Source organism: Malania oleifera, chromosome 2, assembly GCF_029873635.1.
Source record: "Malania oleifera isolate guangnan ecotype guangnan chromosome 2, ASM2987363v1, whole genome shotgun sequence".
In the NCBI taxonomy this organism is placed as follows: domain Eukaryota; kingdom Viridiplantae; phylum Streptophyta; class Magnoliopsida; order Santalales; family Ximeniaceae; genus Malania; species Malania oleifera.
The window spans coordinates 16,186,088-16,258,176 of record NC_080418.1 but is presented as its reverse complement, the minus strand read 5'-3'; the positions used below and the strand labels follow the sequence as shown (position 1 = coordinate 16,258,176).

At 37.2% G+C, this 72,089-nt stretch overlaps 1 protein-coding gene across 2 annotated transcripts; it reads left to right on the top strand.

Annotated features, from left to right (window-relative positions):
- Positions 1–50,971: 50,971 nt before the first annotated feature.
- LOC131149561 (protein CHROMOSOME TRANSMISSION FIDELITY 7) lies at positions 50,972–70,528 on the top strand. Of its 2 annotated transcripts, none has more exons than XM_058100112.1 (7): positions 50,972–51,343; positions 51,537–51,804; positions 51,878–51,973; positions 52,098–52,166; positions 52,801–53,150; positions 53,269–53,410; positions 69,850–70,528. In XM_058100112.1, exons 1-6 carry the CDS (start codon positions 51,201–51,203, stop codon positions 53,408–53,410), a joined length of 1,068 nt encoding a protein of 355 aa, XP_057956095.1. In that variant the 5' UTR covers positions 50,972–51,200; the 3' UTR covers positions 69,850–70,528. The 2 variants fall into 2 exon arrangements, with proteins under 2 accessions (XP_057956095.1, XP_057956094.1); XM_058100111.1 differs by having other exon boundaries at positions 51,030–51,343; positions 53,269–53,434.
- The last annotated feature ends 1,561 nt before the right edge of the window (positions 70,529–72,089 follow it).

Genomic DNA, 72,089 nt, shown 5'->3' with positions numbered 1-72,089 from the left:
CAATTTGTCTGTAGGTCTCCGTTCTGTGATGCCATTATTTGGGAGCATGTACTGCCCTAGTTCTGATTGGAGGATAAAAAGATTAGAATCTGCAGGTGTCTGCAGTAATGAAACATGCTGGTACATCCTTCCTGGTGCTCCTGTCTTATGAATTGATTGTCTTGGATGGTGCAATGAATAGGTGGATTCAAATGAGAGCATGGATGCTTTTTAACATGTTTTAGTGTCATTTCTCATTAGTTGTCATTTTAATGTCCTGTAATATGCTTTTGCATTTGGGATTACATTTTGTTGTATTGGATCTTCATGCTTTCCCATATTAGATGGTCTGAACATTAGCTAGCAAAATTCTAATGAAAAAGGAAAAAAAGAAGACAGTTGTTAATAGAAGCTCAATTTGCTGGATGAATGATACAAAAATACACGTCTCCCATGGGAAATCCCATTGGTTAGAATTTGGGACTTCGATGGTGGAGGCCTTTGAACTTGGAGAGGGTGAGAACGGGTATGGGAAAGGCGATGTGTTATCTCTTGGAGCTGGCCTCCAATGGGCCAAATTTCATGGTATAAGTACATAGTTTTCCATTCAAGCTGTCCTTGTAAATCTTTCTTAATTGGAACCTGTATCACGTTGGGACCTTGGCTGTATCACTGTACCAAATATCATGTTTAACAATACAGTTGTAAAGATTTCTATGCATTTTCAATATCTTTACATAAACGAGGTTAGAAATAAATAGCCCACTGAAACCAGTTCCACTAGGCAGTTGTAGTAAGTGGATTGGGTTCCGAGTTCTATTGGCATTTTAGTTTTTAGTGTATATTAATGTGAGCATGAATCTACATCTGAGTTCTGTTTTATGCATTTGGTAAAAACCAAACGTAGAAGCTGTTTCCCGTTCTTCAAAATGGAGTGAAATTATTTCCTTTTTATTGCCAGTTTGATGTAGAACAGGAGCATAAAATCAGAAATAGAGTGAGAATTAAGGGAGAAACAGAGAATGAAGAAAAGAAGTAAAGGAGGAGGAGAAGAAAGAAGAGGATGTTGCTAGACAGTGGAGAACAGAACAGAACAGAGGAGTAAAGATAGGGCAGAGGAAGAACAGAAAGAGAAGGGAAGAAGAAGGAAGAAGAAGACAAGAGGAAGGATGGGAAGCGGGAGAGGGCTGCAGGGAAGAGAGATAGGTAAACAGTTGAGGAAATCAGATTTCAGAATGATTATTCATGCATTATAAACAAAGTATTTATACATCTAACAGTACAACCTAAAAAAATATTTACAAATAGCCCTAAGTAAAGCAGGAAATTACAAAATAACCCCAAAGTGCTTAAAATACACAAAGTAACCCTAAACTAAGCTTCTAAAATAACCAGAAAATTTCCCAAATTAAAATAAGATTCCTAGCTTCAATATAAACATTTAAGGTTCTCCATCACAGTTTCCAGGAATATATTGGACTCATAAGCTTCATTCAGACAATTTATGTTTTTCTGTTGTGAAACTTGAGATTGTTCCACCTAACTTTACCACAGTTTACTATTGTACAGGTAAATAGAGAGTGCATAATTGTGCAAAATTACACCAGGTAAATTCTCAGGGAAGTGGGGGGTCACAACGGACCGCTTAAATCCCTCTTTCCTAGACAGAATTTTCCTTAGACATGTAATTAACACAATATATTACTACAACTATACCCGACAAAAGCTAACTACTGAATAAATGAAATGAAGAACACCAGAATTAAACGAGGTTCAGCTAATTGTGCCAACGTCCTCGGACACTATCAATCAATATTTTTCTATTGTAGAAATATTACAAAATGAGAGAGAGAAGAGAGAATGTGCCTAAGAGAGAAGTAGGCAAATTTGGGGATGAGATTACAAATGGAGGTGATGGGTTTATATAGGTTAGGAAATACCACTATTATAACCACTAATCACCTACCTTTGAAAAAATAGCCCACCATTGAAGACTTCAATGGCAATGGTAGGCTTCTAGAATGAGCCATAATTCAACAAATCTCCACTTTGGCGAAATTTCATCTCTTAACATCTCTTATAGATTCCATAATGTCTTCAAACGCGCTTGTAGCGCAAATCTTTCAATTTTTAACAATGTTGAAACTTGACCTTAGTTACCACTTTTGTCATCATATCAGCAGGATTCTCAGTGGTTCGAATCTTCTGGATTACTACTTCACCTTCTTCCAGAATTTCTCGAACAAAGTGATATCGAACATCGATGTGCTTTGTCCTTAAATGGTAGACTTGGTTCTTTGCTAGATGGATAGCACTTTGGCTATCACAATGTACCTTGATGTGCTTCTGTTCAATTCCCAAATCTTTCATCAATCCTTGAAGTCAAATTGCCTCCTTCACAGCCTCTGTGACTGTCATTACTCTACCTCTGTAGTGGACAAAGCAACTGTTGACTGTAAGGTAGACTTCCAACTAACCGGAGCTTTTGCAAGAGTAAAAACATAGCCAGTAGTTGACTGACGCTTATCCAAATCACCAGTGTAGTCGGAATCACAGTATCCAACAATACTATGATCATCTTGCTTATCTTGCTCAAATATTAGTCAAACATCTACTGTATACAAAATGTATCGTAGAATCCATTTCATAGCTTGCCAATGTTCCTTTCCAGGATCATGCATATACCTGTTCACAACTCCAACGGCTTGTGAAATATCGGGCCTTGTACACACCATAGCATACATCAAGCTACCAACAGCACTTGAATACGGTACTTTTGACATGTATTCTCGTTCTGCTTCAGTTTTTGGAGACATAGATGCATTCAGCTTGAAATGAGGAGCAAGCGGAGTACTAATAGGTTTTGACTTCTCATCCATACCAAAGCGCTTCAGTACTTTCCTCAAATATTGTTTTTGAGTCAAACAAAGCCTCCCCAATTTCTTATCTCTACTTATCTCCATATCGAGAATTTTTTTTGCTTCGCCTAGATCCTTCATCTCAAACTCCCTATTCATTCGAGCCTTCAGTTTGTCAATTTCTGTCTGACTTTTGGAGGCTATCAATATATCATCAACATAAAGAAGAAGATATATGAAAGATCTATCTTGTAGCTTGCAAAAATACACACAGTGATCATATTTGCTTCTTCTGTACTTTTGCCCCATCATAAACTTGTCAAATCGTTTGTACCACTTCCTTGGGGATTGCTTTAATCCATACAACAATTTTTCAAGTTTGCACAGCATATTTTCTTTTCCAGCAACTTTGAAACCTCCTGGCTGAGTCATGTAGATTTCCTCTTCCAAGTCTTCATGTAAAAATGCAGTTTTTATATCTGATTGAACTAGTTCCATATCCAATTTTGCTACCAAAGCCAATAAGATTCTAATGGAGGAATGTTTTACTACTGGAGAAAATACCTCATTGTAATCAATTCCCTCCGTTTGTGCATAGCCTTTAGCTACCAACCTTGCTTTGTAGCGAACACTATTCTTGTCGGGAAATCCATCTTTCTTTGTATATACCCATTTACACCCAATTGCCTTCTTTACCTTCGGAAGACTAACAAGCTTCCATGTTCGATTCTTATGAAGGGACTGCATTTCTTCATTCGTGGCTTCCCTCCACTTTTCTTCTTCCAAACTTTGGATTGCTTCATTATAAGTAACAGGAGTATCATCGTTTGCAATTGGAGATGCGTAAGCCACCATGTCAACAAAGCGAGCAGGCTTTCTAATTTTTCTCTTTGGCTTACTCAATGCAATAGATTCATGTTGCTGTGGAGGTTCTTGGGTTGAAACCTCTTCTACAGGCGACTCTTCTTCTACCATAGGAGAGTCTTCATTTTCTGGGTAAACAATTCTTCTATCAAACTCCACGGTCTCCACCTGTTTTGGAGCACCATCTTTTTGCTCAACACTTTCTGTTGTCACCTTTCTTAAAAAAGTAGATTCATTAAAGGTAACATCCCTGCTGAAGATGATTTTCTTTGTCTCTGGACACCAAAGACGATATCCCTTTATTCCAGAGGTGATTCCCATAAAGATTGCTTTCTTAGCCCTTGGATCCAGCTTTGATTCCTTGACATGATAGTAGGCAGTGGAACCGAATACATGTAAGGAATCATAATCTGTAGCTGGCTTTCCAAACCATTTCTCCAATGGTGTTTTACCACAAATAGCAGTAGATGGTAGGCGGTTGATGAGGTGGCAGGCATATGTTACAGTCTCGGCCCAAAATTCTCTACCCAACCCAGCATTGGACAACATACACCGAACCTTCTCCAATAATGTTCGATTCATACGTTCTGCCACTCCGTTATGTTGTGGTGTACTTCTCACTATGAAGTGTCGTATAATACCTTCATCTTCGCAGACTTTAAGAAATGGATCACTTATATATTCTCCACCATTATCTGTACGGAGGCACTTGATCCTTCTGCTTGTTTGAGTTTCCACCATATTTTTCCATTTGAGGAAGACTCCTAACACTTCATCCTTAGTTTTCATAGTATACACCCATACTCTTCGAGAAAAATCATCAACAAAGGTCACATAGTAGTGTTTTCCTCCTAGTGAAGTTGTCTTGGAAGGTCCCCACACATCAGAGTGAACATAATCCAAAATACCCTTGGTATTATGGATTGCAGTACCAAATTTCACTCTTGTTTGCTTCCCTTTAATGCAATGTTCACAGAAATCTAGCTTGCAGGTCTTTGCTCCCTTTAATAATCCTTGATTTATAAGAAGTCCTAAGGATTTTTCACCTGCATGTCCCAAGCGTATATGCCATAACCTAGTTGCTTCTATTTCTTTATCATCAGAAGAAACTGTTGCTGCCGTCCCAATAACTGTACGACCTTGATAGTGATACAAGTTATTGTTCTTCCGAATTCCCTTGATTACCACGAGTGCACCAGAGATGATCTTCATGACTCCGTTTTCTGCTGTTACTTTGAATCCCTTTGATTCTGTGGTTCCCACAGAAATAAGATTCTTTATCAAACTTGGTACATATCTAACGTCCGTCAATATTTTGATTGATCCATCTTGATTCCTCAAGCGGATTGAACCAATCCCATGTGTGGTAAGAGGGATATCATTTGCTGTGCAGACGACTCCATTCCTCAAGCGGACTGAACCAATCCCATGTGTGGTAAGAGGGATATCATTTGCTGTGTAGACGACTCCACCTTCTAGTTCTTTAAAATCAAAGAACCAATCCCGATTGGGACACATATGATGGCTACACCCAGAATCTAGTAGCCATATACTCGAAGAACTAGTTGATGGCGTAGCAGCAAACGAAAGATCTGAGCTTCCATCTTCGTACTCAGCCACATTTGAGATGGCCTTTCCTTTATCAGGTTTGCCTTTATTCTTTAGCTTCGGACAATCTTTCTTCCAGTGCCCATTTTCCCGACAAAAGGTACATTCATCTTTGTTTGGTCTGGACCTTGACTTGGATCTTTCTTTCTTTCTACTATTCTAGCTTTGTGAACGGCCTCGAACTACTAGAGCCTTGTTGGCTCCACTTGTGCTTTCAAGCTTGTCCTTCTTTCTCAATTCATAGCTGTACAAAGCAGCACAAACCTCGCCAAGAGACACTTTATCCTTTCCATGGAGCAGAGTAGTTTCAAGAAACTCAAACTCCTCAGGAAGGGATCCCAACAACATCAAAGTCAGGTCTTCATCTTTAAAAGTCTCATCCAGATTAACTAGATCAGTAACCAACGTATTAAAGTTGGTGATATGATCATTCATAGTGGTACCCGAGACATAAGTGAAGCGAAATAGTCTATTCTTCATATGGAGTTTGTTCTGAGAGCTTTTCTTCAAAAATTTTTCCTCCAGTGCCTTCCAGAACTTGTTTGCCGAAGTTTCCTTACAGAATGCATAATTCTGCTCTCTTGAAAGACACGATTGAATTGTACCACATGCTAACCGATTGATGGTCCCCCATTCTTTCTTCTCAATATCTTCTGGTTTCGCTTCTTCAATGGCAATGTCTAGACCTTGCTGAAAGAGAGCGTCTAGAACCTCACTTTGCCACATACCAAAATGACCGGTGCCGTCAAAAATCTCCACTGCAAATCTGGCATTTGTCACAGTAGTTCTTGCCAAAATAGACGAGTTTGGTGTGGATGCTTTTGCACTATCTGCCATCTCTGCCATAAATGCTATTCAATAGTTGCCGATGCAGAATGCCAATAGCCCAAGGAAAACTTTTCTGATGTGGAAGATCAGACTAAGCTGCAACCACAGAGCATACTAAGAATAACCTTGGCTCTAATACCAATTGTTGTGAAACTTGAGATTGTTCCACCTAACTTTACCACAGTTTACTATTGTACAAGTAAATAGAAAGTGAATAATTGTGCAAAATTACACCAGGTAAATTCCCAGGGAAGTGGGGGGTCACAACGGACTGCTTAAATCCCTCTTTCCTGGACAGAATTTTCCTTAGACATGTAATTAACACAATATATTACTACAACTATACCCGACAAAAGCTAACTACTGAATAGATGAAATGAAGAACACCAGAATTTAACGAGGTTCGGCTAATTGTGCCTACGTCCTCGGACACTATCAATCAATATTTTTCTATTGTAGAAATATTACAAAATGAGAGAGAGAAGAGAGAATGTGCCTAAGAGAGAAGTAGGCAAATTTGGGGATGAGATTACAAATGGAGGTGATGGGTTTATATAGGTTAGGAAATACTACTATTATAACCACTAATCACCTACCTTTGAAAAAATAGCCCACCATTGAAGACTTCAATGGCAATGGTAGGCTTCTAGAATGAGCCATAATTCAACATTTTCAATCCATGCTTTTGATCCAGGTTGATAATTTTAAATCCCTAATGATGGGCTGCTCAATTATCAATAAAAGTACCCTATTTTCCTGACATTTCTACCTAAACAAATGAAGCTTTAGAGTATTTCTGAGTGGCATGTTTGGGCAAAGGTACTGATGCTTATGCTTATTATGTAGCCAGCCAGCTACCTTGAGTTGGGAAGCAATAAGACAACTGTTTGTTCCCCAGAGAAAGTTGCAGCCCTCTCTTTTTGATGATCTTTTGATCTTTTTGGATGACTTGGAATTGGAAAATGAAGTTTGTTTTTTTCAGATCTTAAAGATGCCTCTGGAAAATTCAGCAATGTACCTCTGGCTGTCATTCTTTTCTTCATACCTGGATAAATTGCCTGGCTGTTGTTTATTCTTCCTATTCCTTGCCCTTTTTTCCATCTCTTCCCTTTTTTTAGGAGCTCTTTGGTACTTGATTTACTAATATTTGTTGCTAAAAGTTATCACAGGCTTCATCTGTCTGGCGAACCAAATTTCAGCAACATTTGATAATATTAGTCCTTAGTGTTTGTGAACATCTACCATTGCTATAGTTTAAGTTGTTTTAACCTTTGACTTGAGTTGTATGTTAAGTTTATGAAACTGTGCTACTGCTGCATCATGCCCTTCCCACATTCCCCAATATGGCCTGGGAACCTCGTGCACTGGTTGTTGTATTTTTTGGTGTGAGACAGTGCCAGCTTCTCTGCAATTTTGCACTTATATTGTCTGTGGTGTGTCTTCCAACACTGCGATGATGATGGTGAAAATATTGATTCTTCAATGCTATTGGCTGGGCAAGAATGTATTTTAATTTAAATCATCAATTCGTGCTTGGGTTTTCTATTTTGCATGGCCTAGTGCTCGCCAAAGGCTTTAATGAGGCAGTTATCTGGACTTCATCTTCTTCTTCTTCTTCTCTCTCTCTCTCTCTCTCTCAAGTTACTAAGTTCATTCAACTATCACATCAGTAAGGCTCTTCAACGGTCACAGAAGCAGATGCTCCAGTGCATTTAAATCATCAAGCAGATGGTAACAATTTGGGCTGTCTTAGGTATTTTCACTTTGATTCAACAGATGTTTTCATTTTGTTTAGGAGACGGATTTTATTGGTACCTTTTGACATTTCAATGAATCTTCAGTTTGTTAATCTGGAGTGTTTTATTTTTAAATTTGTTTTCTATTTCTTGGTCACAAATATTACTTCGAGGAGTCTCTGATGGAAGTAGATTGTATGGCCTCACCTTTTTTCTTTTTTCCAATTATTATTAAGAGGAAACTGATATGGTTTCTGCTTTTGACAATTTTGATATGCATTTAACTTGAGCATGTAGACAGTCCATGTAGAGATCAGATATTTGGGCCATCCATGTCAACAAATTGGTGAGGCAATGCTTATGCAAGAAGAGAGATTAACTTCACGCTCAGGTGTCAAGTTAGTGTCAAGTGAGAGGTCAGATTCATGCTGGTGCTCAAATATATAAGTTGCCACTTGTTTTTATTTTTATTTTTATTTTCTATATTGAGGAATTTATAAAAAATTGAAAATATTATAAATGCTCTCCTTAATGAAGCCTTTAATATGTCATTGCTGCATTAAATATGTTATAAAGCGAAATAATCATAAGGAATGCAGGTTATTGGAATTCAGTCAAAACACTGCCTTTCTTAGGGATGGATTCAAGGAAAGACCTAGCTTGTTAAACCCTGCAACTTCCCGGATAGAGGGATTATGAATAGTTTTTACTGGTTCTGTTACTAATTAACTTTACTGATATTGTGTTGGCAATTTTTGATTTAAAATAACTGTATAATTGTTGAAATTCCAAAGCTTACAGCAAAAATAGCGCACTTACTGTGATGAGAATTTAGATTCTATTTTAATGTGAATAACTGGGTCCTGCAAAGTTTAAAATATATTAGGTGTGTGATTTACCATCTTTCTCTCTCTGTTGTTGTTGTTGTTGTTGTTATTATTATTATTATTATTATTATTTAAATTATAAATTTGCATCAATATTTATTTTGGATTTTAATTCCATGAACCAGTAACTTACATCACAATAAAATCAACAAAAGTGATGCCAGATATGGCGGGATTGAAGTTAAACTAGCCTGTATGCGGGGAACAGAAATTAAAGAAACAATAGAAACAGCAATAGAAGGCAGAAGCATGGTGATGTGTGATAGCAACTGAGATTCAGACAGGGGGAGAGAATTGAGAGAGAATTAAGAGGGAGAAATAGAAGAAAGACGACATGAGAGAAGGAAAGAAGATGCTGTTAGAGAGAGAGACAGAAAGAATTGAGAGAATTCAGAGAGAATTAAGAGGGATAAATAGAAAGGAAGATGACATGAGAGAAGGAAAGAAGATGCTGTTAGAGAGAGAGAGAGAGAGAGAGAGATGGCCATGGGCATCTTCTGATCTATATGGTCTTGCAGAAGAGTTTCTTTTGGAATAAACAAGCTAAATTACGAGAAAAATAACAAAATTTTTGTGCTTGTACATGCAGCTTGCTTTGGCTGCTACGACTTGGTCTTAGATGACAGCTGTTGGTTCTAACTTTCTAATGATCAACATTGTAGCCTTACTGCACTAGTGACCATGCCAACCACAGTGACTGTCATGGTACCAATGAGCAATATTGTAGTAACTGTAAATTGTTGCTAAAGCAAGTTTGAGAGAACAGCCTTCTAGTTGTATGAAATAGTTCGATTTCTGTCTTGATATGTGATGTTATTAACTCAATAGCATTTGAAGTTCAAATGTGAAGAAACGTTGATAAATTAGAGATGTTTAAGAGGGCATTAGATGTTAATGGGAAACAGCCTCTTGCAAAAATGCAAGGTAAGGCTGCGTACTATAGACCCATTGTGGTCTGCCCCTTCTCCGGACCTCACATGCGCGGGAGCTTTGTGCATCAGGCTGTCCTTTCTAGATGTTAATGGGAAAATATTTTTGGTGCACTAATTTTATGTTGATGGAATTTAAGATGGAGTTGGCAAAAGGTGTTAATTGAGAAACCCAAGTTATGTGGTGAAACATAACACTGGCTAACTAAAATTTTTTATCTGACAATTACTGTCTTAACTAAATCTTATATGTGGTGATGTAAAATGGGAAGCAGGTGATTGGATGTGTGACTTCAATGGTGCCGCATTTGTTTAGACTTTCCTCTGTACATGGGGCACCAATTTCAGCTTTTTATTTTAACGAGGGGGGTTCTTGGGATTTCCATTTTTTTGGAATTTCGAGGAAAGAGAGGGTGATGAGTTTACTTGCTTGCTGAGTGTGTTGGATTCTTTCTCGCCAAATTTGCAGGACACAAGGCTTTGGATTGGGAACACTTCGGGGTCTTTCTCTTCAAAGTGTTTTTTTTTTTTTCCTCAAATCATACAAAATCCACAAACCCTAGCCTTCCCTATTAAACAAAGTTGTTTGGAAAGCAAAGGTTCCATTTAAAGTCCTGGCTTTCATTGGACTGTCAATAAGATTAATTCGAATGATGTGTTACAGATCAGGAGACCCTACAAAGCTCTTAGTCAAAATATTTGTATGCTGTGCGGTGGTTCAAACAAGAGTTCTAGCCATTTATTTCTTCACTGTAAGGTGGAGAGGCACATGTGGAACAATCTGTTTTCATTTTTCGGGGAGGACCATAAGCCCTGGAATCTATCTTTGACTTTTTAAAGGTAAAAGTTTAGGGAAGATTAAAACAAGAAGGAACTTTTGGGTCTGCGCAGTTTTTTCAGTGCTGTGGGTGATGTGGATTGAAAGGAATGCCAGAATTTTCTGAGATAAGAAGACCCTTAATGTAGGACAAGTGACAAAATTTAGATATAGGGAGAGAATTAAGAAGAATTTGTGGGGGTGGGGGAGGGGGGAGACGGGGAAACTGCCGCAATCTGATTCAAAATCAATGACTGTACAATAACTTACATGTCCAGCACTCATACCCACTACTAACTAAAACACATATTTATAAAAGCCTCAATTAAACAAGAAATTACAAAATATCCCCAAAGTCATTGAATACGCAAAATAAACCCAAATTAACTAAACTTCTAAAATAACAAGATTTTTCCCAAACTAAAATATAAAAACCTTGATACAATATGAACATCCAAAATTCCCCATTGTTGGTTCTCCATCACCCCTTTTTTACTTTGGGAGGAAGTTATTTTTTATGCATCTCTTTGGGCACATTCTTTTGGGGTTTTTGAGGGTTTATAGTCTGATGTCCAAAGAAATGGGAAGGCATCTCTAATGTAGCTGCGTTTCTGCCTGTTAGCTCTCTGTTTTACCTAGAAGATTTCTTATCCTCTATTCTCTGTAATTATCTTCTTCATTAATAGATTTTTTGTTTATGAAAAAAATTTATGCATGATAATGAAGATTAAAGGGGAATTGCAGATGGTTCTTGAGATATTGGGAGTCAAATTTATGGTTTTGTGTGAGTAGATTGAGAAATTGGGGTCTTTTGTGCTATATAGTTGCACATTTGCAGTGTGTGTATACACATGCAAGGAGCAACATGGCGACTAATGTTCTGTTGTTTGCAAAAGTGGAGTTGTTGTCTGGTAGGTACAAAACATAGAGAATGGTTTGGAGACTATTACCAATGCTTTGAGTATGCCTTGGGTGGAAGGCTCATTGATTTTCCTACTGAACTGGAAAGTGGTATAGCTGCTGTTGCTTCTCACATTTTTGAGTTGTGTGAAGGCTGAATGGATCATTTGAATTAGATTGGAAGTTTCAAATTTTAGTGGTGATTGTTTTCTTGATGAATTTGATGACTGGATGTATTTTTTAGAATACTACTTCCCGTGGTATGACATGAATGGGGATCAACAGTTGTATTTGGCCAAATCAAAATTGAAGGGGATGACTTGAATTTGGTAGAATAAACTGTAGGAAATATTCATATGGAGGAAATATGGTGAGATTAGGACATGGGATAAGGTGAACTGTGCCATGCAGGAACAATGTGTACCTTCCAACTATTAGCAGCGTGTTCATGTGCAACATTTTGATTTGAAGTAGGAAGACAGGATAGTGTTAAATTACACTCGTAGGTTCTATTATTTAGCTATTTGTGGCGACATAGAATGGAAAGAGGATGTTATGACAATTTTGTACATGAAAGGATTGAAATCAGCTATTGGTTCCAAGCTTGCTGCATGCTGTCTCATTACACTTGGGGTTGTTGTGCAGGTTGCCACTTATGGGAGGATCTGTTTGTAGTCCTCTGGGGCTACATTGACCCTTTGGTTTGAGAAGACTACTAGTGGAGCTGTGTGAGAGAAGTCACTTGAGCAATAAGGTAGAGGAGTTCAGATTACTTGCCCTTGGAAGACTCTTTGAGCATTTAGGAAAAGCTTCTAAGGTCCAATTTGCAACCATGTGCTTTAAATGTTGGGATTTTTGGGATCAAGTTGCACAATGTCCGAAAAACTTCGTGGCAATTGCAAAAAGAAACAGAAGTCAAGGATGGTGATATTCAAGTAATTGAAGCTGAGACAGAAGTCCCAAGTGACTAGATGCAGACGGCAATGTGAAAAATGTTTAGTAATTCGACCTAGCCTTTATTTCCACAAGGTTGAAGAAAATGAAAATTGGAGATAAATTAGTGTTTTTAGACTCGGGTGATTTGTCATAAGCAACTTTATATTTTTGTTGTTGATCCTGGTAGGTGTACATAGTATATTTTCTCAAGAAGCTGTGAAGAAGTTAAATTTGGAGGGTGAACCGCATTCCTATCCATACAAGATTGCTTGGGTCAACGTTACGAACTTAAAGGTCCATGACCTTTGCTTGCTTACCTTGAGGATTGGTTCAATTTTGGAGACAATGCAGTGTGACATCTTTCCTCTCAATATTTGTCATATACTTTTGGGCTGTCCATGGTTGTTTAATCGGAGGTTTAAGCAGGATGCCTATGAAAATTATTATACCCTCGCTATCAACATGAAGAATAAGTTGATTCGAATCTAATCTGCTGCAAGAATTCTGAACTTGTTGGTCATTCCGATTCTAATCTTGGAAAACTGGATGCTGGATTTGGATTCCTTGAGCAGAATGTTTAGAGTCCTCCCCTATACTCATTTCCTGAGATCCCGGAGAAAAATTTTGACCTGTCCTTTATACGGAACCAATATGGAAGTACTCACGTCGCCATTACTGCACACATGGGCCTGAATACTATCTTGATCCTTTTGCTGGAAGCCCATATGAGAAGAGCCTTCCTTTGGATCGAAGAATCGAACTTTCCTAGACATAGGGCCTGTTGAAATAATGGGCCCAATTTAGTAAAAAAAGTAGTACCTTCTTTTTCAATAACTTGCGCTAGGTCCAAAATGAGTAACATACAGCCCAGTCCAATTCTTTTAGCAGCCTCCTCCCTGACTCTGATATGATTGCAATGCCATCCGGAACCCTAGATTCCTTCATGTTCTGATTGATCAATTGCGATCGATTTGCAATAGCCCCATGTTCATTCAGATGCCGAGCGCCTCCACACTGATGGCACAGTTCTTTCCTGGCCAAAATGCCCTGATTTTCAGAATTAATTTGGCCACTGCAACCCTCTCCCTTCCCTCTATTTGCGTTCTAACACCAGCTGACTCCACAATCTTTGGTGTGAAGAATATCTGCACCAACACCTTTAGAATCCTCATGAAATACTTTTGCTATCTCACAAAAAACACTTGCAAAGCTTTGCCACTCATTGCCTTTGGCGCCTCCAGGAATAAACACTAACAATTTGTTTCGTTTTCACCCCACCCTTAATCCCAAATACTTGCCTACTGTCACCCGCCTAATCGGCATATAATAGTTCGTAAATTCCATTTGAATAGTTCGGAATCCCCTTTGCATCCAACCAAAAGAAAATAAACCATCACAAAACCGGACCTTAGCTTCTTTAGAAAACCTAACCCACCTGTTTCAAGAGACATTATTCTTGATCACAAGCAAAGATGAGTTCTCCCCATTGTCCCCAACCTTGTCTAATTGCAGAACTGAACGTTTCAGCATAACCTACTGCTTTTCTCACCTTCAGAAACGAGGTCGAAAATTTTTATTTCAACCAGCACCATTTGCTTCAGTTGACCATGGTTGAAGGCTGGAGAGTAAGAGATCCCCTTCGTTTCAGAGAATGGAAGTAGGAAGGTGCGAAGGGTGAAAGAGGAAATCAGAGGGAGAGAAGGAAGGGAAAGGAGGTTTAGGGCTTTTGTCTCGAAGAGGAGAGGGCAAAGGGAGAAGGAGGTGAAAACGAGAGATCGAGTGAAGCACCAGAGTGAGGACAGCAAAAGAGCATCCTCCATGGTTGCAAGCTTGGAGGAAGGTGTCAACTTCCGGAGGCATTGCAACCTTTCTCTCAGCCCCACGGTGTGAGCTTGTGGGAAGGTGTCGGCTTGGGGAGGCATCTCAAACTCTCCAAATCAAACATCCATGAAAAATATTAACAATACAAATGGTGAGAGATCCATGTATTCATATTCTTTCAGAAGCAAAAAGTTATTGAAAAGCACGGGGGGCAATCTTAAATTTTGTTTATATGATTGACTGGATTATTAACTTCGTTAACTAGCATAATTTTAACATCATCAGCGCGGCAAAAATTCAAGATTGTTTTGAGAAAATCAGAGTTACAGATTTTCACCTCTTCAGTTTTGTTCCTCAGCAAATTGGAAAAGAATCTTATCAGCTCATGAGCAATATCTTCTTGAGAGGTTCAACTATTACCATCAGCATCTACAACAAATCTTATTTGTCCCTTGTTTTCCTCTCCTTAATAGCTATGGAAAAAATTTATTGTTCTTGTTTCCTAATTGTAATCAAGAAGCTCTGGACTTTTGCCTTAGTTCTCTTCAACTTTCATCAAATTCATGTAATTGTGAATTTTTTCATTTAGAACTTGATAACCAGTCTTGCCATTTGGAAAGCTATCTTTCTTAAGATGATGCAAGGGCAGCATCAAGGTTCTGCAGCCATGAAGAAATTAGAAGAGAAGAAGAAAGGGGAAGGGAGGAGATAGGAGATACAAGAGGGAAACTCACGTTCACTTCAATTCAAATTCATCAACTACTGCCTATAACATGGCTTTCACACGGTTTATAAGAAAGTTTAAACACATAAAATTACACACATAGCCCTAGCTATATGAATTGCAAACAAATCCCTACATTACATAAATAGTACAAACAACCCCCAAATACGCATAATTATATACTAACTATACTAAACACACATAAAAAACTATTAACTAAACTCTTAACAATTCCTTGATCCCACTCTTTTTAATTATTCTCTAGTAAGGATCTTCCCAAGGTCTTGCTTCTTGTCCTACATCAACTCTCCCCTAGTTGGAAAAAAATTCAGCCTCAAATTTTGAATTGTTGGAGGATCAGAAGTAAGAAGCAGACTTGGACTCTTTGAAAAACAACACTTGAATGAGACAAGAAACCACGTTCCATAACCATTGGCAGCACTATAGACTTGACTTGAAAATTAACATCAATAAACTCATCGAGGGTGATAAACTCTACAATAGGAATGTTTGAAAGACTTTGGATGTCTTCAAACACATTTATTACCTTGCTTGTAGTGTCTTCAAGTTGAGTAACTCCGGTAGATTCTTTTGGTTGATTGGTATTGCAGGCTTCAAGATGATCTTCCTACCATTGTAGTGGAAGACATATGTGTTCTTCTTGAGCCACGCCCAAATCATCCAACCAAGGAGGACCAAGGAGTACATGGTCAATCTTCATAGGTAGGATATCAAACCAAACATTAGCCAAATATTCACTCATTTGGATAGGGACAAAACATCTTTCACAAACATATATGATATTGTTATCAATTCAAGATATCTTGTAAGGCTCTAGGTGAGGTTCTGGATGAAGCTGCATTTGAGTGACACCATGTATGGAAACCACATTCACTGGACATATTCCATTGATGATGATTTTGCGAACCTTTTCTCCACATTTGAGAGAAGTATTGAAAGGCTTGAAATTGTGCTCGAAGTTTGGCAAATGACATTCCTTCTCTTGTAATTTGTCATATTGCTGAATGTATGCATATATGTGCTGCAGCTTTATATCACCAACAAACCTTTAACGCAATTTGCCCTCAATTTTCAATCTAATCATACAAAACCACAAATTTGACTCCAAATTTCTCAAGAATCTTCTTTAAATCGTCTTTAATTTTGAGTATCACATAGAAATGTAACAAATTAATCAGAGAACTCATAAACACTGCAATATAACCTGGTTTCCGTGCTGCCAGTGGCAAATTCTTGCTTCTTGTGGCAAATTATTGCTCTTACTTACACAATATCAAGTTTGGAACCCTAATACCATTCTGCAAATCAATATTTCAGGAGAAAACACCAATTTCTCGTGGCTGGAACAATTTCTCGCGATTCTGGAAGCATGAGAACATTGAGAAGACTCAGGCAGAGTCCCACTCGCAGGTCACTGGCATGTGGGGAGCATGAGCCGTTGGCGGCAAGACTACAGCAATGAAACTTGGGCCATGGGGAGATCAGGGAATGAGGAGTTCAATGGTGTTGATGGTGTGATGAAAAAAAAGCACAGTAGGTTAGGATTGGAGATGTTTGTCCCACGCATGGGGGTTCCTCCGGTTGTCGGATGATGATGAAAATTTGAGGGAAAAATGGTTTCGGGTGGTTCTTTCTTCAATGAGATGGGTGGTTGATGTAGGATAAGAAGCAGCTGGTTGGATGGATAATTTTGACCCAATTAGGAGTCTTATGTCAAAGAATAGGGTGAATTGGGTCCGAAACCCAAATGTGCTTAGTTAGTTAGTTGTTTAAGTATGTGTCTGTAGTTTGCTTGTATTAGGATTATTTATGTTGGGGGCTTGTTTGTTGTAATTGTGTATTCTAGGGGTATGTTTGTAATGTAGTGTAGTTTTTGGGGTATGTGTGTAATTTCATGTGTTTAGAGGCTTTCTTATAAATAGTGTGTGAAAGCCATGATGTAGGCAGTTGTTGATGAATTTGTATTGAATTGAATGTGAGTTTCCCCTGGTATCTCCTCTCTCCTCCCTTCCCTTTCCTTCCTCTCTTCTAATTTCTCCATGGCTGCGGAACTTTGATGCTGCCCCTGCATCATCTGGTATCAGTGCTTGAGTTTGATCTCCATTCTTCCATTTCAATCCCCCATCGCCCCCTTCTCTCCTTTTCTGCCCTATACTTCTCCCCTTTTCTTTTTTTCTTCCAATTTTCCCTCAATTCTCTCTACTTCTAATTTCTTCTCCTCTGTTGTGATCTCCTGTTCTGTCCCTAAGCCTCTGCTGCCCAGCAGCCTTCTGCCCTCTTGCTGCTTCTCTGTTTCTTTCTTTCTTTTTCATTCTCTTCTTCTTCTTCTTCTCTTTAAATCCCACAACTCTCTCAACTCTCTGTCTTTTCTGAGTTCTGTGGCTGTCTCTTGCCAGTTTCTGCCCAGAAACTCCAACCTCCCATCTTCTTCTTTTCTCTCCTTCAGTTTCTTAATTCTTTCTCTCTCTCTCTCTCTCTCTCTGAAATTTCAGTACTAAAAAAAACCACCAAAAGGTAGTTTCTGAACATTTTAGAAAATTCTAGTTGTGTCCCATTTGTTCAAAAACCACTCTCCAGCCACCATCCTGCAACACCACCCATTCCATTGAAAACAGAAACCTCCGAAACCTTTCCCCTCAAAATTGCATCACCATCCGACCAGTCGTGTGGTCACACGTGCTGGCCAACTTCTCCAGCCGCAAACCCCTTAAAAATCCACCCTTTGAGTTATTTTGACATACAGCCACCACCACTGTATTCTTCACCCCCTGATTTACCCTTGCCCGCCCGAAAATTCATCATCGGAGCACCCTTGCCAGTGGCACACGCGCCCCACAGACCGGCAACTGCATGTGATAGTGTCTGCCAGAATCTCCTCCTGTTTCCAGTCTTGCAAGAAATTGCCCAGCCACAATATTTTGGATTCTCTCCATGATATTTTGACCTGCAAGGAGATATTTTTTTGTAGACACAACATATTGCAAGCAAGCACGATAATTTTGGCACGAAACCTTGAAATTGCCGCCGTCAGCATAAAAAATCAGCTTTCTTTTTTTTTTTTTGCTGCATTTGTGAGTTTTGCTAGTGAATTGTTTCATTTCTGGGTGATATTCCAGATTAAAGGTGACTTGAAGATTGTTCTTATATAATTGAAAGTGAAGTTTGTGAGTTGCTTCATATAAATTCCAAAAAAGATGGTGGAATAGTTGCTGCCCCTCATGTTTTTGAGCTGTGTGAAGGCCGAAATAATCATTTGAGCAAGGGAACTAAATTAGAAATCTCAGATTTAATGGTGATGGTTCTCCTGATGAATTTGATGATTGGGTGTATTCTTTGGAGTACTATTTCCGCTGTTATGACATGAATGAGGCTAGAAAGCTGTGCTTTGGTGAATCAAAATTGAAGGAAACTGCTTGAATTTGGTGGATTAAACAAAGGGAGATCTTTAGAAGAAGGAGATTTGGTGAGATTACAACGTGGGATGAGGTGAAGCGAGCCATGCAAGAGCAATTTGTGCCTGCTAATTATCAGCAACGTGTTCATCTCTAGCTTTTTGATTTGAAGCAAGAAGAAAAGACAATTATGTAGTGCACTAGTAGATACTATCATTTGGCTACTCGTGCCGATATAGAATGGAAAGAGGACTTCATGATAGCTTTGTACAGAAAGTCAGAAATGGGTTGAAGCCAGCTATTGCCTCCAAACTTGCTGCATGTCATCTCATTACAGTTGGGGATGCAGCACAGGTTGCCACTTAGATTGAAGAGGACATGCAACGCAATCCTCCTAGATCTGCATCAGCCCTTCGGTTTGAGAAGAGTACTAGTGGAGTTGTAAAAGAGAATACGTTTGAGCATTTGGGTAAAGGTGTTCAGACTAATACCTCTTGGAAGACTCTTGAGCATTCCAGAACAACTTCTAAGAGCCAACCATCACTCAAATGCTTTAAATGTCAAGGTTTTGGACATCGGGCTACATAATGTCCTAACCAATTCATGGCTGTTGCAGAAAAAGAAGAAGAAGATGATGATACTCAAGTAGTTGAAGCTGAAATAGAAATTCCAAGTGACTTAGATGATGATGGCAATTTGAAAACTTGTTTAGTGCTTTGACATATGCTTTCTTCCCACAAGGTTAAAGAGACAGAGGATTTGAGGCGAATCAACATCTTTCAAATTCAAGTTGTATGCCAAAAACAACTTTGTACTTTGGTATTTGATCCAGGTGGTTGCACAAATGTAGTTTCTGAAGAAGTTGTGAAGAAGTTAAATTTGGAAGTTGAGTCTCATCCCAAACCATACAAAATAGCTTGGATGAATAATACCAACTTGAAGGTCCATGATCATTGCTTACTTGCCTTCAATATTGGTTCCATTATGGAGACGGTGCAATGTGATATCCTTCCTCTCAAAATTTGTCACATTCTTTTGGGCTGACCATGGTTATTTGATAGGACGGTGAAGCATGATGGATATGAGAATTTTTTTTCCCTCTCCATTGACAAAAAGAAGTATAAATTGTTGCCATCACGAATTCTTTCACCTGCCAAGTTGAAGTGTACTACTGGTTCCTTTGTTGTGAAATGAGATGACTATTCATGGTAATGGACTCCTTGGTACTTTCTCCAACTCGACGGAGTCGAGTTCTTTTTGTAAGGAGAGAATTGATGTAGGGCGAGAAGCGGCTATTTGGGTGGATAATTTCAATCTAATTAGGAGGCCTATGTCAAAGAATAGGGTGAATGATTTATTAGATCCAAAGCCCAAATGTGCTTAGTTAGTTAGTTGTTTAAGTATGTGTGTAGTTTGCTTGTATTAGGATTATTTATGCTGGGGGTTTGTTTGTAGTAATTGTGTATTCTAGGGGTATGTTTGTAATGTAATGTAGTTTTAGGGGTATGTGTGTAATTTCATGTGTTTAGAGGCTTTCTTATAAATAGCGTGTGAAAGCCATGATGTGGGCAATTGTTGATGAACTTGAATTGGATTGAATGTGAGTTTTCCCCTAGTATCTCCTCGGTTAGCTTTGGTGCAATCCCAAGAGGGGGGGTGAATTGGTATTTTAAAATTTATTGCCTTAAGTCAAACCATTAACAACAGTATTACACAAGCTTAAGGTCAATCTAGTGCATGTAAAATAAATCAATGTAAATATATAATGGAATTTAAACTGCAATAAACGTTTAATCAGACATGCACAATAAAGTAATAAAAGAGACGACAACCAGAAATGTTATCGAGGTTTGGCCAAATTGCCTACGTCCCCGCCTTGGCCAACAAGCACAAGGATTACCACTATAGTCTCACTTAATGGGTGGAGCGGCACCTAAACAATCAGGTCAATTAGCACAGGGCTGACCTCAACCTACACGCCTTAACAGGACGACGCACCTAGCTTTCCTAACCGGGTCTAAGCCAATCCGGGACTATTCCAGGGCTAGTCTCCCTCTTCAGGCCCGTGCCTGGAAATACAATAGATTTGAAATACAATCAAATGGTACAGTGATTGTGCTTTCGTGTAAAGCAGATATGTACCCAGTTAAGCACAGTATAATCAATACACTACCAAAAGATAGGATTTGATAAGCTCGATGTAGATAGGATTTGATAAGCTCGATGTAGTCGAAGTGTTTACTCTCAAATATTTATGCAAATATAACAATCAGTGCGTGAGAGTGTAAATGGTATGATCTTTGTGTCAAAATAATATTTCAGTCACAACGCACAAACAGAGATCACAAGCACACTTCAAATATCTCAACAAATAATATTTCTCAATATAAACCACAAGAAATATTCAAAGATGGTTTGCAAAAATATTTATTTGATCTTTGTATTAAGAAGATATTCTCAATCAAAAAGTATAGTAACAAAGATCTTCAGCACGCAAGCAAATATCTCAAAATATTTTTCTCAAGATAAATCACGAGATATTTGAAAAACGATTTGTAAAATATTTTTCGCAACCAAAACTCAATATGTATTCTTGAGTATCGCAATGAAAATGCAAAACTCAGAAGCCCAAAGGAGTTTTCCTATGGAAGGCTTATTTATGAAGCCCCCTAGTAGAACTTGTAGCTTACTCTCTATGAAATATAGATCACAAATAAAACAACCAAAAGAGAGTTTAAGCTAGGTGAGATAAGCACAAGAATACTCTTACAAGGAGGTATTTGCAATATAAATGAGTAAGAGTAGGAGTTTAAAGCTTGAATATGAAACATGGGCTTTTTGAGATTGAGAGGATTTTGGCTAATTATATTTGCTAATCTCTTACTAATTATTCCAAATGAGGGGGTATATATAGACTACCCTTAAAATATAACCGTTAAGGACACATATGGGATTATTAGGAAAGTTTTATTATATTTTAACCAAGTTAACCCCGTTTAAAAATATTAACCACGGTAAAAATTAAGGGGCAAGCCGAAAGGTCCGGTCGACCAGAAATGTTTCGGTCGACTAGGACTCAAATGGTTCGGTTGACCAGGGGGATTTTGAATTGAAGACTCGGTCGACCATATATATGTGTCAAGGGCAATTTTTCTAGGTTCGGTCGACCAGGAGAAAAATGAACTAAATGGTCGGGTCGACCGGGATAGGCGATTTTTCAAATTAGCGCGGTTCGGTCGACCAGGAGATTTTGAACTAAATGGTTCGGTCGACCAGACCGTTGGGGCATCTCCCGAGGACCCTCGGTCGACCAGGTCGTTTGAGTACAAAAGTGGTCGGTCAACCAGGAGGTCAAAATGTTGACTCCTAGGTGGTTCGGTCGACCGGGGTAAAATGAACTGTAAGGGCTTGGTCGACCGGGAGGTCAAAATGTTGACTCCCAGGTGGTTCGGTCGACCGGGGTCAAATGAACTGTAAGGGCTCGGTCGACTGGGAGGTCAAAATGTTGACTCCCAGGTGGTTCGGTCGACCGGGGTCAAATGAACTGTAAGGGCTCGGTCGACCAGACCGTGATCAACATGTTGACCCGGACCGGTTTCGGTCGACCAGGAAGAAATAACCTGTGTGGGTCGGTCGACCGAAAGTACAAGACTTGTACATTTTTGTCCTTTTTCAAGCATGCAATTACCTAAGTCAAATATTCAAACATATGTATGCATGAGTGAGTGTTCTAGGGGCACTTGAAGTCCAATTTGAAGACACCGAAAAAAGTCCGGTGTCGGTCGACCTTCGGTCGACTGAAGGGTGTTCCCTAAGGTCCATCTATGGTCTTGAACTTATCGATCCTACTATGCAGGTAAGGCATTAATTATTACAGACCATGTTCTCCTAATTACTATTACAGACCCAAATAAATGATTAAATTACAATACAACATAAATAGGGTCTTCTGGTCTTCACTTCATGTGTCGTGTGCGTGCACCATAGGATACGTTCGATCAATCCTGCACACAAACTCATTAAACCATTAAATACTAGAGTATTTGTCATAATCAAAATAGGGTATGACCCATAGGGTTAACATCCTCTCTATTCCCTTCCCTTTCCTTACTCTTGTAATTTCTCCAATCTCTGATTTCTTCTCCTTCCTGTTGAGCTGATTTTGATTTCCTTGCTCTTCAATTTCATTCTCAACCTCCCTAATTGCGGAAAAAAGCATTTCTGCTCTCTAAAACAGGCTGCTGCTGAGATTTAACTTCACCAATTTGATAAGAGCATTCTCCTTGGATTGAAGAAACCATATCTCTAGAATTTGTTTTTGTCATAGCAGTTGCAGATACTAGGTAGGGAATCTTCTCTTTTCCTTTTCCCGTAGATAAATTTTCTGTTACCTCCTTTTTACTACCAGTATTATCTCTCTCATCAAGAATAGGATCAGAAACAACATGTTTTTCCCCTTTTTTCTGCTCAGATTCATTGTCATTTTTCTTAACCCATTGGGTCTTTACTTTGCAATTCTTTGCTAAATGCCCAAAGTTCATACAGTTTGGGCATTTATTAGGTTTCTGCACATATTCAATTCCAATTCTAGTATATTCAATTCCAAGAGGTTGGATGGGTGAAAGGGTGCCTTATTTTCTCTTGGCGGACATATTGCCCTCATTTAGGCTTGCCTTGCTAGGATTTCTCTTTATTTTCTTGTCTATCTTTAGAATCCCTGTGAGGGTAGCCAGTAATATTGGTAAAATCAGGAGATATTTTCTTTGGCCCAAGGTGGGGGACAAAAAGGGATGATTTGTGTGGTTGGGTGGTTATTTCGCAGTCATAGGAGTGGGGGGAGTTTTGGGTCTTGGTAATTTGGTGTTTAAGAACGCTGCCTTTAATAGTTAAATGCTGATGGTGTTTTCCCTAGAGGAGTTGTCTCATCCATACAAAGTTATTAAGAGTGAACTTGGACTGCAGGGTAATGGATTAGGATGCTAACTTGAGGTTGCGATGTTTTTGTGAAATCCCTTGGAAGGGTATTTCACATTTATATCCTCTTTTTATTCCTTGTACTAATTTTATTGTTGGACATGGGTATCGCATTCAGTTTTGGGAAAAAAATTGGGCAGGCTTTCTTCGTTTTGCTGATTCCTTGTTTATATAGATTGTCCTCTTTGCACAATGAATATATATTTCTTCATTCTCTATTACAAATGGTGACATATTCTCTTGCAATTTCCATTTTTGGATGGCTCTTAATGATAGTGTTGATTTAGGTGTAATCCCAAGAGGGGGGGTGAATTGGGTATTTTAAAAATTTCTTTGAAACTTATTCACCACTTAGTCCTTATGTCTAAATTTAGCCAATTACTTATCAAGTTCGTGTGAGATTATTCAACAAACATACATGCAATGTAAATAATGAAGTGCATTGCAAAAATTAAAAAGATAAGGGAAGAGAGAATGCAAACGCAGTTTTTACGAGGTTCAGCCAACTCGCCTACGTCCTCGCCTTGAGCAACCCACTCAAGGATTCCACTATAATCCCTACTCTTTAAATTGGGACGGAGCTTCCCTTACAATCCGCTGCTTACAAGAGGTACAACTTCCTCATAATCCGCTGCTTACAGAAGATACAACTCTCTCCTCAAACCCGGTTCACAATCCGAACCGTGATTACAATCAAATCTGTAAAACATTCAAAGTTGCTGCCAACAAATCTAGTGAGTACAACTGAAATTCCTAATACATAATCATATGATGAAACTTGAAGCTCGGAATGAATGTAACAATATAATCGTTATATGCAAGAGTATGATTTACTAACTATCCCTTTTATCAAATCGCCCAAAAATATTTATATAAATCAATGCTTTGGAGAACTTAGGTTGAATCTTTGAATACACAAATAGCTTTGAAGATTTGCAAAAATTTGAAACACACTTTGTCACAACAATATTTTTCCCAAGATTTTAATCTCAATATGATCTTTGTAATATTCAACTTAATGTGTGTATATATGATGAGATTACCAAAGATCAAAAACTTAATATAAGATTTTCAAAAAATATCCTTCAATAATATATATATATAGTTATGCACTTCTAAGGATATCTAATCAAATAGTTTAAAAGTATCCAAAATATCAAATTTTTAACTAAGAACACACTTGAATGAAAACTCTTTAATCAATGGCCAAAGAAAAACTTTCTTAAGTAATGAACTTGTCAAAAACACTCTCTATATGTATATGAAAACTCAATATCAATCTTCTCTAATGATATTCAATAACAGATGATGATATGAGAAACTCTCGAAAACACTAAATGGATTAACCAAACCTCAATACCAAGTTGAAATCAAGATGTGTAAATGAATCCCTTTTGATTTTTTGAGTTGATTTGCCCAAGCTTGATGAGTATAAGCTAGAGTGTAGGCAATCGTATAGCTATATGCTCAAGTTTATCAATTCTCTTTTAAAAGCAATGTTCTCTTCTCTTCTCTTTGATCTTAGCTTCCGTACTAGGGTTTTGATGTTCAATATATAGGCATCTTACCCTTAGAATCAATTTCAACCGTTCGATCAAAAAATATCTTGCGAGTTCTTTTATTAAAAATTAAATTTTTAAGTTTTCCCGCAAGTTCAGACGATTGAGGTCAAAGGCCCAGACGACTGAAGTTCCTTAAAGCTTCGAAAAAAATCAACTTGGAAACAGGGTAAGATGACTGAAGTTTGGGGTTCAGACGACTGAAGCGTCGGGTTTAAACGTCTGAAGTCTGAGTTCAGTCTTCTGAGGTGCTTTTGCCAGGTTCTGTGTTTCACCATAAATTCTTCAGGCGACTGAACTTAATCTTCGGTCTTCTGAAGAAATTCTTCAGACAACTGAGGTTAACTTCGGTCTTCTGAAGTGGCAATTTCAGGCGATTGACTGCTGAGTTCGGTTGTCTGAAGTTCTTAAAACCTGAATTTTTCCTTTTCAGTTTACAAATTTGTTTTGCTTTCTTTCTTGGCTCTTTTATAAAAATATTTTTTGAGATTTTAAAAATATTTTTAAGTCCATGAATGTTCCCTAATGATGTTCATGAAATGCATGAGTCCTAAGGTCATTCTAGTTTATGATTTGAGCTTCAAATTAAATCATATGAAAATGTAAATACATGAGTTATAAGTACCCATTCCCATGACGCTCTTGTACTTGTCACTTGCATATTCATTCTTGTACTCTTTGAGTTCCATGGATCTTGCCCAGATATGTGTGCTTTATTCTTTATGGCTTCCATGACTTGTTATCCTTCCGTGCATGCTTAATATAATTCCTGTTCACAATCTCAATGCATAGATCAAATACCAAATGATTTGTCATTATCAAAACCGGATTGGACTCATAGAGTCAACAGATAGGAAGGTCTTGGAGCTCGCCTCCTTGTTTAGTTTGTTGGAGGATAAGCTTCTTTTTGAAACAAGAGACTGCTATTCGTGGATTCTTGATTCTTCTTATAACTCTTTTTTTGAGCATTTGACCAATAAGAACTTGTCTTCCACACTTTATAATTCTATTTGGAAGGCTTAAGTACCCTCAAAGATTAACTCTTTTATTTGGTTGGTTGTTTTTAATAGAGTTAACGCTGACAATCTGTTGAAGAGTAGGAGGCCTTTTAAGGCTTTATTTCCAGGTGTGTTTTACTTGCTTTGGAAGTTCAGAATATGTTTCTCACCAGTTCTCTCATTGCTCCTTTTCACGGAGGCTGTGAAATTATCTTTTTGGCTTATTTGGAGAGAGTTGGGTGTGTCCAGAGTCTATGGAAGATCTTTGGGCATTATCATTTTTGGGCTTCGGGAGGGGTAAGGATGGTTTGGCGTTGTGGTCGTTGGCCATTTTTGCACCTTTGTGGGGGGATTTGGTTGGAGCGAAATGCTAGAATTTTCATGGGAAGGAGGATGTCTTTGATTATGCTTTGGGATGGGATTCAATATCTGGCTGCCTTGTGGGCTTTTGCAGCAGGATGATTTTTTTTTTCCTGATTTACATGTGATTGGCTGGGTGTGCTGTTTTGATTTTTTCTTTAGTCTTTTTGCTTTTTTTTTTTCTTTTAAGGTTGTAACTTTTGAGGATTTCTTATGCTCCTTCTTGTACGTCTTGTTCTCTTTATGAAAATCTCTTCTTTTTTCAATAAAAATAAGAAACATTTAACCATATCTTTCCATTATCACCTAGCTGTTTTCTAACTTTAATTGGGATATCGTCCAGTCTGCTTTCCCATTTCTCATCTTCTTCCATGCAAATTTAACTTACTTGAATCCAATTTTCCAGATAAATCTCAAAATTTCAGCTTTTTCCTCATTTGTCAATTCTAAGTTTGGTTTTCATTAACTAACTTAGTAAGTTCCTCATTTTCTATACATTTGGTATTACCTAAGTCTGCTATTTATTTCTTTAGCCCATTTAAATGTCTTTTTCCTCATCTTTAGAATCTAGTCTATTATATAAATTATTATCTGCTCTATTTTAGTTTCACTAAGAAACCTTTTTTGCACCTATTTCTTTTACTCTATATTTATTGAAGTTTTCTTGCTTCTGCATTTTTGCCATGTCTTAAATCACATTCTGTTGTATCAAGTTTTTGGGCATCTTAATCCGAGTTTGAACTTTCTTTACTATTTCTTCATCTTCTTTTGGATTCTACTAAAGCCTGTTTTGCTATATTTTTAATAGAGCTAGCTGTCCTACTCAGAATAGTGTGTGTCCATGTTCCAATCTCCAACCTTAGTCATTTTAATTTTTTATTATATTTTCTCCCTTTAGGTTCCAACACCTAGTTTTCTTACACTCTTGTATCTATCTTATAATTTCTCTTCCATTTTTTAATGCATATAACTAATTGATGGGAATCACATTCGGTGAGATTTTCATGCTTATCATAGGTGTACTGGTTTAGGCAATTAGGCATAATAATAGCGTAATTGGATTTAACTATGCCATTTTCATTAATTAGGAATTTTCTATTATTTCCAAATTATATTTCCTTATTTAGTTTTAGGAGGAAAGCCTATACAAAGGCTAGTTGTGTACAATTTTGGAGGCATCGAGAATTGAATGCTTATTGAATTTTGTCTTTATTTTACTTTCTTTCTTTTAATCTCTTCTTTATTTTCCCATTGTTTTCTCTTTCTAGTATTTCCCTGCATCTTTCTCTTGTGCCAATTGGTTTTGCATAACAAGTACTCTATATTGTGCAGTTAAACTTTCACATGGAATAACTTTATAATCTTCATTTGATAAACTACCATCTTAGTTAAGAAAAAATCTATGTGATTTTTATTTTGTCCACTCTAAGCTAAACATAAATAATAACTACTGATTAACTAAACACATCGGGTTTTAGGACTGAACGATCTCTTAACTCTATTCTTTGAAATCTATCTCCAAATTGGGTCAAAATGATCCATCCTGTTATCCACTTCCCATCATACATCACATCTCTCCACTACCTTTTAGTTCTCTATCTAAAATGATTCCTACTTCATTGTTTCTTGTTTCATGTGTATGAAAGTTGAAATTTTAATTTTTAATTTTTCTAGCCTTTCCCCATGCACACTTTGGGGCCTGTTTAGTTGTGTTTTCATTTTCCTTTTTTATTTTTTTGTTTTTCAAAGGATTAAAAAAAAAGGCATATTTTTTGTTTTAAAACATTCGTATTAAAAATTTAAAAACAATAAAAAGTTTTGGCATTATCCATTGGTGGAAAATAGTTCTATTTTCTATTTTCAATTTCAAAAATAGTAAAAAAAAATGCTTATTTGGTTTTCCAATTTTCTAAATTTATATGGGAAAATTGGAAAGCATCTTTTTATTGTTTTCTGGATTTCTGTTTTCTTATGTAATTTTTGAAAAATTGAAAAGCAAGATGTTTTTGTAATTATTTGAAATCAAGAAATTAAAAATGTTCTCCACAACTAAATAGACCCTTATTTTCTACTTTTTACGGAATCCTGGAGAACTGAAAAAGAGCTGGTATTTTTATAGTTCTTTTGAAAATTAAAAATTGAACACAAAACCTATTTTCCAAAACTAAACAAGCCATTAATACCTTGAGGGCAAAGTATATTAATTTTTTCTTTTGATCATTGCGTCAGCTATCTAGATAAGGGTTGCTATCTTCCACATTGGTAATTTAGTCCTAGTCTCCTCAGCTGGAATGTGTTGTTTCAGTGTGTTAACATGGTGCATTGCTTTAGGGTGACAACCTAGCCCACCTTTGCCCACTTTGATAGTGTAAAAGTTCAATATGTCCGTTGTAGGGGATGCCCCATTGAATAGAGATTCAATTCACAGAAATTTGAATAGTTTTATGCTTGCTGTCAGCTACCTAACACAACCCTTCTCTTTTACCCAGACTTAGAACTGGATTTGTGTGGAAGGAATTAAGACTCTAGGCGCACCAGAGATGTGAAGAATTAGATGTTGGGATGGTGAGAGAGGAGAGAGATGGTTTGATGTGAGAATTAAAATTTGAGTTGGGAGTTAAAATTTCATGCTCACCAAATAAGAAAATCTCTAGCTGGCTGCAACTTGCAAACTTCATATGTTTATTTGTTATTTTTTCTGGTGGCCTGTTGAGGGTGCTGGAGGGGGATGGGACAGTTTTTTCGACTCATTCCAATGTTATTGCCAACAATTTTGTTTTTATCTCATTTTATATTTTTGGGTTATTCTATTTGTTTGTTTAAAAAATTTTGTTATTTCAAGTACTTTGTTATTTTCATAGTTTCCTCTCTGTACCTAGTCTTCTGCCAAACCTACCTGATACAAAGTGCATGGATATTAATTTTCTGCTCAGAAGTAAAGTTCAAATTCTTTTTATTATCTGCTTTTGGAATTCCTTATTTTAATTTTTTTAAAATGTCAATGCCTCTGTTTATTTGTTTGTTAAACCTAAATTAAGTTGATTCGAATGGATATTTTTCTGCTTAAAGTTAAAAAGTTAATTCTGTTATGCATGTTGAAAAACAAATGGAAATTAAACACAGCAATCATGATTTCAATGAGATGCTGATATGGGTATAGACATAATTGCTCATTCTTATTAGTTTATATATTTTCTTATTAGTCCTGTTAATTGAAATGCATTTTGCCTGTGTGTGTGTAGGTAAGTTGCAATCCATTTTCTAAGTTGAACTGGTTTCTGGTTTTGTAAAATGTAGTTTCTAAATCTTAACCCTTTTTACTTTGCATAAAGTTATTTTAAATTGCAGTTCAATTTCCAAATAGCTTTATGAGCTACTTTTTTGGGGGGTCTGGCTTGTATTTTGCTGTTCTATTTATGCCACTTCTTTTCCTGTAAGATCTTGTATGGTGATGCTTATCCTTTTTATGTTTCTTCTTTGCTCGTCTATAATTTCCATTCTTCCTCAGCTTTGATAATGCTGGGTATGCAGATTAAGGCTTGGTGGTGGTTGCTGCAGCTTTCTTTCTTTGTTTGTATGTATGTATGTATGTATGTATTTAAGGTCAAAATATTGAATTTCTAGAACTAACAAAGAGATTGGTGTTTTATAACTTCTTTGAGCTCCTTTGCACTTTGTTTGGCTTGTAACTTGGAAGTGGTCCCTGTAGTTCCTCCATTATTGCTCATCCTTTTTTCTCATCTTTAAAAAGATCCAATATGGCAAGGCTTATGCTCTTATATTTCTTTGGGAAGGTTGATACTTTTTTTCTTCTGCCTATATTTTGTTCCTTCGCATAAAATGATGCAGAGAAAGCTTTGGATATTAGATGTGGGAGAAGATGTGAAAAGAGGTTCAGGTAAATTATTACAATCCAAAACTATCTCAACCAGCTTGTTCTTTGCAATTTTTTCCTGCTGAGGCCAATATTTTCACTGCTTGGGATGTTTTATGACATCCGACAGAAGAAACCAGGCAGGGGATGACTTGTGGCCAGTCTTATAACATGCTTGTGTGTACAACAATAACCCTGCTGATCTTGCCCCACATTTTATTTTTATTTTTATTTTTTATATATATGTGGATCACTTAGTTCACTTGTGCTTCTTATTAGATCCTTTAGGCCAACAATGTGCTTATGATATACTTTGAGCTTATAATCGGATTTGTTTGGTAGATAAGAAGGGTCTGTAATAGAATGGAATTGGTCATTACAATTTTCCATATTTGTCATAAAATTTTTCATTAAAAATTAGTAAATTTTTGTTGCTTTCATGTTCCCTGCAACTTGTTGATACCTAACGGACTTTTTAGTTCAATTTTTTTATAGGGTAAAAGACATTTACCTCATCTAAGGTTTGATAAAAAGATAAAAACATTTTCTAAGGTTTCAAAAATTTTATTGATCTCTCTTGAGGCTTCAAAAATATCACATATTTTTCTTAAGATTTTTTTAAAAAGATACAAACTTTTGCTTGTATTTTATAAAAAGATAAGCATTTGATAGTTATTAATAAAATATGTATTGTAAAATTGTCGCCCTATATAGTAACAAATTTCATTTGATTTGATGACAACATAGTTCTATTTGATACATTATAAAATGACCTCTTAAGCGATTCCATAATACCAAAATTTTAATACATAGTGACAAAGTCACATACACAAAGCAGCATTGTATACAGAACATTGTGTGATTGGAGAATTGCTAAAGCATCATATAGCATGTCAAATGGCATGCAATTTGGCACCAATTTCATGGCAATGGGGAGAAGCTGATCCTTTGTCTAATTTATCCATTTTTTAGTAGACATAAAAAAATTCCCAAAAAAAAAAGGTTTAATATACTTTTCCCACCATTTGTGTTCAATCTGATTTCAATTTATGAATTTGTGGTTTAAACTTTTCGGGGTCGGTCTCAATTTACTGATTTATCATTTCAATTTTCTATTTAATCAACGTATAATATTCTCTATATTCCCTATGCTACTCAAGTCATTTTAATCATGGAAGTAGGTTAAAATTAGGAGAATTTTGGAGTAAGGGCTTGCACCAAGTGAAAGAAAAGAAATGAGAGAGAGAGAGAGAGAGAGAGAATTGAAATGGATGTGTTAAGGGTGATTGAGAATTTGATATAAAAAGATACTGCATGACAAGCAATATTGGGTGTTTTTGAAATTGAACTTCAATTTATTTTGCTATAAACGAACATCTCAAGATCTAACTGTCCCTTAATATGACAATGATCTTGCAACATAAATAATTTGCTATAAATCTACTTCTTGCTCTAATATTTCCCAATTATCTTCTCAAAATCTCATTCAATTTTCTTCCCATCCGCTGTTTTTGTTTGATTCAATTGATCCAAATCCCTAATCGTAGTTTTTCCTAATTAATAATTATTTTCAAAATTTTCACTCTAGTAGCAAGCATGCACTTCATGCGTGCTTTGCTACTTTTAGCTACAAATGCAAGAAAAATATGCAGACAAGTAGATTGGCTAAAATTTACATATGCAATCATCCATAAAGTAAGAAGTTGTAAAAAAATATATTTAAAAAATTAATAGAATAAAGTTGGAGACGTGTTGAAGTGAGAAAATTTTGTGTAGTATGAACTACACCCTTGATTGGCTTGTTATTGGGCACACAATATATGGGCAACTCATGTGCCAAGGCAGTATCATAAGATGGCCTAACATGGGTTATCTGACTTCTAAAGAGGGATCACATATATGCTAATTTCCTTTCTTCACATGGTCTAGGATGGAGATGGTTGAGGTTATGGTCCTTGACAAGGTGTTTTATGGTGGTTGGTTTCAATTGACATGGTCCAATGATTAACTTAGGTATTGAAAAACAAAGGTATAGTCCCAAGAAGAGAGTGAATTAGATTTAAAAATTTTCTTTTAATTCTTTTTTAAGAATCCTTAATCTCTTTTAGATCTTTTAATGAATTCTTTAACTTCTTGTTGATTCTTCAAACTTTTAGCAAAAACTTATTTTTTTATTTAATCTACAATCACACAAACATTCAATCATTCAAGTAATCAATCAACCAAACAGTTTAAAAGCAAACAACCAAACCAAGATTAAAGTATACAACACTTTAGTAACGTAAGAACTTAAGATGGTTGTTTGTTTATATAAGCCCTGTGGGTATAAATTTGATTCAAGTCCTATGGTTAATGCAATCCCTTTGACATTCACACTCTTTTCAAAATTCAGAATTCAAATAAACTCTTAACTAATTTATCTTTGGGTGTTAATCCAATTAACGTGCTCTCTTATGGTTTCCATAAAGTATGGTTTAACCAACGTACTCCCTTTCGGTTTCCGCAATCCAAATCAAAATTAAACTTTAAGTTTACTTAATTTCCAAATTTACGTAGTATATATGATTAAGTAATTAAATCATCTACGCAGTTTATATGTGCTGAAAATAAAGAGCAAGGAAAAGAGAGAGTGAGACCAAGTTTTTACGAGTTTCGACTTATACCCAGCCTACATCATCACCTTTGGTAAACCACCAAAGGATTCACTAAAACCATTTCCTTTGCCGGATAGAACAACACCGTTTACACACTCCTTCAATAGGCTAGAGCCCGCCTCTCCAAGTGATATCTCCTCACTCGGTCACTTCTTCAAATAAGTTAGAGCAGCACCTCTTTAAGCGATATCCCCTCGCTTAGCCAACGATCCGAACACCTCAAATCGTCCAAGAACTATAAAAGATATGAAGTAAACACTGTGTACAATGGCACTCTCAAAACATAGTAGATTAGTACAAATTCAGCTCTAGGTACTTCAACAATTTAAATACCAAAAGAAATAAAATTGAAGCTCAAGTGTAGAATTCACCAAGGGTTTCTTTGCGATTGAGAAAACTTAGTATGAGTGTAGTAACCGGGAAAAATAAAATTTTTTTAAAAAATAATAATAATAAAATAAAATTAATTAATTAAATTAACAAGTAAAATTAATAGTATGATAAGGAAAGTAAAATATATATATATAAAGTGGTACAAGTTTCTCCAAGAAGTTTTGTTTTAATTAATAGTTATCATGATATTAATATATATATATATATATATATATATATATATATATATATAATTGTACTAGGAAACTTGCTATAATTAGAAAGATATTATGATATTAATATATATATATATATATATATATATATAATTTTACAAGCTTCTCCAAGAAGCTTGCTTGGATTTGGTGTGTTCTCTCTCTCTCCTCTCTCTTTCCTACGACTCTCTCTCTCTCTCTCCTCGATTCTGGGCTAGTTTTCCGCCAGATCGACAAACCGAAACCACCACGACGCTTCTGGCGAAGTTCTTTGCAAATCTGCTGGAGCGAATCGTCAGGAAAACGAAGTTGGATTTCATCTCAAATCCAGGATAAGGTTTTATGGTCAATATTTGGATTTTTGACAGTTGAAGAAAGTGATATACACGTTGAAATATTAAAGTTTAATATTGGGAGTTTTCGTTTCCAGGGGTGTTGATTGGGAACGTTAGGAATCATCCCTAAGTTGAGATAAAACTTTTTAAGCCGAATATGACTTAGTGGTAGTTATAGAAAATGTTGTACGTACGAAAATACTGAATTTTAATTCTACGAGTTTTCATTTTCAGGGTGTTGAGTTGAGAACCCTATGGGTACGGGGAAGATTTTCTTAGGGGCTTTTCAGGAATCAGGTAAGGGGATAAACTAACCTAGTTTTGTTTTGAGAAAATGCATGTATATATATATATATATATATATATATATATATATGTAGCATCTGGTTTCAGGAAAAATAAATATATTTATATATATGATTTATATTTGGAAAATACTGTTTAAATAATGATATGTTGAATACGTGAAAAATTTGTTTAGTGTGGCATGAGTATAAAAATGTTGTGAAATACTGTTTTCTGGGAATGGGGATGATATGGATTTCTATGATGGAAAACCGGCGTACGGGCCGAGATATTTATATATATATATATGTGATTTGCCGGCGTTCGGACCGTGCTATGTGGATATGTTTGCCGGCGTACGGGCCGTGCTATGTGAATGAGATTTGCCAGCGTACGGGCTGTGCTATGTGATTTGCCGGCGTACGGGCCGAGCTATGATAAAATGTGAAATACCGGCGTACGGGCCAATGATTTTCATGATATATGTATATGTGAAAAATGATATGAATGATTTGATAATTAATGATATGAGTTATCCATGTATCACGATTTTAGTATATGTATATGATATCAAAACCTGGTTGGCTTGGTCTAGGCTAGCACTTGCACGGTACCGTTGCTATGTGTCCATGGTTTTCGTGATCATAATATTTGTGTTAACACTGCTGTATGGAGTGGTGTGAGATTGGATGGTCAATGTGATTATTTTCAAGAAGTGTGCTGTTATCGCCCCTGGTGTACGGACCAGTCTGGGTAGACCCATCGGACCTACAGACTACTGTTTGACTTGGCAGTGGTCGGCCAACCATTGTCAGGTCCTGCCTTCGGGCCACACAACCCTGTCATGTGGGGGTAATACATGACAACAGCCAGCTAACCTACCATGATTGTTTTATGTCATTATTATTGTATGAGATGAGATATGTTTATGAAAATATAGTATATTCTGCCATGTGTTGATATATATGTATGTTTTCCCACATTTGATAAACAGTATTGAATATGTTATGTATGGTATATGTAGAACACAGAATACTCATGTTGCCACACACTGGTATTAGTTTATTTCCCTTACTGAGAGGTGTCTCACCCCTAAATCTTATTAACTTTTCAGGAGCCCCGGATGGGAGAGCAGGAAAAGCCCCACTAATATAGTACGGTTTATCTGCCCTTTTTAAAGGGTAAGTTTTTGCAGGGACAGTTAGATTTTGTGGGGATGTCCCTAGTTATGGTTTTGTGATGTATATATGGAAATATTGTGGATTATAGCAACTCTGGTATATTGTAATATATGGTATTAAGATGTACATTATTGTATATTTTCTGCTACTAGGGCTTCTGCTATATGTTCTGATTTATCCCTAGTACCCATGGGTCCAGGTGGCTTGTGACTTGTTGAGCTGGAATGTGGTATTGATTTTATGATGATATTATAAAAAAAATATGTGAAAATAAGTAGGTCGTGACAATGAGAACCTTAAGTTTATGATTCAACAGCAATTCAGATGATTTCCCCTAACAAGAGTATAAGTAATAGAGAATTTTGAGAGAGATTGAGAGATTTAATGCAAGTATGTTGTGTATTTGCTTGTGTATTAATTTATTGGGATTAAGGTAATATTTATAGGCTTCTTAGGATTAGTTTCCTTGTTCCCCAAGTTACTTGGAGTGTCCACCAAGTTTTTATACATTTAGACTTAAAAAACTAATTTTTAAAATTTTTCTGTTAAAATTCAAAATTTAAATTCCCGTAAAGTCAGTTGGCTGGACAGGCGACTGGATAGTGTTTTTCACAGGATCAATCGGTTGAAACCTTTTTGTCTGTTCAAAGTTTAACCCAAATAAATGTCAATTGGCTGGCTCGACATAGTTCAAAAATGGTCAGTCGCCTAGGCACTGTCAATCGACTGACTAATTTTAGTTCATTTTGTCAGTCGGCTGGGTAGTTTATTTAGCTGTTGAATTCCTGTCAATTCGCTGAGTAAACCAAGTATTTTTCTGGTCATTCAGATGACCAGTCCATATTTTTGGTTTTGCATTTTTTAGTTTTCAAAGTTAGTTTTGCTCTCTTGCTTTGATCTTTCATAAAATATTTTCTGGGGTTTTAAAATAGATCTCTAAGTCCATAAATATCCCCTAAAGAGTTTCAACAATATTTCAAAAGATATTTAAATATTAAAGCACTTACATAAAGACTTCTAAGTCATTTGTCATTCTTAAACACTTAAGTCTTCATGCTTTGGTCTTCTACTTGTCTTCAAGCTTTAAGATGCTTTGAGCTTTTCATCGAGGTCTCTTTAATATCCATGCTCTCATAATCTTCAAGCTTTATTCTTTGAATCCATGCCATTTAAGATTTATATGATCATCATTTTTTGAAATATAGGCTTTTAACACATTATCTTTCTTAAACCCTGAAATATCATTACTCAACAAATATGTTAAGTTTCACTTGTTTGTTAGTATCAAAATAAGATGTTAAGCCTTGTAAGGTCAATAGGAATGTCAAGTGCCTTGTTGACATATGGTGTTTCTTGCAGTGTGTAGCGTCAATGTCATATGTTGCAGCATTTACATGTTGACTAGGCAAAGACATTGGCAATTTTTCTTATAAGGCTGACATACAACCTTGTCTAAAGGATGAATTCATAGGCTGACATCTATACATGTTGCTAGCCATATAATTGTAGATATGTCTTGTTGGGAAATGCTAGTTGCAACTAGCCACTGTATTCTTGACACCCAAATGATGCTTAAGAACAAAAGTATAATTATTAAGAAACTCTGCACAACTAGCATGATTCGCACTCAACTTTTTCTACGAACTTATATACTCAAAAGCAAAATGGTTTGAAAAGAGTACAAACTCTTAGGATAACAAATAATATCTCCAATGTTGGTGGGATCACATTACAACATAAAACTCTTTGTTATATGTCTTATATCTCCATTTAGCATCTGAGAGTTTTTCACTAAAAATGTCCTAGGATGTCCCACCTGACTCAAGAGCCCACCTATACCTACCCCAAAGACATCACCAGCCACCTTAAAAACCCAACTAAATTCCATATGCCTAAGTACAAACACTTTGATTATCTTTTGTTTGACCTTTTAAAAGCTTTAGCAGCTGATAAGGTACAATGAAAGTCTCCTTTCTTCAAACACTCAGTGAGAAAAAGCTATGATGGTGCCAAAATGCCCTAAAAATCACCTATAGAAAATAACAAGGCTATGAAAACAATGCCTCATCTTAGGCTCAAGCCACTCTCTAACAACTCTAACCTTTTTTGGATATATGGCTATTCCCTATGCAGAGACCACAAAACCAAGAAAGAGTATGCTAGATTGTAACGACCCAAATTTTCTAACCATTTTTTCTTTTCTTTTTTTTTTTACTGTCAAGCTATATATCATAACTCTAATACCCTGTATATAATATCTATCATCATCACAACCTGGAGTGGATGTCGTGGTAACCTGTGCATTCCATGTATATTACCTATGCAGCGGAAAACATAAATATCCAAACCATAACCCAAAATACACAATACCAGAGTACTACTAATCCACCTATAAACATATACACACATGTACATCATTTCTCAAAAATCCTAAAATACTAAGGGCTCTACTACTCAGCTCGAGACTCACCCCAAAACTATTCCGACTCAGCCGCCTCCTCTATCTCTGAGTCGACCCTACACGTCTCTCTGGGTTACCTGAAATATTCATAATGTTGGGGTGAGACACCTCTCAGTAAGGAGAAACATGTTATTACTAGTGTGTGACATATGACTCTGTACACAAAACATAATCTTTAATTAAACTATAAATGAGAATCATGCAAAAGTATCTGTATAATAACCCACACCTATGTCATTTAAAATACATAATTTCTGAGTTATCTATTCAATCATACTTCTAACTATAATAGGTAATCTCTGTTTCCTGTGTATACTATATATATGCATAGTTCTAAAAATTTCTCTGGATGACTGTATGTCATTATTTAATCCCTCATGACAAGGTTGTGCGGCCCATAGGGGGGACTAAACACTGGTTGACCTACCAATGCTAATCTAGCTGTATTTCTGTATATGTCTGTGGCACGAAAGGCCCGCTCCACCTAGTCCGGACGCCAGGGAGCCCTCTACTCTACTTGTGGCATAATCGACATTCAACGCTATACTCTATTTGAGATGTATGGTTGCACTGTCTATATTGTATAGCTACGGTATCGTGCTCTGTAAACTGCTCTGTTCCATCAAGGTCTGATACTATATAATACTATTTCTACATAACATCTATCTTTTTTATCATGATTCTGTATAAACTGTATTTACCATGATGTTGTAATTCTCTGTATTAACCATGATGCTATAATATAACTGTATATCTATATCAACTGTAATTCTGTATGTCATGGTTCTATGCTCTGTATAATCATGGTTCAGTAAAACTTTGTATAATCATGGTTCTGTAAAACTTTGTACAATCACGATACTGTAAAACACTGTATATTCATGGTATTGTAAAACACTGTATAATCATTACTCTGTATAAATATTGTATAATCATAGTTCTGTAAATAAAACTGTATAATATGTATAGCGTAGTTCTATAAAAACTATATACTCATAATTCTGTAAATCTGTATAAAATTCTCTAATATTCCAGTATTACTCATACCACACAGTTAAATAAAACTCATTAAATATAATCTATAATACTGTATAATTTTCATGCTCTGATCTATTAAAAATCATACTCTGTAACTCATAATCAAATACCATGCTTTACTAATAAAAATTTCTAGTTTACTAGTATAACATATTTCCCTTACCTAATTGACAGGGAAGCCTGACCCAACTTAATCCTTACACCCATAGCATACCAAACTCAAAATCCTATAAAAATTTACATTTCCTAATTCAATGAACTCAAACTCAGAATAATAATTATACTCATATTTTCCCTAGGCTCTCATATCCCCTTATATCCATAAAATTCTAATCTACTAATCATTTATCAATGTTACCTATTTTCCTGAGGAACACTCGCTGGGATCCTCAACCTATGCCGGAGGTGTTTGGAAATCCAAACCCTAAAATCACAACACCTTAGTTTAGTTAACCCAAACACCAGTATATTTTCATCTTATACAAAATCTGAGTTTATAAAAGCCTGATAACTATAAAAATCTTAAAATAACCTACTTACCTTGATTTTGGGATAATGCCTAAACTTCTCGAACCAAAATTCTGCTCAGGCTAAGTTGTCGAGAATTTCCTCGGGATCATCATGGTAGCTTTTGATCGTCAAGCCAAGGAAAAATGAGGTCAAAATCTTAGAGATAAGGCAAAGAAACCGTAGGTAAAGAGAGAAAGCTAATTAGGAAATGAAATTTTACTGAAAATCTGATTTTGCGAATATATATAGACTGCTGCCACGTGGCTTCATCGACGAGACACATGGATTTGTCGACGAACTGAAGAAGGGAGTTTGTCGACGAAGGTGAAGATGAAGAGCTCGTCGAGGAATCGATGGGTCTAAAATACCCCCTCTCAGTATCCCTTCATTGACGAAACACTGAAACTCGTCCACGAATACTACATGGGAGCTCGTCAACGAAACTAGGGCATTTGTCGACGAACCCTACTTTATCCCCTTTCAATTTTCTTTTCTCTCTATTATTAATTATTATAATTCTGAGTCTCTACATTCTCCCCTCCTTATAAAATTTATCCTTGAAATTTGCTATCTGTGCTATACACCATCTTCTGAGGAAAAATTCACTACTTATTTTATTAATTACCCTTACTTATGGCGGAGGAATACCGATGTTACAATTAGGGTTCTGGGAGATTACAAATATACACAAAAAATAAAATTCTCCCATAACCAAAACACTACCTATCCTAAAATACAACTTATACATCAATTACTTTTGTACTATATAAACGATATCAAAACAAAACTTACTTTATCTGAACTATTGCTATTTCTTCTCTATCTAATAATGATCCCCACTGAACAGATGTGGGTATTTTTGTCATATCTCCTCCTCTAGCTCCCATAAGGCCTCCTCCACTACATGATTCCTCCACAGGACTTTTACTAATGGAATTCTTTTGGTGCGTAACTCTTGTTCTTTTCTTTCCAAAATTCGTACCAGTGTTTCCTCAAATGCTAGAGTATCTTTAAGCTCTAACTCCTCATATTTGATCACATGGGTGAGATTTGGGACGTATTTCCTTAACATGGAAACATGAAATACGTCATGAATCCTGCATAAAGTTGGAGGTAAAGCTAACCTGTAAGCAACTGGACCCACTCTCTTAAGTATCTCGAATGGGCCAATAAACCTAGGCCTCAGCTTACCCTTTTTCCCGAACCTCATAGCTCCTCTCAGTGGTGCTACTCTAAAAAAAATATGGTCTCCCACACTGAATTCCAACTTCCGGCGGCGAGTATCTGCATAACTTTTTAGCCGACTCTGAGCTACACTAATTCTGTCTTTAATAAGTTGGACTATATCGTATGCCTGCTGCACCAATTATGGTCCCAAGACTCGCCTTTCACCCATTTCATCTCAGTATAGTGGAGAATGACACCTTCTACCATATAATGCCTCGTAAGATGTCATGCCGATGCTGGTCTAGTATATTGGGTCCAACTATCCCTGAAATTCAGCACGCATGCTCGTAACATGTCTTCAAGTATCTAGATTGTCCTCTTTGTCTGCCCATCAGTCTGAGGATGATATGTCGTGCTGAATGCTAACTGAGACCCCAAAGCTTCCTGCAAGCTCCTCCAAAATTGTGATATAAATCGTGCATCTTGGTCTAAAACTATGGATACTGGCACGCCATGGGGTCAAACTATCTCCTGAATGTATAATTCTTCCAGTCTGTTCATGGAATAATTAACTTTAATAGGAAGAAAATGAGTGGCCTTTGTCAATCAATCAACAACCACCCAAACAACATTCTGTCCATGCAACGTCGGTAGTAAACCTGTGAAAAAATTCATAGATATATGATCCCACTTCCACTTAGGGATGTGAAGTGGCTGCAACTGTCCTGTCGATCTCTAGTGCTCAGCCTTTACCTGCTGGCACGTCAAACACTATTCCATAAATTATAATATCTCTCTCTTCATACCGCTCCACCAGAAAGATTCTCGAAGGTCTCGATACATTTTAGTGCTTCCTGGATGCACCATGTAAAGACATCTGTGCGCCTCCTTTAGAATAGCCCTCCTAATCTCAGCATCTGCAGATACGCACAACCTGGTACAAAACCTCATAACTCCATCATCTGAAATACTGAACTCCTTCCCCTGTCCATTCGACACTTTATCTATCAACTTTACCAATTATGCGTCATTCCTCTAAGCAGCTTTAATCTTCTCCTGCAAGGTAGGCTGTAACACTAGATTGATAATAAATGCCTGGTGATTATCCCTTACTAACTCCATACCGAGCCCCTCCAGGTCCATCTGAATTGGATGCTGAATCTCCATTGTTGACAATGCTGTATCCACTGATTTCTGACTCAGAGCATTAGCCACCACATTTGCTTTTCCTGGGTGGTAGATGATAGTGCAATCATAATCTTTAATGAGCTTTAACCATCTTATTTGCCTCATATTCAATTCTTTCTAGGTGAAGAAATACTTCAAACTCTTATGGTCAGTTAAGATCTCACATCTCCCACCATAAAGATAATGCCTCCAGATCTTTAGAGCATACACCACTGCAGCTAACTCTAAATCATGTACTGGGTAGTTCTTTTCATACTCTTTAAGCTTCCAGGAAGCGTAAGCAATAACCCTTCCATGTTGTATCAACACGCACCCGAGTCTCTTCTAGGACGCGTCACTGTATATAACAAATCCATCATCTCCTGATGGAATAGATAATATTGGTGCAGAGACTAGTTGCTGCTTCAATTCCTAGAAGCTCTTGTAACGACCCTAACCCGCCACGTGGGCTCAGAGTGCTACTTTAGTGACGTCAGTGTACCTGATACCTTATTCGTCAAATATAAAACACACATACGCAGGGAAAATAAAATATAAAATCCTTAAATTACATTACCAGAGTTCTAACTATCTTTATACACAAATATATCCATTTTCACATAATTACATCCCATAAAACTAAACAAAAATAAAATCTCTATCTACACACTACCTACATAAAATTTACACCACTAGCTTGGCTCCTCTAGCCTGCTAGAGCCGATCTCTAGGATTTCCAAAAAAGATAGTTTGTAAAGTAGGGGTGAAACATAGCTCAGTAAAGGAAAGGTTAAGTTAATATCAGTGTATGGCCAGCATGCATTTAGTGTACAAAAAAATAACCAGTTCACTAAGTAGATAAACACATTTATGAAAACATTCTTATTTTACACTCACACACACAATTAGCCAATGATAGGGAAGATTACCCACCCATACAAGTAGCTTCCCTTTGCTCTAGTACTATTACTACTACCATGGCACTCACCTTTCTCAGTAAGCCCTCGAAATTATCTTATTAATTAACCGTATTCACAAAAATTAACAGATATGCATATAAGACACTCCCTGTGACAAACACACCATCTACATCCCCATGGCACGAGTTGTGCGGCCCGAAGGCTGGACTATTGTCCTGGGGGATCCACCCAGATAATAGTCAAAAACAACATCCTCTGCAAACACATATGCAGGCATCCACAACAAAGCTGTAGGTTTGACGCCCTTACTTCAACCTCACGCGGGCAGTCGGCTGGACCCCCTACACTTCTATCTAGACAGTGTGGGTGCACATGGTCTAACTAGCAATGGTACCGTGCTCACATTACACTGGTCTCCAGGGTTCCTAAAACATATCACGCAATTTAGATAATAGAAATCAGCATTTAAAAGATTAATTCACATATATTTCCTGTAATTCCAAAAACCTGGCCTTGGGCCACAAAATACAATCCGGCATATGGCCATCAATTAAAAATCGGCCCTCGGCCATCAAAAAATAATCCTTGCCCTTGGCCAATCAAACAATACTCGGCCATTGGCCGTTAGTTCAAACTCCTACATTTCATAAATAGTTCCAGTATTTTCACAAGCATTTCTAGTATTTCTCAAACAATTTAGTATTTCAAAATCCCGAATCCAGATATACAATAATCCATACAAATTAAATCATCTGCAACACGATTTTCCATGTTTTAACATATCCATATAAACAAACAAGTTTTCCATTGTTCATTTTATTAAAAAAAAATATCATACCATATGTCATAGGTTTGTAAAATCCATTTCGAATGGTTAGTTTACAAAATAGCCTTTAAATTTCCAAATTAGTAAATAAATAAATAAATTTATATAAACATAACAATTAAATTGATTCAAATTTCATAAAATTACTGACTTAACTTAATCCCCTTACTTGATTCCTGAAAAACCCAATAACACCCCAGCCTACGCCCTAGGCATTCAAAAACCCCTGAAACCCTAAAATTCAAACTTTACTACATTACTCATCACAATTCCTATAATAAATTTTCCTAAAATTCCCCTAAGTTCTGAATACCCTAAATAGCTTAGTAAAGGCCTAAATTATCAAACTTACCCCCGATTTAGGATTTGTACCCCGGAGCTCCAATTCGAAAACCCGCTCCAGCTAGATTGTAGAGAATCTCCCCACGAGTCTCCTGGCAATTTCCGTTCATTAATGGGGCTTATAGTTTAAGAGAAATTGAGGTAAGTTTGAGATTTGGCCTTACCCCAGGAGATATGCCTATACTGCTCCCACGACAGATCCGCTTCTGTAGAAATGTCGGTGGTGATGTGTAGAACCCAACGGTATTTTCGGATTTTCGATTGGCCGAATATTAGAGACGAGATGGAGGAGAGTGGGAGAGAGGAGACGAGGAGTGAATGGATTTTATTGGTATATGTTTGTTTTTTTTCTTTTGTTTGGTTTGATGTGTGGAGTGTTTTATTGGTTAGTAGGTTTTTGTTTAGATTTGTTTGGATTTGTAGTCCTGTTTTGGTTGGATGTTGGTGTTGTTTCTAGGAGGCCTTTAAATTTGTTTCTATATGTAATCTCCCATTTCTTGTCTTGTAGCCACGATATTCCTCCTCCAAAAGTGAGGGTATATCAATAAATAAATGGAGGTGTCATCCTCCTTTAAAAAAAAAAGGATTTAAATGATGAATGAATTAGGTGTTGGGATTGCTAGTGTGGAACCGTCAGCAGCAGCACCTCCCCATGAAGCTTATGTTGAAAAGAAGACCAGCAGCCCTCCACCTACTCTGCCGGCTATGTTGACATTTAGCCACCGCCTTTTGAATTTTTTGCTCTCCCTTGTGTATATATGGTGTAGTGACCCGAAGAATAATAACATTTTAATAATAAAGAGGGAGAGAAAATAGATACAAAAACAGAAGGAGGCCGTAGACTTCGTCGACGACATTACATTTTGGGGGATAATAATAATATTAAGGAATTGCCTAGACTCGTCGAAAAATACAGGGTTTTTTCGACGAGTGCATAAGGAATTTCGTCGACGAATACAGGGTTTCATCAATGAGAAAATATCGAGTGACGTTTTTGGCTGCTCTGAATTTTGTCGACGAATACAGGGTTTCGTGGACGAATTTAATGAAGGACTCGTCGACAAGGTGACGTGTCTCGTCGACGAATCTGGCCCTATAAATAGCTAAAAACTGGATTTTTATTCACTTTCAACGCTTCTCTCTCTCTCTCCTCTCTCTCTCTACGCCACTCTCTCCTTTCTCTCTTCAATTTCGGCCCCTCCAATCGCTAAATCGACAATCTGAAGGCACCACGACGCTCCTGGCGATGTTCTCTACAAGTCTGCTGAAGCGGATTGTTGGGGAAACGAAGTAGGATTTCATCCCAAATTTAGGGTAAGACCTTTTAGCTTATTTTTGGCCTTATGGTAGTTATAAGAAATGATGTAGGTGATGAAATACTGATATTTTGTTATGACGAATATTATTTTCAAGGTGTTGTGTAGGAGGACCTGCGGGTGTTAGGCTAGTATTCCATAGGGGCTTTCTAGTAGTCAGATAAGGGAAATATGCTATGCTAGGTATTTTTAAAATGTTATACAGTTTATTAAATTACGAAAATTATGAATTAAAGTATCGTGTGGCTTGTGAATAAGAATATTGTACGAAGATATGTTTTACGATATTTCAGTATCTTGATTTTACGATATTTCAGTACCATGATTATACAAATATCATTATTATGATTATGCAGTTACAGTGTTATGATTATACAATTCTCAGATTTACAGTACAATTTATACAGCATCATGGTTATTACGATTATTTCAGAATCATGGTAAATCAGATAATTGTATATAGAAATACAATATATGGTATCAGACCCTGTTGGACTATGCAGTTACAGAGCACAGTACCGTTGCTACATATATTATGTTACTTTATGAGTGCAACCGCCTATTTAGATAATACGTGGTAAGGTCGATCACTTAGGCCCTTGAAGAGGATAGGCTCCCCATCCAGATATGGGTTGAGGTGGGCAGATCGACTGATGGAGTATAGTGATTTATTCCTGGTTAGCCAGCTAGGGTAAATCCAGCCTACGGGCCGCACAACCCTGTCATGAGGGGGTAAGTCATGACATACAGATATTCATAGGGAACATTTTCAGTTATTATTATTACGTATTTACAATTTTACAGAAACAAGGAATATACTTATGCATAATAGAAGTATTTTGAATAGTAAACTACGATACTGTAATGTTAAGCAATAGGGAAAGGGGGGGTGAATTTTATTACTTATAACGTACTTGCATATTCAGTTATACCTGTTTATATGAAAATAGATTCCATGATATATAGTAGCTCATTTGCCACACACTAGTAATAGCATATTTCGTCTTACTGAACGTTGGCTCACCCTAGTGTTGAATCATTTTTCAGGTGATCCAGGTAGGCAAGCAGATCAGGCTCACAGATAAAGGGGCTTCAGTAGTGCCCTATCAGAGAGTGAGTATATTTTTGGGGATGATTGTGTGTACCCTAGCTAGTTGAGGGTATTTTGGGAAAACAGTAATATGTGTATATTTTGGGAAATATGTAGTACTCTGGTATTGTATGGTATTAGTTTTGTATTGTGTATATAATACATATGGTTATGTCAATGTGATTTATGCTTCTCGCTGCTTAGGTTTATGGTTGGGTTTATCCTAATATGGTATTAGAGCATGTAAATTATCATAGTATATATATATATATAAAGCCTAGTTTATTAAGCAGGTCGTTACATATGGACTTGCTGTGTGTGCTGTGTATGGCGTGGGTTGCAGTAAGTTGTGGGTTGCAGTAAGCTGTGGGTTACAGTAAGCTGTGTGTGTTGCTGTGTGCTGAGGGAGGTGAGAGAGAGGTGTGTGTAGTGTGAGTGCTGCGCAGAGTGTTGTATTGTGCACTGCAGAGAGTTGAGGAGTGTGTGTGAGAGAGAGAGAGAGTAGAGTTGAGCAGTGTAGCTCCTCCTCCTTGTAATTTTTCTCCTAGTTTATAGTGATTTGGTGTGTGCTCCGTGGACGTAGGTCAGGTTGGACTGAACCACGTAAATCCGGTGTTCTAGTGTGGATGTGCTTTATTTTTTCTTCGTGTGTGATTATTGCTCCAGGATTATCCCCAACAATTGGTATCAAAGCTTGGTTGGAGTAGAATCGCCAGATGGGAGAAAAATTTCCGGATTTTGAGCCTCTATCTAGTAGCTCAAAATTTAATTTTGAGGCCACCATTGAACTCCTCTCATCGAGACGAAGCAAACGGTGTCAATCGGAGCTCCAAACGACTTCAGACAACCCCGCACGCGCATACACGCACCACCAATGTCCAAGGACGTCTCCACGTGCTCCTACGCGCCATCACGCGCTGGCAGGTAGTCGGCAGCACCATCCACCCGCGTCCAAGCACCGGCGATCGACCGGTGAGTCAGCGAAAGGAAGAAGACGATCCATGTTGACCGTCTATGTTAGCGGGACCCGCGCCCAATCAACGCTTTGTCAGTAGTCGTGTTGCTGCCATGTAAGCGGCCGAGTCAGTCGCCACGTCAGCAAGTGGGTCCCACAGTCACTCGCTAGTAGGTGGGCCCCATAGTGCCATGTCAATAGTGGGCCTGTGCCACACCAGAAAACGGCGCAGTTAACGGCGTTAATAACGCTGTCAGGGAAAATTCCGTCTGTGAGAGGAATATTCCGTTAAAGTTGACCAAGTTTGACCAAAAGTTTGACCGGGCTTTTCGAAACCATTTCGGGTCCATTTTTTCAAGCGACTTAAGCCATTTCTAGGGTTTTCAGCTGTTTTGAATCCAACCGTACTGTCCGTTTGAGCTAATTCCATCTCTAGATCAGTGAATCGAGATGTCAAATGAAAAGAGCTCTCGAATCGAGATGTTTGACGACACGAACTTTGGTTTCTAGAAAATGCAGATCGAGGACTATTTGTTTAGTAAGGAGTTGCACTTACCACTGATGGAGAAGCTAGAATCCATGAAGGAGAGCGAGTGGGAGTTACTTGACCGAAAAGCCCTCAGAGCCATTAGAATGACATTGTCAAAGTCTGTGGCGTTCAATATCAAGCATATAACATCCACCAAGTCTCTGATGGATGCGCTCTCTAATATGTATGAGCAGTCTTCAGCCGCAAATAAAGTACATCTCATGAAAAGACTATTTACGATGAGCATGTTTGTAGGTGAAAGTTTCAGCAGGCATTTGAATAACTTCAATGAGTTGTCAGATCAACTCGCCTCAGTCAGGATAATGTTTGATAATGAGATTCAGGCCCTATTGATTCTCAGTTAGTTGCCTGAAAGTTGGAATGGTGTCGTTACTGCCATTAGTAGCTCTGTAGGAAAATTGAAGCTTGTATACGATGAGCTTGTTAGCATGATTTTGACGGAGGAAATCAGAATGTAGTCGAACCATGGCTCCACTTCGAGTTCAGCCTTGAACATGGAGAGTCGAGGCAGAGGAAATAGGCATGGACAATCAAACAACCACGGCAAATCTAGACCCAGACGATCTAAATCCAGAAGTCCCAGAGGTACTTAGGACACGGGTTCCCAGAGCACAAAAGTTATTGAGTGTTGGAACTGTGGGAAGACTGGTCATTACAAGAACCAGTGCAGGAGTCAGAAGAAAGAATTCGATACGAGGGCAAAGAAAGAAGCAAATATTGCTTTCGAAAATGATGAGATGTTGATCTGCTTTTTTTAAAGCAAGCATGAGTCTTAGGTCTTAGACTCCGGAGCCTCATTTCATGCCACTTGATGCAGAGATTGCCTAGAGAAGTACACACCAAGTGATTTTGGTAAGGTGTACCTTGGCAACGATCAACCTTGCGACGTAACCGGCAAGGGAGTTATGAAGATTAATATAAACGGGTCAGTATGGAAGCTGAAGGATGTCAGACACATTCCAGACCTGAGAAAGAATTTGATCTCAGTTGGTTAGCTGGCAGATGAGGGATACATAACAAAATTCATTGGCGATGAATGGAAAGTTTCAAAGGGTGTACTTACAATTGCGCGAGATAAGAAAAGTGAAACACTTTTTCTAACCTCCAATGCCTCCATGTTTATTTTAGTTGCTGCAAGAAATGACGACAGCAACATCTGGCACCAATGGCTTGGTCATATGAGCGAGAAGGAACTCAGGGTGATGCACTCAAAGAGAAAATTGAGTGATCTACAGTCAGTGCAGATTGACATGTGTGAGGATTGTATAGTCAGGAAATAGAAGAGGGTCAGTTTCTAGATAAACACTCGTGCCCTAAAGAAGTGTGTCAGGACACAACATCAGAATGCCGGGAATCCTCAAGTGGAGGAACTAGTGGAGCAGATCATCATACCACCGTCTCCTACTCTAGCTTCGAAACTTAGGAGATCTACTCGGCCTCATGTACCAGACGGAAGGTATATAGATTACTTACTTCTTACAGATGGAGGAGAGCCCAAATGCTATGATGAAACATTTCAGGTGGCAGATACGAGCAAGTGAGAGCTTGCAATGAAGGACGAGATGAAGTCCCTTACCTCCAACAGAACGTGGGAACTAACTGAGTTGCCCAAAGGTAAGAAGGTCTTTCACAAAAAGTGGGTGTACAGAATCAAAGAGGAGCATGACGGCTCCAGAAGGTACAAGCCTCTGTTGGTAGTCAAAGGCTTCGAACAGAAGGAAGGGATTGACTACACTGGCATCTTTGCACCAGTTGTGAAGTTGACAACCATCAAATTAGTCCGTAGAAATCTAGTAGATAGGAAGGTGGTGACTAGAGAGAAACTGAAGTTGTACTCAACTTTAGTTGGTCTTCATGCTTGAAGACAGACATAAGCACATCATTCGTCTATACACTGGTTGAGATGCTGCCTCCATCTCCAAGTGGGAGATTGTTGGGATTGCTGGTGTGGAACCATCGGCAGCAGCACCTCCCCATGCAGCTTATGTTGAAAAGAAGACCAGCAGCCCTCCACCTACTTTGCCGGCTATGCTGACATTTAGCCACCGTCCTTTGAATTTTTTGCTCTCCCTTGTGTATATACGGACTTGTTGTGTGTGCTGTGTATGGCGTGGGTTGCAGTAAGCTGTGTGTGTTGCAGTGTGCTGAGAGAGGTGAGAGAGAGGTGTGTGTAGTGTGAGTGTTGTGCAGAGTGTTGTATTGTGCAGTGCAGAGAGTTGAGGAGTGTGTGAGAAAGAGAGTAGAGTTGAGCAGTGTAGCTCCTCCTCCTTGTAATTTTTCTCCCAGTTTATAGTGATTTGGTGTGTGCTCCGTGGATGTAAGTCAGGTTGGACCGAACCACGTAAATCTGGTGTTCCAGTGTGGATGTGCTTTATTTTTTCTTCGTGTGTGATTATTGCTCTAGGATTATCCCCAACACTAGGCATGGGTATGAACAAGGATTCAAATGATGAATAAACTAGGGGAGCCCACTACGAAAATAGCAAATTTCTTTTAAATGGTAATAAGAAACTTAGAATTATATTATTACCAATTTTCACTATACAAACTTTAGTAATGAAAATGTGAGAATTTGGTTACTCACCAAAGATTTTGAACACAACTCGAGTTTACCATCAAATTCTCAATGTAAGTCCAATAATTTCCAATTCTCTATTCTCAAATCCTCAAGAAACAACCTTCAAATAGCAATTGGAACTCAATTTGATTGTTAGAAAGACTTCAAAACTCAAAAGTAGACTGTTTAACCTTAGAAATGAGGACCAAGCTTGATAATTCAATTTTTACTCAGAAAGCTTCAACATATTAGGGAAAAAAAATCCAAATTCTCAATACTAAAAGTAATATCTCATGAGTTTGGGCAAAATGGGGGAAGTTCAACAACTTCTCCATGCATGTGGGGTATGTGAACCACTGGCATGACCCTTTCAGCAATGAGTTTTTGGCTAGAGGCAAATCAGGGGTTGATGACTTTTGTGGTGGCGGTGGTGTACTAATGAAGCTTCAAGAAGTGCGGAATATAAATGGTGGTCGACTAGAGCTATTTCAAGACTACATATGGGCCCATATCCCTTGTTGGGTGAATGTGGAATTACATGATAGGGGATCTTGGAGGATTCTAAAGTTGATGGTTAAGGAGGTGTTGTGATTTTCTTGGTGTATATTAGGGTTCAAAGATCAAAGGCATGATCATAATTTTTAAAAAGTTGCATATGAACAATGTTTGAAATTTCCAATTTTCGTCTTTAAATGACTACGTAGTGATCGTGGTTGAACTTTGATACAAATTTGATGTAGGATAGTACTAGATTTTAGAGATATAGGGAGAGAATTGAGAGAATTAGAAGAAAAGGCAGGAACTTGCACAGAGAAAGATAAAGAGAGAGAAAGTACAATAATTTGAATTTAGATATATACCCATACATCTACTTGCATATCGAACACTTAAATCATTATTACAATGGACATATATTTACAAACATGAATCAAAAAGTATTTAATTACAAAATATTAAAGGAAGCCAAAGAAATCTTCCATATTATTTCCTAAATCTATGCTTGAAATTCGAGTGGCGATGGGCTGTCTAGGAAGTGGGGATGTGTCCTCCGCTTAGTGTTTGACTGTTTGGGTGATGTAGAATCCAGAGTGCACGAATTTAAACAACATACCGCCCAAACCAAAGGTGGGAAAAGTTTGTTTAACCCCAAAAAGAGAAAAAAGCTGGGAATCACATCGGCAAGCAAAACTAACAATGCAGGCCAAGATCAGCGCCTTCTTCAAGCCCAAATCTCCTGACCCACCTTTGATTTTTGACGATTTGATCGGCGACAATGCCACAAAACCCACGCAAATCCGCATAACGTACGAGCGCAGAGCTCCTAAGCAGCATAGCAGGTAAGCTTATTCTTGAAACTCTTTATTCACAAACTCCCATGAACTTCCGGAATATCAGGGTTTGACATTTCAACAGATACCCATTTTCTTTAAATTAGTCTTTGATTTTCTGTAGTGTTAATAACCATTTTTGTTTGTGGTTTTATTTTATTTCTTTCATTTTTTTTAAAAAAATTGAGATTTGGCAATGAAGGGATGAGATTGATGAAGGGTCAATCTGTGAGACGCCGAAGAACCCCATATCGTCATGTTCACCATTGAAATCAGCATCGTCAATTCCTGCTGGGAGAACCCTTAACAAGAAGAGAAGCTATGCCCAGTTTCATCTGGAGTTGGGGCAGTCAGATTTTCTTTTGCGCACATGTTCTACTTGTGGGACGAACTACGCTCCTGGAGACGAAGAGGATGAGAAGATTCACTGTACATTTCACAAGAATTATACTCACGGAATTCAGTTCAAGGTAGTGTCATTATATTGCACGCATTTGGTTTGTTTGCTTCCTGTTTGACAAAAACCGTTAACTCAAATTTTAGGGTTGGCGCAATGAAAGGGTTGTTCATAACCCCTCCATCAATGGCGGCCGAATCATTCTGGTTTTGGATGGTGATCCTCCCGCTCAAAGGAACAAGGTGAGATTGTTGAAGATCATTTTTGAATCCTTACTCCTCATGAGTGCAGTTGATTGATTTGTTTTCAATAATGCAATTGGATTTGGTGCCATGGCTTTAATTGCGGTACCTTTCACATTGGCAGGTTCAAGAGGTAGTGAAGATGATGGAAATTGAATTGGGAAGTGGATGGATTTTTCATAAGTTCTGCAAGGTGATCAGTTACTCTATTCCATTACCTATAACTATGACATCTGAGTTTGGAGAATTCCTAAACCTTGTGTTTGAGAGCCTATAATGATATTGGATTTGGATTTGTATGGATTTGAGCAAAATGCAATACAAAGTTGTGTTGAGTAACATCCAAATCCATACAAATCCAAAGACCAAAATCCATGCTTCCAAACACAAGTCTAATAAAATTCCCCCTTTACATCCATGAGCATTTGGTCCAATGAACCACAAATTCATGTATTACCACAACTTGAGTACATCTTGAAGTGCTGGTTAAGTTTCATGAGTTGGTCCAAATGATAGCTCATCAATTTTTTTTTAACAAAACATTTGAAAAATATATAATTACAACAACATCGTATGCTTTTATTTTTCCCTTATGACATTGTACCCCTATGTCAAATTTATTGTGTCATAATGCTTTTCTAGGTATTATTTGTCTCTCTCTCACTGATTTTTTAACAACTTTTATTGCTCTAATTTTCTTGCCCATTACACAAATTTATCGAATCACAAACAATACCTGAGTGACTCAGCTCCTTAACTTTAATTATCTCTATTATCTTTTGAGATATTGACCAATGAACACATTTTTGGTATTGTCGTGATTGCAGACCTATCTGTTTATTTCTTCCCACAGAATTGCTGGCTGTCTAATTGTAGAGCCCATAAAAATTGCCTATAAGGTTCTTTCATGTTCAACGGATGAAAGATCTGATGACACTACTACGAAGAAGGCAAAGTCAAACTTAACCACCCTCCAATTTGGGAATGTTATTTTCCAGAGGGAAGTCGTGAGAAGAACCGCTTCTGTTAATAGCCAAGAGGTGTCGGGTGGGAACCTTAATGGAGCAATCTTCTGTGAAAATGAAGGTTTACCTGCTTTATGTGGAATTCGAGCCATTTGGGTCTCTTCTTCTAACAGGAGGAAGCACATTGCCACCCAATTATTGGATGCTGTGAGGTAAGTTATTATTATTATTTTTTTGGTGGGGGGAGGGGGGATTGGTATAAATTGGGTTGATTGGTGTTAACTAGACAGAGAATGGCTCATGTTCTCATGTATTTTTTCTTTACTGCAGGAAAAGTTTTTGCACAGGTTTTGTACTTGAACGCTCTCACTTGGCATTCTCTCAGCCAACCTTAGCTGGAAGGGCATTGGCATCCAATTACATGGGCAGTGGGTCTTTCTTGGTGTACAAAAGTACTAATTTGGACCGCTAGGTGATTTACAGAAAAGTGACCTATGTAATCTCAACTTTCATATTCTTTTATTTGCACCCACAGGATTTCTATGATGTCAATGGTGTTGTTTTACTTTCAGTGAGAACCATCTCTTTGAATATGCTAGAAAGGGTCACATAGTGGATGATGGAACAATAAAATTAGTAAATTACCTCGTTCTTTGAGTTGTTGGGATGCTTAGAAGTTCCTAGGACGAGGGAAGATACATGTCTAGTGCACTATGGAGGGAGGAGTCCTTTTTTTGCTCCATTTGTTTTACTGCACTCATTTCTTCATAGAGGACTTGTGCTCCAAAAATTCCTATCCAAAAAACAAGCAAATTTGAAGCCTTTTTCCCTTTGGGGTGAAAATTCAAGCTTTCCAGGTGGCACCTACTGCATTTTTCATGCCAACTATTTTTTGAGTCTAAATTTATCAAGAGGAAACTATAATATATTAATGTTAAAGAAGAAAGCATGTCGTCCATTACAAGCAACGATTATTCTTCGTGAGGATAATGTGGCATCAGAAAAGTCGGGTTTGGCTGTTAGCAATAAAAATTTGACAGTGAAGGAGCTTCTCTGGTGAGCTTCCCATGACAAACCTTCAAAATTTGTAGAGGTTATTTTCTTGCAATTTCATTGTCTACCATTGTTTTTGAATGGCTTAAAGTATCTTGGTATCAGAGGCATGGCAGCTTAAAGACTCCTTCGGAGCCTCCATCACTCCTTGAGTGATGAATCTCTTTGCCCACAACAGAGGTGTTTGTATTAAACTAAGTATGCTCTGTGGTTGCCACACTCCGTGTGTATCCTCCACATCAGAACAGTGATGGACAGAACCAGACTGTAGGTTTCATTAAAATCTTCTCTTTTCTCTTGAAGTCATTAGAGAATAAGACCTAAGGTGCCCTTGACTTGTTGAGGCCGCAGAAGGCTATGTTTGGTCGGGCAGAGCTGGCATCTCTAATGATTGATAAAGAAAAAGGAAGCTTTGGTTGATTTTGTGTTTTATTCCACAAGTTGGGCAAGAGATCTATTCACTTTTAGGTTGTGAGGGAGGTTCTGATCTTGTCAATTAAGAAGTCATGCCTTCCAGAGCCATGTTAACTCCATCTCCTTCTCTTAGCTCGTCACCTAGATCTTCATCCGCCTTAAGCATAGATCGCCGTGATTATATGTATGAAGTAGATTATGTACTAGAAGATAGCCTTGTCCCCCAAACCAAAATTCCTCAGTTTACAAACCCATATTATGTCTATGATAAAACCAAATATCTTCTAAACATTCTTAAGAAGTTCACTGGCAAGACCCCTGTACCCAAAGGTGTCAAAGAAGTCATTGAGGCTTCTCCCTTCGATTCGCATCAGTTGTTAGCAACTGAAGCAAAACAACTCGTAACTTGGGAGCTTTCCCCTGAGCTTCCCAGAAAGTACCTCAGCCAGGGATTCACCCATATTCATATTGGTGTTGTTAAGTTTTACCTTACTTTTCACGGAAGAAAAGGGCTTCCGGTTTGCTCTAGAATTGCTCTCCTTGATTCAAAGTTCTACAAGTACGAGCATACCTGCATTGCCACTATACAAAAACACTTAATGCAGGGTAGTCAACTTCATTGTCTTCCCCAACTTCAACTTGCTATTTTCCGACCCCAACATGAGAACTGCTCCTAGTCCAGATCCATATTGTTGGAGCACCGTAGATCTCCAACTCCATAGTAGCTACCCTCCATCATCAAATGGTTTAAAGACTTCAGAATCATTCCTTTGATTTGGTTTTACCTCAGGAAAATCAAGATGCTCTCCTTGTCAATTATGATACTTTTTTTGTCCTGAGCCATGTTCACATCCCTAGATAGCTATCGAGAGAAGAACTCCTAAAGCTTCTCCCAGAATCTTGGGTTACCAAGTACGAGTAGCTTTACCAGATCCCTAAGCCTATCATCCTCCATGATCTGGTCTACACAACTATGAAGAATGGTGATGTTCACATCTCCTTTCCAAAGGATCAAGCATCATCAATAGAGGCATCTCCTCAGCATGTCTTTCCGACCATGATGATTTAACCGCGTATAAGTCATCATCACTTCCGAAAGACCAAAAGATCATGATCAGATAGTCAACTACCTTTATCAACCTGACAGATTAGCTTCTTTGGGATCTCAGGTCCCTATCCCACACTTCAAAGGGGATGGTTTTCCGATCTACGAACCTATGACCAAATTCGGTCATAAATGGTTCGACATTGACTGTACCTGTGACGATTGTCTTAAATGATCTAGTGTACAATTGGTTTGAGGAAGAAGTTAGAGGTAAGAAGAAAAAGAACAAGTCTCAGCAGAGGCTCAAAAAGAGATATGACAATGGAGATCCAGAGATCGACTTGCCAGGAGAATCATTCAAAAAATTTGACTACTATGTCAAATACAAGGGGAAAAGCACAAAAGATGATAAGTCTCCCCAGATCAACATGATCAGACCTTCAAGCTATGATGGTGATTTCCTATCATTAGAGTATGAAGATGTGCGGTCCCGCACGATGCACTCCTGGAAGATCAAAGATTCTCTTGTTGTCAACTCAGATGGATCTACCAAGCAGGTATTTTAAGCTTAAGAAACTCTTAATTGGCAGTCAGAAAATGCCATAGCCTAGAACAAAATGCTCCAACAAATTATGGATAACTAGAGAGAGCTAGCTAACAATGTCGAGAATAAGTTCGACATCACACCAATCCTCGTTGACAAATGCTAGAACCATATCCAAAGATTGCATGAGGAACTTACGCAAATGATTGAGCATATGTCAGCTTTCTCTCTAGCTTTCAAAAAGAAAGAAGTAGAGATGCAGCATCTCAAAGCCCAGCTAAATTCTCTTAAGTAAAGCCAACAACAACAACATAGACAGGCGAGGAGTGATCCTCTCTTCCTTCCAACTACTTTGGCTTTCAGTTCTCCTCAGCCAACATTCCAGCCAGTTTCAATGCAAGCATCTTTCAAAGGCAGTGACTCTTTTCTTCATCTCAAAAAGAGGCAGCATACTCAAAAGCCAGCCCAAACCCAGAGGGTTGAGTCAACGGCTGTCTCCATTGCTCAGAGGAAGAAAGACAAGCAAAAATTTGGGGAATCAAGTGATCCAGATCGAGAACCACAAATTGGGGTTCTAGAAAAGGATAATCCTATCTCCAAACTCCTTACTGAGATGGCAGAACCATCACAACCAAAATAAGCACCAAAATCATCTCTTGTCATCATGACGGATGATGATTCCTCTGAAGAAGATGAGATTCAACTTCCAAAGCCTACAATGATGACCTAGCCATCCACCCACTGGACAAAATACAACAGTCCTACAGACGATGAAGGAGTTGATGATAACATCAACTTCTCATAAAATACTGCATTAGCCATTCCCACGCACAGTTCAAACAACAATGGAAATGGGCCAACCATTTCATTAGAAGGAATCCCTCCAAGCCAGTGGAGGAATAAGATCCTTGAGCTCCATGCATGGTGCTTTGTTGAATTAATGAAAGAGGGAATTACCCTCAAAGAAGTCATTGGAAGGGTTGTTTCCAAATTCATTGGAAGATTAAGAATCTGTTGGATCAACCTTGGAGATTACAGGTAGGTGCAGATTTCATAGGTTCCAAACCTTGATGCTTCATCTCCACAATCATTGAAGAATTCTGTGGCGCTTAGGAAGACCACGTCACTCAGGCCAGAGAAGAGTACATGAAGATCAAATGCTGCTCACTTAAAAGAAAGGATCTGGAAAAGCATTATAATTTTATCTTTGAAAGGTATTACACTCTCTGCGGACCAAATGACATCAACCTTAAGCAAGCTTAGCTTAATAGCTTGCCTGATCCACTAGGATAAGAAGTCCTCTGTGAACTACAAATGAGTGGAAAAAGACTTGAAAGCACCTTCCTTGATAAACTCTACCAGAGTGCTCTTATGAATCTGGATGCGCTTTGCAGAAAGTATGACATGTACAGAAGAGTCCAAAAAGCAGGCTTGAAAATCACCAAGGAATGCAAAAGGAAGGACCTCCTCATCAAGTGTAAAGAAAACAAGCAATGCTCCTGCCCAGCAGGAGAACGTGAAGATATTTCTCCCCGTAGAAAATCCAAAAGGTCAAAGCAGAAGGAAAGGTGTTGGAAATATTTGAGAAAAAGAAAGTATGAGAGAGAATTAAAAGATCACCGATGCTATATCTGCAATCAAAAGGGGCATTATGCAAAAAGATGTCCCTAAAAAAGAAGGAGAATTAAACTAATCCAGATGTTGCAAAAGGTCTCAGATTGGGATTCAGATGACAACATCAAGTCTATATTCTCCATGGATGATCAACAGAATGAGGATTCTATCCTTGCTTTCCAGCAATGTGGTCAGATAGATCTTTTAGACTCTTCGGATGAACAAGGAGAGTTCGAGAGCTATCAGGCTGATCCACTTGAATGTTCACATATCTAGCCCATTAACAATAAGTGCTACCCAATAGCTTCAATAGAGAATGTTGTTCACAATCTCCGTTCCATCCAAGAATCATTATTAGCGCAATTTAAGAAGGGAAGCTATGTTTCACCTTCTACTCCAGTCTGGGTATTAGCTGATAAATACTCAAAGCCGATTAAAGTCATTGCATTCTTTGACATAGGAGCACCATGCGGCTTTCTTAAACCAGGCATTCTCCCAAAAGACAAATGGAAACCTTGTAACCACGGATTCAAGGCGGCAAATGGAGAACACTTCCAGGTCAAATTAAAGAGTGTGCCTGTTTATATTAAGCTTCATCCGTAATGCTTAATCAAGGCAACATTCTTTGGATCAGACCTTCCAAATAAAGATCTTCTCATCGGATTCGATATCGTTAAGCATTTAAACAAGGTCCAGTGGATAGCCCAAGGTTTAAAATTCAAATCATATTTGTTACAATGGACCAAGACTCCTAATCTCTTCTAGATCACTCAATCCTTGGAGGAGATTAAGGCTCGATTAATTTAGAAAAACTGTGCTGACAGTCATAGTGAGTTCTTGGAGAAATGCTCAAAGCCATTATGGAAGAATCCAGAGTTCTATGTTGGTCTCCCCTTAAAAAAGAATGAAGATATCAACCTGACCAAAGCCAATCACAAGGGGATGAATCCAGAAGACTATTCATTGGCCCAAGGTGAATTGACCCAGCTACAAGGAGAAGGTTTTATTGAACGAACAAAATTGTAGTGGGCCTGAGAAGCCTTTTATGTCAACAAAAGGGCTGAACAAACTCGAGGAAAGCTCCGGCTTGTCATCAACTACCAGCCCCTCAACCATTTCCTTGTTGATGATAAGTTCCCATTGCCTAATAGGACCAGCCTATTTTCACAACTATTGGAGGCGCAAATATTTTCAAAGTTTGACTTGAAAGCGGGCTTTTGGCAATTAGGCATCCATCCAGATGACAAGCCCAAGACGGCTTTCTGCAAACCCATTTTCCACTACCAATGGACTGTTATGCCATTTGGGCTTAAAGTGGCCTCGTCCATTTTCCAAAAGGCGATGATCAAGATCTTCCAACCCATACTTCATCATGCCTTGATCTATATTGATGATATCCTCCTATTTCTCAAAAGATACAACATCACATGCTAAGCTTCTGAATTAGTTCACAGACATAGTGGAGCATTACGGAATCACTTTTAGAAAAGAAAATGATTATTGGTGTCGAGACAGTAGATTTCCTCGGGATGAAGATTAGTCAAGGGAAATATAAGCTGTAGCCACATATTGCTACACAGTTCAGCACCTTTTCAGAAAGTCGGATGACGACAAAACAATTGCAGCAGTTTCTTGGTATTGTCAATTACATGGCAGACTTTGTCCCAAAGCTGGAAACTTACACAACACCACTCCACCAGCTTTTGAAAAAGAAAGACGTGCCCCCTTGGGAAACTAAACACACAAAAGCAGTTAAATCACTCAAAGCAGTGGCTATAACTTTGCCACCACTCCAGATTCCCAACAAAGGAAAGAGAATCTTGCAGACTGATGGTAGTTTCTATTAGGGAGGCTTTAATCGAGGGAAAAGAAGATGGAACTAGACATATCTATGGATACAAGAGTGGAGCATTCAAAGAATTAGAATCACATTATCACTACCTTCAAAGAGATATTGGCGGTAAAGAGAGGGATTGAAAGTTTTGAATTCCATTTGATTAGACACACTTTTCTAATCGAAATGGGTATGTCATCGTTTCCAAAGATGATCCAATTCAAGTAGAAGATCCTCCTGCAAGGACAACTCCTTAGATGGGCAAACTGGTTCTCACAGTATAGATTCGAAGTTAAACAGATCAAAGGAAAGCACAATATCCTTAGTGACTTCCTCTCAAGACCAACAAATCATCCCCAGGTCCTCTCCCTCATGGCATCCTCATCTTCTTCGTCTCTTTCAAAACTAGTCTAGACTCTTCCAAGTGAAATCCAGGATAACATCCTTAGTCACGCCATTGATAAGGGCAATCATAAAATGATCCAAGGTCTCCAGTTCCTCCTCCTCTTAAACTTTGGTTTAGTCGATGCACCCCTAAAAAACTTGGATTGGCACCCTCTTTTCCCATTCATTAATGGTCTTTGGGTCCCCACACTTTCTCATCTGACCTTCCCTAAAGAAGCTTTCCTCCTTCTTTGGTACCTTGCAAGGACTTACTAACTCGATATGTTCCTTCACAAACCTTGGACCCATGCCTTATTAACAGACCAGAAATGAAGACCTCGCCAGTACAGTTTCTTTAAGGATTGGCTCTTGTTCTTTAAAATAGAAGCACAATGGGTTATGCAGTTAGATTTCGTCACAGTGTCCCCATACTTATTGGTCATTTTCCATCTCAAAGGTGAGATTCAGTTCCAAGACGGGAATAGATGTGTCAATATTTCTCCCATCTATGAAAGGATGAGGAGCTTCAAAGAAAACCCCTTTGCAGATCTGCATCTTTCAGCACATAAATGGATTAATATAAGAAAAATTTTATGCCACATAAATCAGGTTGACTTGGATAGATTACCACGAGATTTATTTAATCCAGTGCATTTTCAGGACGATAGAAGAGCCAAAAGCTCTAATTACGCAGTATTGTTTCCCCAATTCTATAGTACCTACCTAATGAACATGTTGGCACTTTATTATGTGGAGCAAATAGAGAGTAATTAGATAATTGAAGATTTAGAGATACTGGTAGTCTACTTAACTGAAGAGGAAGATGATCACAGGGCGAGAATGGACCACCGAAGGACAACTGAAGGAGTGGACCACTGAATGGACCATCGAAGGACCGCTGAAGCATTTCTAGCCTTATCTTTATGTTTATATGAATTGTAATTGTCAGCTTTGTCTTTATGTGTGTTGTCTTTGTCAGTCAACTTTATCTTTATGCGTGTTGTATTTGTTAGTCAGCTTTTGCTTTATTATTTTCATCCTTATGTGTATTGTCCCTGTCAATTAGCTTTATCTTTATTAAAAGGTGTGTAAAGGAGATAAGGAAAAATATTATGTAGGAAGGATATTCCAAGATGCCATGGCATATTCCCTCACTCCTCATCTATTTAAGGGAGGCTCTGGCTTCTAGCTAGGCAGAGCAAGTGAGAGTCAAGAACTCTTTTGTAAGAATTTCTTGTAAGAGTTCCATGTATTTCTCTAGTTCTTCTAAACCTTTCCCTTCTGGTTAATGATATTTCTCTTAGTGTGTTCTTATTACATCTTGTTCCTTTATTCCACATTGATCCTACACTAAGTGCCCTTTTGGTTATTCCGCATTGATCCTACACTAAGTGCCCTCTTGGTATTAGAGCCATGGCAGCTGCATTTGGGGTGAAAGTATCAGTTTTGTGTGTGTGTGTGTATGTGATTATTATTACTGACATTGTGTTTGGGAGTACAGAGTTTGAGCTTTGGATGTGGGATCATGTGGAATTGAGTGAGATCAACACTTGATTTTAGTGGTAATTACAAGCAAAATAGTTGTTGGCAGCTAGGAGGCAGGTTGCTGGAATCTTTTGGCAGCAAGAAGGTTAGGTTTTAAGTAACTAAGTCTAAGGTTTTATGGTGGTAAGATGGAAGGAAATATTTTAGGGTTTTAGGGATTTTTTTGGATAGAATAGTGAAGAATGATTAAGGTTGCAAGGAAAAGTGTAACATGAAGTAACTCTGAACTGTCTTTCATGACCAAGAAGAAGTGAAATCACTCTAGACACACTTGCTTTTAGTAACTCATAGCTTGCAATTTCATTAGTCAAAATACCTACTTAATTAAGGTTACATTGGTATTTATGGACTCCTAGATTTGGTGACCAAGCAAAGTTGGGAGTCCAGGATTTTGGTAGAACACGTTTAAAAGACTTCTTGAAACTCACTAAAGTACAAGTATTGAGACCCAAATTCAAAGCTTGGCCCCAGCTTAACAAAGTAAGAGCCAAGGAGCACAACTATAACCCATGTTTGATATACTTGTAGAGTTTGAAGATATGCTTTTATTTTGATGTTTTATTGAAAGGCCATAGTTAACATCACTGATTATATGATTGCAAATATATTGCATACAAAAAGGGAATTTCTGAAAGAGAAGTCATGTGTGCATATATTCCATTTATTAGTTCTTGTCTATTAATTTATCCATTACTCTTTCAAATAGAGCCAGTTGATAACCCCACCTTTGCACTTTCCTTGAACCCTGCCATCTTCTCTCTCCCCCCCCCCCCTTTTTCTCTCACTTTCAAACACACATGCAGAGTTTTGTCATGTCTATGTTTTTCATTTCAGATGATTTTCAGTTTCTACTTTGATTTATTTTTATGTAAAATTTCATCTTTAAGTTCATTTATGAGTCACCTGTAGTTTGCTATTGCCTATATTTATTATAAGAATTTTAAAATTTTAATGAAAACTATTTAGTTATGAACACTGGGTGCAGCAATTTTAGGACGAGCATAAACATATCAATTTTAAGATTCACATTAAGAATTTAAGTTTATTAGACAACAACAACAACAAAACCAAGCCTTAAGTCCCACTAGGTGGGGTCGATTATATGAATCATTTTCCGCAAATTTGTGCGATCATGGACCATTTCTTTTGACAAATTTAGGGCTATTAAATCCTTATTCACTATCTTATTCCAAGTTATTTTAGGTCTATCCCTACCCCTTCTACTACCCCCCACAGTAACTAACTCGCTCTTCCTTATTGGGGCACTTTTGTGACCTACGTTGCAATTGTCAAAACCATCTGAGTTGCCCTTCCCTTGTCTTATCTTCTATATGAGCTACACCTAACTTATCACGAATACGTTAATTCCTTAATTTATTGTTCAATGTTATACCACTCATCCATCTAAGCATTCTCATCTCCGCAACTTTTACATTTTGGATATTCTGTTTTTCATCCCCCAATATTCTGATACATATAGCATAGCTGGTCTTATTGTCGTCCTATAAAACTTCCCTTTTAATTTTAAGGGTATTCTACGATCACAAAGCACACTTGAAGCACTTCTCAATTTTACCCAACCTGTTTTAACTCTATGCATCACATCATCTTCAATTTCTCCTCCAACTTGCATAATAGATCCAAGGTATCGAAATCTACAAGTGTTATTTATTTCTTCATCATCAAGTTTAACTTTGTTTCCAATATTCCTCTGACCATTATTGAAATTACATTTCATATATTTTGTCTTATTTCTACTTATCCTAAAGCCTCTAGATTCCAAAGCTTCTCTCCATAATTCTAACTTAGCTTCTACTCTGTCCCTACGTTCATCAATCAATACAATATCATCTACAAACAACATACACCATGGCACCTCATTTTGAATGTTCTTAGTCAGTTGGTCCATCATTGAAGCAAAACGATAAGGGCTTAAAGCAGATCCTTGATGTACACCTACGGTGATTGGAAATTCTCTACTTTCTTCATCTATAGTCTTTACACTAGTCATTACTCTATCATACATATCCGTAATGACACCAGTATACCTACTACATACACATTTTTTTTTTTCTAAAACCCACCATAAAACTTCTCTAGGTACCCTATCACATGCTTTCTCTAAGTCAATAAATTCCATATGCAAGTCCTTTTTTTCCCTAAACTTTTCCATTAATCTTTTTAAAAGATATATAGCTTCTGTGGTAGATCTTCTAGGCATAAAATCAAATTGATTTTCTGAGACCTTTGTTTCTAGCCTTAATTTTTAACTACCCTTTTCCACGGTTTCATCATATGACTCATAAGTTTAATTCCAAGATAGTTATTACAATTTTGAATATCTCCTTTATTTTTGTATATAGGTATTAAAGTGCTTTTCCTCCATTCATCTGATATTTTCTTAGCTTTTATAATTGTGTTAAATAAATTAGTTAACCATATAATTCCGTTATCACCTAAGCATTTTCAAACTTCAATTGGGATGTTATCCGGTCCTATACCTTTTCCATTTTTATATCTTTTTTAGTGCAAACTTAATTTTATTAACTCTAATTTTGCGAATAAATTTCATATTGTTAGTCTTTTCCTCATTTGTCGATTCTAAGTTTAAGCCTTCTATTTGGTTTTCATTACTAAAGTAACTTTGTCATCTATCTTTTATTTCTTCGTCCTTAACCAAGACAATATCATCCTCACTTTTCATACAATTTACATTTCCAAAGTCCTTACTCTTCCTTTCTCTAGCTTTGGCAAGTTTAAATATATCTCTCCTTCTTTTGTGTCTAATTTATCATACAAACTATTAAATGATTTGTGTTTAGCTACACTAACAACCTTTTTTACATCTTTTCTCGTCTCTTTATACTTTCATAGTTATCTATGTTTCTACATTTTTGCCACGTTTTACATCAAATTCTTTTTGTTTTTACCGCCTTTTGGACATCTTTATCCCACCACTAACTTTCTTTGTTATTCGTGAATCTTCCCCTTGATTCACCTCAAATCTCTTTTGCTATCTCTTTAATAGAAGTAGCTAATTTACTCCAAAGAATATTTGTATCTATCCCATCCTCTATAATCCAATTCCTATCTTTGATAATTTTATCTTTAAATTTTATTATATTTTCTCCCTTTAGGTTCCACCACCTAGTTCTCTAACACTGGTGTATTTTATCATTTTTCTTCCATTTTTTAATCCATATATCTAACACTAAGACTTTATGTTGTGTGGTTAGGCTTTCACCTGAAATAACTTTACAATCCTTGCATGATAAACGATCTATCCTCCTAATTAAAAAAAAATCTATTTGATTTTTATTTTGTAATTTTTAAAGGTTATTAAGTGTTCTTATCTCTTCTTAAAACAAGTATTCATTATAATAAAATCATATGACATAGCGAAGTCTAATATCATCTCTCCAGGCTCATTTTTGTCTCTATATCCGTATCCTCTATGTATCCTCTTATAACCTTTATTATCCCTTCCAACGTGTCCATTCAGATCTCCTCCTATGAATATTTTCTCAGTCCCTGGTTTGCCTTGTATGTTGGAATAGAAAAATAGAAAAACAGAAAAAACAGAGAAGAAAAATACTGAAAAATGCCTCTTTAACTTACTGACTTGATGAAGAATTACATATATAAAAAGCTACAGCGTTGCAACACTTTTTGCTGGATTCTTGAGATTCTTTTCTATTTTTTCACTACTTAAAATGACTGAGATAAGGCCACTATTTATAGGGCAGAGTACATAGGGAATAGATGGGAAATTTTAATATTCTAGGAACTTAACAACTCATTAAATAAACCCAAAAACAAGGCAAAGAATATGACAAGTTCCTAGATTAAATAACTCACTCCTGTGCTATTAATGGATGACAGTTGTATTCCACTTTGAAAAACTGAACAGAACTTTGAATAAGAATCACACTGGCTGCAACTTGCTGATTGAATAATTTTATTGCTGAATGTTCTGCTGACTATAAATTGAGTTGTTTGCTGACTTTTCAACTAAATAACTTAATTAACTAACTTCAATAGGTTCATGGCTTTCTCACAAATTCCCCTCTAAAGCCGTGAGTCCTAACATGTTTTTGAACTTCAAAAACTTCTCAGTAGTAATAGGTTTTGTGAGTATGTTTACTGATTGTTCATTAGTGCAGATGAATTCTAGCTGAATTTCTTCCTTTTGCACAAGGTCACGAATAAAATGATGTCTGACCTCAATATGCTTTGTCCTGGCATGAAAAACTGGGTTCTTAGTTAGAGCTATTGCTGGCATATTATCACAATAAATGGTTGTAGGACCCTCTTGCTTCAGTCCTAAATCACTAAGTAATTTCCTCAGCCAAACTCCTTCACAAGCAGCCTCTATTGCTGAAATATATTCTGCTTCTGCAGATGACAAGGCAATAGTGTTTTGCTTTCTTAAACACCATGAAATGGTGCCATTTCCAAGGTAGAAAACATATGCCGATGTGCTTTTTCGATCATCTACTGATCCAGCCCAATCACTGTCAGTGAAACCGGTCAAAACAAACTCAAAATCTTTGCTGTACTTCAGTCCAAGTTTTAGTGTGCCTTTAAGGTGTCTTAATACCCTTTTTGCTGCTGCATAATGAAGTACACTTGGGCTGTGCATGAACCTAGACAACATACTAACAACTTGTGTAATATCAGGCCTAGTATGAGTCGAGTAAATAAGGGATCCAACCAAACTCTTATACTGATTTTCGTCGAATTTCTTAGCTCCATCATCAAAATTTAATTTTTCATTTGGAGTCATAGGAGTACTTACAGCCTTATAGTCCTTCATATGAAATTTCTTCAAGATATCAGCTGCATACTTTTCTTGGGAAATGAAAATTTCCCTTCTTCCTTGCTTAACTTGCATCCCAAGGAAGTACTTCATGATCCCTAAGTCTGTCATCTCAAAATTTTGTGGCTCACAAGAGAAAAGAGCAAATTCTGAATTTTCATTAAAAAAATAGCTTCTAAAATCACCATACCTCTCCGGAGGTTTTCTAACTCTTTCAAATCTTCTTAGGACAGGTGAAGAGGATGAAGTTCCTTCATTTTTTGAATTTTTCAGATTTTGAACTAAGGTTCCCGGGTGCAATTTCAGCTTCTAAAATTGCTGGATTCTGAGATTTAGTAGCTGATTTAGGTCTTGTTGCTTCAGTTGGTACAAAATCTGGAATATTTGTTGAGTTCTAGCCGCTGGAAGTCCACTACCATACTCCCCTTTCATCAAAGATGACATCTCTTGCCACTGTCAGCTTGTGATTAATAGGATTCAACAACTGGTAGCCCTTTGATTCATCGCTGTACCCAATAAACAGAAGCTTTTCTCCCTTGTGATTAAACTTGTCCATATTAGGAGCTTTGTTCAGTGAGTAGGCTAGACAACCAAACACTTTCAGATGGCTAACATTTGGTTTTCTCCCACCCCAAGCCTCATAGGGAGTTCTATTCTTCACTGATTTTGTTGGTGACCTGTTTAAGATATAAACAGTGGTATGTACAGCTTTAGCGCAAAGAGAATTAGATAGTCCTTTACCTTTTAACATGCTCCGAGCCATTTCAACAATGGTCCGGTTCTTTCTTGCAGCAACTCCGTTTTGCTTAGGGCTTCTACTCACTGTTAGTTGCCTTTGAATGCCTTCCTTCTTGCAATAATACATGAATGGGTGATATATGAATTTACCTCCACTATCAGTTCTTAATGTCTTCATTTTCAGCCCACTTTGCCTTTCAACGAGGGCTTTGAACTCCAGAAATATTGAGAAGGCATATGATTTTTGCTGAATAAAATACAAACATATCATTCTAGTAAAATCATCAACAAAAAGGATGAAATACCTTTTGTTTCCAAGAGATGGTGTTCTTGTGGGACCAAATATATCCGCATGAACAAGCTCCAAAGGAGCTTTGGCCCTCCAAGAAGTTTTGGGGAAAGGAAGGTGGTGCATCTTCCCGTAAATACAGCCTTCACAAACTCCTTCAATTTGATTTATTTGGGGAAGACCACAAACCATATCCTTTTGCTTGAGAAGCTGCAGTCCCTTATGATTTAAATGCCCATATTAGAGATGCCATAGTTGAGATTCATTTGAGATTTTACTTTTCAAAGCTACTGGACTTGTGTAGTTGATGGAGAGTGGAAAAATTTTGTTTTGAGTCATCTCAATTTTAGCCATAAGTGAGTTCTTCTTCTTGTCTATGATTCTGCATTCATTTCCTTTGAAATGGATTTGATATCCTTTTTGAATTAACTGCCCCACACTTAAGAGATTGTGAGCAAGACTTGGGACATAAAGAATATCATGAATGAATTTTTGCTCACCTGATCTGGACTGCATTGCTATTACACATTTTCCTTCAACTTTTACAAATTTCCCATCACCAAGAATAACGGAATTTGAAGCATTTTCATCAATTTTAACAAATAACTCACGGTTACCTGTCATATGATTGTTGTAGCCACTGTCAAGGTACCAAACCTTGTCATCGTTGCTTTCAGCATTGAGACAAGTGAGAAACACTTGCTCTTCATCATTTTCCTTGTTGAAATTTGCTTCTGAACTTTCATTCTTCTTGTGCCAACAATCTCGGTTTGAATGGTTTGGAATGCGGCACCTTTTACACCTTAAATAGCACTTAGCTGAGTTGTGATTTGACTTCTTGCATATGATGCAATTCTGTCCTTGATTGTTGGACCTTTGAGGCTGAAAATTCCTGCCTCTGCCACGGCCTCTTCCACGACCACGGGACTGATTATTTTGGCCTTTTTGAGACTGGTCTTGTTGCTGAAAATTTCCCTTCCTCTCTTGATTTTTTCCAGTTCAAATTGAGTTTTGATTGAAAAGCCTGCTCCAAGGGTTGACCTGAAGATCTTTTAATTCTTTTCTCATGTGATTCTAAAGAACCACAAAGGTCAAACATGGTCATAATTGAGAGGTCTTTTGATTCTTCAATTGCTGCAGCTGCATGATCAAAATTTGGTGGTAAACTTCTGAGAATTTTTTCAACGATCTTTTTTTCTTCTATCCGATCACCATAAGCTCTAATTTGGTTGACTATTTCAGCAACCTTGGAGAAAAATCTTTGATACTTTCAGAATCTTTCATTGCCAAGCAATCAAAGTTCTTCCAAAGAGATTGTAGTCGGATCGAGACTACTTTATTGTTTCCTTGAAATTCCTTCCGCAGTGTTTCCCATGCATCTTTAGCCTTTTGAATGCCAAAGATGCAGGGATAGATGGTCTTCTTGATCCCTTGATGAAGATAACTCAAAGCAAGAGCATTTTTTTTTATTTTTTCTTTGTTGTGGGCAAATCTCTGAGATGAGGTTGCTGTGCTTGTGTTTGTAGAGGTTGAATCATCATTTTCTGAAGTTGAATCATCATACCCTTCTTCAATAATCTCCCATAAGTCTCGTGCAATGAAAAAAATTTCATTTGACCTACCCAGTACCCATAATTTTCTCCTTCGGATGGGTACTTGGTTTTGAGAATAATTGAACATAGTTCCAACAGAGGAAGAGGTGCTGGACGACATAACTCTGATACCAAATTTTGTTGGAATAGAAGAATAGAAAAACAGAAAAAATAGAGAAGAAAAATACTGAAAAATGCCTCTTTAACTTATTGACTTGATGAAGAAATTACATATATAAAAAGCTATAGTGCTGCAACACTTTTTGCTAGATTCTTGAGATTCTTTTCTATTTTTTTACTACTTAAAATGACTGGGATAAGGCCACTATTTATAGGGTAGAGTACGTGGGGAATAGATGGGATATTTTAATATTCTTGGAACTTAACAACTCATTAAATAAACCTAGAAACAAGGCAAAGAATATGACAAGTTCCTAGAATAAATAACTCACTCCTGTGCTATTAATGGATGACTACTGTATTCCACTTTGAAAAACTGAACAGAACTTTGAATAAGAATCACACTGGTTGCAACTTGCTGATTAAATAATTTTATTACTGAATGTTCTGCTGATTGTAAGCCGAGTTGTCTGCTGACTTTTCAATTAAATAATTGAATTAACTAACTTCAGTAGGTTCACGACTTTCTCACATAATACTATCCATATCTTTTCAAAATTGTCTCTTAAGATTTCCTACTAAGCCTACTTGAGGAGCATAGGCATTAATAATATTTATTATCTCTTAGCCTAATACCATCTTGATTTTTATAATTCTATCCCCTACTCTGTTTGCATCAATAATTCCTATTCTATTCTTATATTTTTCTTTTCCAATGTACCAAAGTTTAAATCCTGATTTATCAATTTCTCTAGCTTTCTCCCCCACCCACTTAGTTTCTTGAAGATAAATTATATTAATTTTTCTTCTAATCATTGTGTCCACAATTTCCATACTTTTACTCGTAAGTGTCCCTATATTCCAAGTTGCTAATCTAATTTTAGTTTCTTGAATTAACTTCTTTACCTGCCCACGTCCAGAATGATGCAGGAACCCTCGCATATTTGACACCGTACCCAAGCGTCGACATGGTGCGCCGCTTTGGGGCGACGACCTAGCCCACCCTCGCCCACTTTTTGCTACACCCGGATGGTACAAGTGCAACATGTCGCTCGTAGGGGACATCCTAGCAAATATTTGGTAAGGATTTATATCATAGTGATCTAACAAATTTTACGTTGGCTGTCGGCTACCTAACGCAGCCCTCCTCTATTACCCGGGCTTGGGACCGGCTGTGTGTGAAAAAAATTAGGACATTAAGTGCATAACAGGCGGAGTTAAGCTTATTATGATATCTACAAAGATACGCCACAGCAAGTGTGCAAAGCTCCCACGCGTTATAAGGGGTTTGAGGGCATGATGTGTGCAGCCTTACCTACACAATTGGAGGGGCTGTTTTTGCGACTTGGAACTTGTCACCTTCTAGTTTGAGTGTAACACCCATATCACTGGGTCAAGGTGTAACATTTTCTAACATTTAATGATAAGTGATATATCAATATTCACACATTTAAATTTTATACTTTTCAAGATAAAACTTATGACCTTTGCAATGTGAGATGTCTTTATTAAGAATCAGTCTGTCAAGGTTGTGCTTATTATCCAATCTTGGCATGCTATTATGGGATTGGGATTAGGCCGATGGTAGTCTACTGGTATTAATTTACACTTGTAAATCTTATATATATGTTTAATTTAATTAGCTATATCAGTCATATCTCTTAATTGAGTTTCTAAAATGCACATATCTCATCGAATCTTGCTCTTTATCTGCTTGGTTTCTGACATGTTCTGTTGATGTATCAGTTTCCAAGCTTTTTTCTTTGTTTTGATGTTCTATATTAGCTTTTCTTTAGTTCAATATATATAATTTTTTTTCAAATAGAGAGCAAGCAGCTCTCTTGATCCAAAGATCATTTTTATTTTCTTTATCCAACCTCAACCTCTGGCTTAAGCCTTAAAGGAAAGCTTCCTATTGTTTTTGCAGCATATGTCTTGACCCCTTCACTGATGATCTTATCGCTACATGAACTGCTCATGATTATTCTTTATTTTCATTTTGAGTGACTATGCTTATATTTTATTTTCAATTTTGTTTTGTAATCCATAAATATGGGTGTTTTGATCTTTACACAATGTAACGATAAATATTAGTTGATTTAAGCTTGATAATGAATATTAAAAAAAAAGAAGAACTTGTGCATCCATGTGATTCTTTTGAGTTTTGTGATTTTATAATCTGTAAGTGCTAATATGCTCTGGTGTTTTAATTTGGCATTGATGTCTGAAAGATTTATTCTTAAAGATCCTTTTTTTTTGGATGATGATGTATTGCAAACAAAATATTCCAATTTTGTTTTCTTTATGCTACTTTACGTTTGTTAAATTATATCTGAGTTGCAGGAATCTATTATGTGCTTTCATTTAGTATATGAAAAATATATATATTTCTTTATACTCAAAATGCATTATTCTCTGTTGAAGGATTTTCTGTGAAATTATTTTCCGTTGAAACAAATGGAGCTTAATCGTTTGGCTTTATATAAATGTTGCATGAGATATTTCTAATGAGCTAATTAATGCCAATATTAAATTATCTTTGTAATGATTGATATATCTTATCATTCTGTATTTTTCTGCCAGTGGTCTAGTGATAATTAGTATTTAACATTATATTTGGTCTGAAAATAATTGCAGCTTATAATGTTTAATGAAATGCCCAAGTATCAACTCTTTCCTCTTTTCAGAACCAATTATAAAAATGAACATTGTCTTTGGTGTACCGTTGAATGGTTGGTTACCTTCACAATCAAGTTATAATTGTTTATTTTTTATGAAACTTCAACAGACACCCCCAAGGCTCAAACCCTGCCAAAAAAGAATTTTTTTTAATTGACTCTGATGTTTGTATCACTATTGACATCAATGGAAAAGGCTTTGAATGCAAAAGAGTTTAACAATTTTTTGTTACGAAGTAACAAACAAAACTATATCAGCTGCTGTATTTTTTGAGAACCATGAATTATTTAATGCCAATAACTTTTGCATTATTCATTGTTTTAAAGAGTTGTTAGTTTGTGAGTTTTGTGATGCTGCTTTCATAAAATTTTTTGCCATTAAAACAATGCATGGTGATAAATTATAATATAATTCAAACATAGAAATCTGGCCCATGAACAAGTAATGTTATATACTTTCTTTAAATATTTGCTATGGTTTA

Coding starts and splice junctions, on each gene's coding strand:
- LOC131149561 (XM_058100112.1), top strand. CDS start 51,201: ATGCAGGCCAAGATCAGCGCCTTCTTCAAGCCCAAATCTCCTGACCCA. Junction 51,344..51,536: donor GCTCCTAAGCAGCATAGCAG/GTAAGCTTATTC, acceptor TTGGCAATGAAG/GGATGAGATTGATGAAGGGT. Junction 51,805..51,877: donor CTCACGGAATTCAGTTCAAG/GTAGTGTCATTA, acceptor CTCAAATTTTAG/GGTTGGCGCAATGAAAGGGT.